Below are 72089 nucleotides of genomic sequence, written 5' to 3'. Positions count from 1 at the left end.
GCTGAGTCGTTAATCAAACACCTTTAATTAATTGCAAGACCATTACTAATGCATTAAACTTCCTACATTGACATGGGGCATGCAATTTTACATGCAACATCACTTATACACATCAGGCCAACCAGTTATCATTAGTTATCCCCTATTCAAATGGTTTGCTGCCATGAACCAAATGTTTCCATCTAAGGACGTTTAGATGTGCAATTTATGTACCCATTTCTCTACCTCAAAGAAGAATGAGAATTTATGTTGGATATGAATCTCCATCTATAGTAAAATATTTAAAATCATCAATTAGAGATTTATTTATAGCTATATTAGATTATTATTATTTTGATGAATCATATTTTCCAACATTAGGGGAAGAAATAAAGAAGCTGGAAAATAAAATCTCTTGAAAGGAATTATCATTTTTAGTTTTAGATCCTCGTTCAAGTCAATGTGAGCTTAAAATAAAAAAGATAATTCCTTTACAAAATGTAGCAAATCAATTGTCAAAAGCATTTACTGGCCCTAAGAGAGTAACAAAGTCTCAAGTACCGGCTATAAATACTCCAATTAGAATTGATATCTCTGAAGGAAAAAATACAACTACAAATGAATCTAAGGCACGCCTGAAGCATGAAAGACCAACCGGTTCCAAAGATAAAAACTCTCGAAAAGGAAAGGGAGCAAATATAATTGATGGTCCAAAAGAGTAAACAAAATCTCTTGAAAAGATTAATGAAGCTCTAGAAGAGCCCAATGACATAACAAAAGAATATAAGGTACCTGAAAAAATGAAAATGATGAGATCTCAATAAATTATGTCATGACAGGAATAAGATGAAACCGAAATAAGATAGATGTCGATGATAAAAAAAATTATATCATGTTGCGCGCGAGATTATGAAGAAAATGAGGATCTTGAACCTAAATCCATTGAGGAATGTAGGAATAAAAAATATTGGCCAAAATGGAAAGATGAAATAAATAAAGAGCTTAATTCTCTTACTCAACGAAAAGTTATTGTACTTGTAGTCCGTACACCAAACAAAGTAAGAACAGTGGGACACGAATGGGTATTTGTGTGCAAAAGAAACGAGAAAAATGAAGTTGTGAGATATAAAGCAATACTTGTTGCACAAGGTTTTACCCAAAGGCCTGAAATTGATTATGAAGAAACGTATTCTCCGGTAGTTGATGCAATTACATTCAGTTATTTTATAAGTTTAACAACATATGCAAAACTGGAGATGTGTCTAATAGATGTATTTACCGCCTATTTATATGGTTCACTTGAAAATGATATTTATATGAAAATCCCAGAAGGGTTTAAGGTGCCAGAAGCACAAACTTCTAATTCTCGTGAAGTATATTTGGTAAAATTAAATAAACCTTTGTATAGATTGAAACAATCTGGCCGTATGTGCTTCAATTGTTTTAGTACATTTCTGTTGAAATAATGCTATAAAAATGATCCATTAAGCCCATGTGTATTTATAAAAAGATCCAGATAAGAATTTATCATAATTGATGTTATTGTAGATGATTTGAACATAATTGGAAATCCTAGAGAATTGGAAAATGTCACTTATTGTTTGAAAGAAATTTTTGAAATGAATGACGTTGGTAAGATGAAATTCTATTTGGGTCTTCAAATTAAGCACACAAAAATGGAGTTTTGTACATTAATATCTAGAGAAGGTGCTAAAAAGGTTTTATATGAATAACTCACATCCATGAATAACCCGAAGGTGGTAAGGCGCTTAGATGCCAAAAAGGACCAATTTCAGCATCATAAAAAACATGAAAATCTTGTTGTTCCCGAAGAACTATATCTTAGTGCTATTGGTGCACTAATATATCTTACTATTAATACAAGACCTGATAAATCTTTTGTCGTAAACTTATTAGCAAGATATAGTTCTTGTCCAACAAAAAGATACCGGAATAAAGTCAAACACGTTCTTTGACATCTTCGAGGTACAATGGATATGAATTTATACTAATCAAATTCATAAATGTGAAGTTAATTAGTTGTGCAGATGCTAGATATTTATCTAATCCACACAAAGCTCGATCCTAAACAGGTTATTTATTCGCTTGTGGAGGTAACGTAATTTCTTGTCATTTTGTTAAACAAACTTTAGTTGCTACTTATTCTAACCATGCAGAGATTATAGCAATTTATAAGGCAAGTCATGAATGTATTTGGTTAAGAAATTTAACTCAACACATTTGCAAGAATTGTGGTCTAACTTCTAATAGGGATGTTCCAACCATACTATATGAAGATAATACAACTTGTATAGCTCCATTCAAGGAAGGATTTATCAAAGGAGACAGAACCAAGCATATATCACCAAAGTTTTTTTTCACTCATGATCTTCAAAAAGAGTTTGGCATCAACATCTAGAAAATTCAATCCAGTAACAACTTTCCTGATTGGTTTACTAAAGCACTTCCTACATCGAAATTTGAAAAGATGGTATGAAACATTGCTATGCGGTGCTTCAAGAAAATCAAGTGATGTGCTAATCAGGGGGAGTTGGAAACATATTGTACTCTTTTCCTTAGCTATGTTTTTCCCACTAGGTTTTCTTAGCAAGGTTTTTAACGAGGCAATTGTTTCCAATATCTATTATTAATCATGTACTCTTTTTCCTTAATAAAGGGTTTTTCCCATGAGGTTTTACCGATTAAGGTTTTAATGAGGCATGATACGATCGTTATTCAAGGGGGAGTGTTATGAATTATTATTTAGTGAATGACTATTGGATTCTCCATATTCCCCCATTACTCTCCATACTTAGTGATCATTATAGCAAACATTATTATGAGTTTTATGAGTGTAGTTATGCACCACTATAATGAGCATTCATATCATACATCACCTTTCATCTTCTTTGTCTAGTATAAATACTAAATATTATATATTGTAAAGTTTGATGATTTGATCACAAGTATTGGAATAAAAGTTCTCTCTACTCTCATGTCTTTCTTTACTCTATAATTTATCTTGTTATTTGATAATATTTTATAATATATATATATATATATATATATATATATATATATATATATATATATATATATATATATATAGGGGACGGTTCCCTTGAGATTAAAAAAAAGTAGAGATCTTGAGATTCAACCTAAGCCACATATTTCTCATTTGCCGCTCTAACACTCAAGCGTACCGGGAGCAACGGGGTATGCCTAATCATAAATGTTTGTATGGCAGAGAGGTATAATCATATAGGATTATACATGTTTATACTTATATGCCTAATCATAAATGATTATACATATATGTTTGTTCACACATAGAGTAATCATAAATTATTATAACAGTTGGTGACATAAAAGGTAGTGGTGATAGAGGTGGCGGTGGTATAAGTAACGGAGGTAACAGTGGTTGGGTCGGCTGGTGTCAGGGGTGGTGGTAGTGACGGTGACAGTTATGGTGGCGGAGGAGAAAGAAATGGGCGGCGTTGTATAATCATTTATGATTATACCATACCTGACGCGCCGGTACGCAGGAGAGTTATAGCGGCAGATGTGAAATAGGTGGCTGAGGTTGAATCTCAAGATCTCCATTTTATTTTTAATCTCAACGGAACATCTCTCTCTCTCTCTCTCTCTCTCTCTCTCTCTCTCTCTCTCTCTCTCTCTCTCTCTCTCTCTCTCTCTCTATATATATATATATATATATATATATATATATATATATATATATATATATATATATATATATATATATATATATATATATATATATATATATATATATACCACTACCCTGGTTATTACGTATAACCAACATAGTTTACAAAATAAATGGTCAAATCAAATAATAATAACACGTACATATATATGTGAAAACCTATATATTGTTCTTAAGCTTTATCAATCAGAAAAGCTTATTGGAAATATACAATAATTAATAAAATACAAAGATGTATAAAAAAGTTATTTGACCGTAAATAATATATAATTAAGAAAACAAAGTGGTATTTGAATTTGAATATGTAAAAAAGAAAATGTTATGAAAAAGTTTCGGTGTTTGTTTGTTAGCGGGGGAAGAAGGCAAAAGAGGCTTCAAATGGGGCATATCGAAGACAACAGGAGAAGGAGGTTAAACTAAACTCCAAATGCTGAATGCCATATCCTTTCTCCACTTGTTAACTCTATCGTTTGCCTCGATACTCTCTTGCCATCCATCAGGTAAAATGACAAGGTACAAATTTTTTTATTTAATTTAGAAACACCATTGAATTTTTTATTCTTTATTCGTTAGTAGGTGTAAGACATGTGTATTAACGAGTTAATTTAAAAAAAGATTAAATATTTTTTAATGTACAATTTTAAAATAAGAAAAAAAGAAACGTATTTATTACAATTTAATATCATATATATGATATTTAATACTTTACATATATAAGTATATAACTTTAATTTTAAAAATTGAAACAAATCAAAAATTAACAAATAGATAATATTTATTTCAAAAATACTACAAAATAACAAGTGTCAAAACTCATGAGAGATTGACATGTGACAAAAAAACCTTCATTTATTAAGAAGGAATTAAGGAGGATATCATTCAATTTGCTTAAAGGTTTAATGGTTGTTTGGAAAGCTTTCCAACGATCCACTAAAAGACAGCCTCTCTAATTGATAAGCATTCAAGACGTTTAGTAAGATTAAAAGTTACCTATTAATGGTTAAGCGAGCTTTAATCCCTATTCTAATAAAAGAATAGTTATAATCTTCTTTTGACATGTGTCATCCTATTAAGCCTTTTAATTAATACATATTTTATTTTTCTTTTGCCATGTGTCACCCTATTAGGTCTTCTAATTAATGCATGCCAATTGTCAACCTATTAATTCTTAATTTCATATTTCAAATTTTAAATTTACCACTCAAATTACATTAAATTAATAACAATACAATAAAAATTAAAATAAAATTAATACAAATTATAAGGTGATATAATTTCACATATTTATTTAAATTAACGATTATGATTTTTTATAACTAAAAAATATCTCTAAATTAATAATTTATTTAAAATAATTGATTAACAATTTTGAATTCTCGCTATGAAAATTTAATTAATTTTGTAACCGTGGTTCCCACGGGTTATAAACTAGTTGCCTATAAAAAAATATGATTAATCCAGTTTTTTATTTAAAAAACAATATGTTGACAATCGTGTCATAAAAATATCTTGAAATGGATAATAAAAAAATGTTGAGTAATCTAAGCCCTTATAAACGATAATTTTAATAAAAATAACATATTTTTTTTTGTAAGATGACCACATGCTCCAGAACATAACATTTCGAAGTGGCGGTATTCATTCCGGAGATTGTATTCAAGAGACAAATTATGGACCTTGCATTTCAGATTAAAACCTCAATTTTAATCTCCTAGGCGACAATTTTGTATATAGTTAATAGTATTTTTATATATTTTTTCTACTACTATTCATTTTATATACATATATATGACTTAAAGTGACATTTTGTCAAAGTTTGACGTCAAGTCTAAGCCTTGGAATCATGGTGAGATTTTTAGAACTTTGCTTATAACTGCTTCAAAATGAGCTTCTCAGATAGTAAGCACGAAGAAAGCTTTAACAAATGGCATGTTTACCTTCACAACCTTAGGAGAACCAGCCCGCATACTTACACTCACATCAAAACTGATTTGATGGAGCGTTCTGAAGCTTATTTTGTGGCTATTGGATGGGTGATATATTTGTTTTCCACTTTTCTATTGTTTCTTTCAAATTGATAATGATTCTACTTCTAAACTACTTGGTTTGTGTTGCCAAAAAAATGCAGGTTCTTGTATTCATAGGTTGCTTCTTGCCTGTCATCTTTATAGGTAGTGTCTGTCTTAGAAGGGACTACCTAAAAACAATGTTTGTAGCGGTTTCTGTGGACGGCAACAACCAGACCCTCCCTATAGCATTTGGTCTAGCCATGGAAAATAATCTCTACTGTTGTACTTGGTTCCTGATGAGGTTAAAAGAAGTTCTCAGACAGGGTAGGGAAGTACTGTCCATAACCAATATGGATGATGTCATTAGTTCTTGCGTAGATCATGTATTCCCTGATTCTTATCATGGGTATACTTCTAAAAGTGTGTTCAAGTATAAGCGCACAAGAGGCATCTCTGGGAGAACATTAGAACATTTGTTTTGGATAACATCGAACTCATATACTATGTCTGATTTTGAAGAAAACTTATGTCGGCTAACCCATGATACTCGTGAAGTGCTTGCCAAGATTAGTCATGCGAAATGGGTAAGAGCCTATTTCCCTAACATCTGTTGGAATGTAGTCAACATTGATCTTCCCCAATTTTTTTTGTTGTTATCGTTAAATCAACACAATGTACCGATAATAACGCTTACCGAGGCAATCTGTGACTACATTTACGAATAAAACATATGTCGAGGTTTAATTAGAGATTGTATCTAGATCTGGATCCAACGTTGTTGTCTGAGTTTGATCGGAGATTGCATATGGGTCTAATTCATCATCGTCGGATACCTGCATCAATGGTTGGACGACGAAGTATCATTCAACATCCCCCTCTGGCACGTATCACAATATTGTCCGCTTTGGGCCACTCGGCACGAGGACTTCCCAGGGGGTCACCCATCCCAGTAGTACTCTCTCCCGAGCACGCTTAACTGCAGAGTTCTCATGGGAGTTGCTGCCCTCACGGCTTTAAAACGCCCTTCACCCCCCATTATAGGGTTCGATGTCCCCGACGAACACATCGACCCGTTCCTTGGCTCTGATACCATTTGTAACATCCCCCTCCCGGCACGAAAACTTCCCAGGGGGTCACCCATCCCTGGATTGCTCTCGCACGGGCACGTTTAACTGTAAAGTTCTTATGGGATTTGCTGCCCTCACGGCTTTAAAACGCGTTGTGACAGGGAAGGTATCCACACCTCTTATAAGGAATGCTTAGTTCTCCTTCCAAGCCGATGTGGGATCAGGTGCAACCCACCTTCACCCCCCCCCCCCTATTATAGGGTTCGACGTCCCCGTCGAACACATCGACCCGTGCCCTGGCTCTCATACCAACTTGTAACATTTATAAAGTTCTTGAAAATTTTAAAATATTTAAACAACCACAAAACCATAATTTATTACAATTTGTTTTCAAAATAAGTTCCACATCAGAGAAATCCCAAAATCGAAAAAACAAAACATGAGGAAGTTCACGATCACGCATTCGTCTTCCCGCGATCCACTAAGGTACCTGAAACATAATCCAAACTGTAAGCCCAAAGTTTAGTGAGTTTCCCCCAAAATACCAATACATAACAAATAGCACAATTATAATAACAACATACTTTAGGCCCAATCAACCATCGGGTTGGAATACCTCAGGCCCTTCAACCATCGGTGTGGAATGCTAACATACTATGGGTCCAATCATCTTCGGGATAGAATACCCTAGGCCCTCAACCATCAAGTTGGAATGGCAACATACTATGAGTCCAATCATCCTCGGGATGGAATACCTAGGCCCTCAGCCATCGGGTTCGAATGCCTCGGCTTGTTGGCGTACACACAAAGCAGTGAAGCCTTAGCCACCAAAAAATCATGTGCACATAATACAGATAACATACTACTAACCAGTCAACAAACACACAGACACATATCACAGATCACTAAGCATAGCAACATCCTAAATACCAGGATACCGACTTAACATATTACTACAACACTATAGCATGCACAGCAGGATATCAAATCCAAAGGGTCGGCGTTGGTGCCATCGACCCGCAAGTACATTGAGGAGACTCACCTCACAAGTAGTGTACAACTGATAAGGTCTGACTCCGAATCAAAGCTCCCGACTCAATGAAACGGTCCAAAAGAGAGCCAAACTGAAGATGAGAGCTTAGCTTGCTAGATCCTTGCTTCCTTCTTCCAACTTCTTCTCCTTTTCCCCAAAAGAACCACACTGGAAGTTGGGATGTTACATATCAACCAACTAAAAGTTTTGGGTCTGTAGCAATATGAAGGCGGTAAGTTGGGTATCCAATTCTCTTCTCAATTTGGGACCAATACCAAATTTTCTTCCAGAATCACAAATCAATTTATCCAAATCACTAGTCCTGAATCATAACTTGTCACAATAAGTAAGCTTCTAAAGAAATTCAATCCATTATAAATCATATAGAAGAAGCTTAGAACATTTATTAATCGATTCCTTGTATTCCAATTCTTCTGTTTTGCTTTTTATTTGATTGTAATGAACAAAATCAAGTTCGAATCCAATCACACATGAAAGTTACTGAATCGATTAATCAATCACTGAATCAACCAGGAAGACTTGATTAATATCTCAAATCGGTCATGTCACAAGATGATTTTAAGAACTGAGATTTAAGATATAGGCTCAAGAAAAAATCATGATTAGATAATCCATTTTGAATGAAAGCGTGAACAAAATATCCATGGAAATTGACTTGTGGATCCAGCAAAAAATTCAATTTCAAGAACCAATTTGTAGATGGAGGTTTGAAGCAAGTAACAAATCATACGAGTTTTGATCCACGTGGGTCAGGTTTGAAACGAGATTGATGAGTTTGAGCATCTGGGTATCAGGTGGGGTTCTTAGAGATAGAAAGTGAGAGAGAGAGAGAGAGAGAAAGAGAGATAGAGATAGAGAGAGAGAGGAGAGAGAGAGAGAGAGAAAAAAAAGAGGTGGGCCCTTTGTATATTTAATAATTATAAAATATTTAAGAAAAAGAAAGAAAAATAAAAAATATATATATACTAAAGGTATAATAGTTATTTCAGTTTTCTGAGGGACCAAAAACACAACGAAACTAGCTCAAAAGGACCACGAAAACAAAAAAGTCGAGGTTTGGACTAAACCTCAGAAAAAATTCATACTATAGGGACCATTTTTGCAGTTTTGTCTATTTACTTTTCAGGGAGGTTGACTACCGTACTCACTTCATATGCTGAAATGGTGCTTTATAAAAGGATGCAAAAGTTTGTTCGGTGGCAAGCAACAAATATCCCACCAAATATCCCATCTCCGTTCTCGTCCGACATTTATCGAGTTTTATATTTAAATTTTTTTTGTTGTAGATCTGAACCATCATACATGTTCACGTGGGAAATGGCGCAGTCTAGGTATAGTGTGCGGTCATGCTATTGCGGCATCACGTCATTCGAACATCCATGAATTACCTGATATGGTTCAGATATATTACCAGATTGATGTGTTTTAGATACCAGATACAAACCGTGCACCCTCTTCCCCCTCCATCTGAATGGGAAATACCAGACCCTTTAATGGTTGTTTTATTGCCAGTGTAATTTCAATTAATTATGTTTGTAACTGATTTGCAGTGTATAATGTAAAATATTATAATTGCCCTAATATTTGTTACATATTAAAAAGATAGAAAAAAACATAATTTACAAGTACCATAGTAATATTAACAAACAAGCAAACATTACATATTACATAGATTGAGTAATAAGCGTTACATAAACTTAGTTGATGAACATAAAGCTTACAACTTGTACACAAAAATTTGTGCTAATGGTTAAGTTAAAACACCACAGCTTATCACACGCACCAATCCCTTTTCACCATATATTCTTCTTTAGAATTGTATGATTCAACGTATAAAGCCAGACGCTAACTAGAATTCGAAAAATTGGAGTCAATGAGTATATCATTATCCGTGATGTATTACACGCACCTACCCATTCTTTTCCAAAAGTTCTTCTCTTAAAGACGTTAATGATTCACTGTACTAGCCATGCACTGATAAAACTTCAACACTTTTTTCCGATGGGTGCATTTCATATTGGAATATTTTACATGCATCATTCCATTCTTGTCCCTTATTCTTTTAATAAAAGAAGTTAATGATTCATTGTTAAAAACCATATGCTAATTCAACCTCGCAAAACTATGTCAGTGAATGATAGTTCAAACCCATACTATAAGGAGACATCACAATCTCACTTGATAAGCAGCTGCATCTTTGATCCATTAATTGAGTAATTCAGATATGTTGATCGCTTCCACCAGTATCATATATGTTGTTGATGTTAAAAAGGGGGAGAGATACTTTCTCCACAACGACATAACAATATGTTTATACTTTCAGGGGAAGATACCAATACTCTTCATTTCCTTTGCTTAGGGAGATAATTTTGACATATGATGATCAAGAAAATACCGCAAAGAGAAGAACAAACTATGCTATAAATTTCAAAAAATAAAAGTTTCCATTCTCTGGGGGAGCAAATGTTTTAAATCTAGAGGGTGGGGGGGCTCATATCAACGTTTTACCATTCCGCTGCAACATAAGATATGATGATTGTTTCAGTTGCTCTTACTGCTGATAACCAAAAGTGAGGAAGAGTCAATACACTTTTTCAGGGGGAGGAAATGCTGAAAAATTTGTTGAAGATTAGTTTTGACATCATCAGATAGGGGGAGATTGTAAGGTCACAACTTATGATCTGATGAGTCAAACACTATACGTTGACCACCAGCGCCAACGCCAACACAAGACCTTATTAGCATCAGCTGAACATAATGATCTTAGTGATATTTTGTATATTAGGTAGTTGAGCACAAACAAATTAGAAGCTTCACTCTTTATGTTAATCTAATATTTTTAAATGCTTACAAATATTCAAGAAGAGTAAAGAAGTTAAGCTCAAACAAATTAAAAGCTTCACTCTTGGAGTTTATTATTTATGCTTAGAATCTAAAATACTTGTATTGTTTTTTTTAAATGTATGTTTTGAATTGAGCTTGTCAAAATATATGTCTCGCTTAATTGATTAGATAAATGATTATTTACTTATCGTTTTTCATAATGGCTACCTTCATATTTTGAAATAATTAAATTATGTTTTTGAGAACTAGATCTTTTAATAAGAATTATAAAGTAAATATAAAAAATTTTAAAATAATAAAGTTCAGAAACCAAACACTTTGAATCAAACATGATTTGATACAAACTTATCTATTACATTATCTGTATTATATAAATAAAATACACATATTCCAACTTCAAGAAATGGATTTTTAAAGGCAAATAATATAGTTTATTATACATATGTGAATCTTATTTATGTATAAAAGATCACTAATTATATTTTCACTAAACGGTGGAGAAAAATAATTATTAAAAAACTATACATTGTGATGTATGACTTCTCTTCTAATGAATGTCTAGATTTAGTACAAGATACATCATCAACTCAATAATACCATTTAAATCCTTAGAGATAATAAAGGATGAAGTAAGCCTTCTAACTAGATATGGTTTACTTCTTAATCTAGTAGAAATCATCTTCCTTTTTCCTTTTCGGATTATGCCTTAATCATTATCACTTTTACTTCGAATACAAACACCAACTAAGAAGTAGATAAGTTATTTTATAAGATTTAGTATGGAAAATCTCCATCCTCATCTTACTTAATGTTTTGATGATTTGTAGCCTATGTAAGACTAAAGCTTCCAGGCCTAAAAAATACCAAATACATATTTGTCAAATATTCTAAACGTTTGTTTGTATTATTATACATAAACCCACAAAGAATAAGCTCTCTTATTCATCTAAAAGCTAAGTTTTCAGAATGCAAGCTTCTAATCATAAAGGAAGTGAGAGATACATGGAACTTGAAGTAGCTCAAGTAGTTATGATTAGATCTACAAAGATATTATTTCCTATAACTACATATTGTGATTATGAGATATGTAAATAGATTCAAGAAAACCAATTTTCTTAATAGACACCTACGTGGAGATGTCTATATAGCTTAGCTTGGAGGTTTTGTTAATCTAAGTTTTCCAAAAAAAGTGCGTAAGCCTTAAGATCCATTTATAGATATAAAGAAAACATCTCAAAGTTAGAATCATCATTTTAATATGAAAACAAAACGTATGTTTTCATATCAAGATGAGGATAACACCTATGTTCACTAAAAACTAGCAAGAGCATAGTGATATTCTTAATCTTGGATGAATAATACATACTTGATCCTGAGAAGTTACATTCTAGGAATTTCAAATCTCTAGTGACAGATAAAGATGAATGTTAAAGTTTTAAATCTTTATGCACACTATAACAATATCTTTAAATATCAAGATATAAGATTCCTATGGTGCACTTTTGGGATTGCCACATCACATCATTTTGAATTTGCCTCAAAAAGACCGCGCACATAGGTTTGAGCTAGATAAAATGATTTATATTCTATTTGATTTGAAAAATGAATTCATCATTTATGCCACATTATGCATAAGACTAGGTACATATTTATGCTATGAACATATCATAAGATACCAATAATATACATAGGAAAGTCATTAGATGACTATACGGACATTCTAAGAGTAATAAGAAGAACTAAGAGGATATATATGAGTTAATTAGTTTAGAAGAAGATCTTTATGAAAAGTGATACACAAGATGCTAACTTTAAAACATGTTGATATAATTATAAATTATAATTATATAATGACTTTATGAGTGCATAATGAGTTTTGTTGGAATGAGCTCCAAGAAAAACAAAATTACACAATCTACTACAGAATCATAATACACTACTACTTCAAAAAATGCAATCAAATATGACCGGATGAATGATTTCACTAAAGAAAACTAAGTTGAGTCCTTCCATTCAAAGATACCCTAGAAATATTTTCCGACTTCATGCACCATGGTTTTTTACCCAATTTTTTTTATTTAAAAACCTATTTATATCAGAAATTGTTAGTGGAAGTCTTAATAAGAAAACACCACCAATGTTACCTGAAAATCTTTCACAAAAACCCATCATAATTCAAAGTTGTAAAATTCAACCCAAAACAAATATCAAAACTAAAAGTAAATGAAATATCACGACAAGTCTCAAACTGGTATAATCACTAGAAACCTAAAAGACTATAACTACGAAAAACATCTTGACCTCACCAGGCCATCAATGTCGAGTTACATGTACCAATGCAAAAGCTAGAACAACAAGCAAGAATCCAGTCTCAGTGTCAGCACAATGAGTCAATCTCAAGCACATAAGCACAGAAACAACACATACACATACAACATGTTGAGTCATGTAAACATATTGATCCATGCAACACACATTGCTAACTATTAACATATTATTGCATATAAAAATCTGTACATTCTTTCATCATAGTAGCTATTAACTTATTTACTTCTATATAATTACTATTAATGTCCCTCGCTAACTAGGGTCTATTACATCAGTAAAACTCCCAAGTAAATACCCTATTCACTACTAACGTGAATTGGCGACCCAGTGCACTAAATGGGGCACGACTCTAACCCATAACACTGTGGAAATTGAAGAGGTGAAGGCCTTTATTTATATGGTTGATTTTGATGTGCATGCGATGCAAATATCTATGCACGTCGCACACGAGCATCATGGCTCTATTCAAAACTTGCTATGTGTCACTTTCCTGGTGGTCCATGTCTCTCGCATCTCGACGAAGTAGGCTGTCAGAAGTGCACGTCGTGCATGGCGTGCATCAAGCACACATGATTAAGATTGTATAAAGTTCATATCTCTCTTATATGACTCTTGTTTTTGACGTTCCTTATATATTCATGTAGCTATCTGTGAGAACTACAACTTTCTGTAAGGTTTTATTGGCTTATTCTAACTTTCCTTTTTAGTTTTATGAATTTTCAAAAATCATATCTTTTTCGTTCGTACTCCGTTTTTGACCTTCTTTGCCTCAAATTTCTTATCTCGAGGAGTACTATGACTTTCCTTTAAATGACTTTAGTCAAAACTCAACCAATATCTTAGTACAATTTTGACATTGCAAAATTTATTTACGTGGTTGATTTTACTTTTTACAAAAACCATATTCCTCAAATTGAACTCAGATTTTTACGAAGTTTATATCCTTGGTATCACATCTAGTGTATTTCACTAATATGTTACCCTTTATACTAGTTAACACATCTTTTTGCATACTAAATTATATGCTTTTTGCATATTTTATACTCTTTTCTCTCATGTACTAGGGTTCTAAGCCTTGTATTTAGATAATTATCATATTTTGAGTCTTTTACAATTGGTTACCGGTGACAATTTTCGCAATTGTCAATTCTCCCCCCGTTTAAATAATTTCGTCTAGAAATTCAAACCGTAGTGTTTTTCTTGTTAGGGGAGACCGTTTTCTTTATCCATGTTTGATCCCTTTTTACTATTGAGGTCACTCATCCTTTCTAGGTTGTATGTCTTCAGGGGGTTTATTGTTTCTACTTTTAACTTCATCATTTTGGTGTTTATTTGTTCTTATTTTACTCCAATAGGAAACCTAGGGTTAGATTTTATTTCCTCTTTGTTTTGTTATAGATTTCCGGAAGAATTTCCATGTCCTAATCTCCATGTGTAAATATTAATTTTACCATCCTTAAGAATATCTTACATGCAATTATACTAAAAATAGATGTGCATATGTTACATTCCTTTTAATGGTAAACATTTCAAGGATTGGTAGTCCTTTCACTTGATATCTTAAGCATTACATATATGTTTTTATAGGGTAATCCTAAATCTTCCTGATTACATTAGTACATTTCCTCTAGATACTTTGCTTTAAGCATCTATCCAATCGTTGTGTTAGTTTTTGCAATACTTTGCGGTGTGCCCTTTTTTATCATAGTTGTCACAAACTAGATCTCTACATTTTCCCGGATGGTGATAACTACAATTTTCACACTTGGGGAGCCTCACCAAGTATTCCCTTGGTGGAGTCGGCGATCTTCCTCGAGACTTCTTGATGCCTCTTTTCTTCCATAAGGATCGACTGGATTCTCCATTGGGAACTTCTTCCTATTTCCTTTTGAAATCCTTGACCCCTTCTTATTCTTTCTTGATTTGAATGGTTTCTACCTGGTTACCAGTTTAGTTAGACTAAAGGCTAACTATATAACATCTTTGCAGGTATTGGTTTGGGTTGTGTAGATCATTCATTGAATCTGTGGAGCTAGCCCCTTGATGTATGGTTCAACCTTCTTGCCTTCCAAGCCAATTAATTTTGGACATACAGTGGCTAGGTCCTCAAAGTGTATGGTATAGGTTGATAAGCATATGTTTCTTGTAGTTAGGTGATGGAATTCATGTTCCACTCATGTCATGTCTTCCCTTAGAACAAAATTCTCTTATCATTAACTTTTTCAGTTCTTCCCATGAAACTTCGTAAGCTATGTTTACACATAAGGTTTTGACTTGAGTATTCCACCAGGTAAGAGCCTTACCTATAAATGTGCAGATGGTAAATTTCACGCAACAGTAATTGGCATATTTTCTTTCCATCATTTTGATCCAATGGATTAACCCATTTACTCCCTCATCTCAATAGAAGGGTCTTGGTTTTCTGTTGATAAATTCCTTGTAGGTGCTTATTATCTGCCTACCTTCTTTATCCTCTTGGTCAATATTTCCTTCTTTCCTAATGGCTTTGAAATTTCCTAAAGTGTCTAAGACTTGTCGTTCAGTCATCGACTTGATGGTAGTTGGATCTACTAATGCTAACATTGTCATGTGGTCATCCTATAATGATGTTACATGTTTTTCTTGCTCATATATTTGACTAGTATAATTGAAATTTTTAAATCTTTATGCGTTTTAATCCTTTGGTGATATACTATTCTTATTTCTTGTGATTTCCACCATACCTTATCATTTTTAACTAGTTAACTTCTAAGCAATTGGTCTTCTTATTGGTTTATGCTTTTCTTAGATGGTTTGGTTGTCTCTAAATGAGATTCTTGGTCATTTAAGGGAATTCATATGAATAATGATACATTATTCCTTTCATGTTTCGAAACTTTGGATAGGCAAGGTTTCTAAGCTTAAATGGCTTTTTAGTTCTTAGGGTGAAAAAGTGATAAGTGAAATAATTTTAGGGTAAAAAGTGTCAATTTTTGAAATTGGGGTGTTGCATGTCGTGCATGGTGTATGTGTCACGCACACCTTCGTCACTTTAGTATTTAATGACATTTTTGGCTTTATTCGTCACATGCTTCCCTTTCCCTACTGGTCCCCACACGCGACGAGCACGCCGCGTGTTTTTCGTATTCGGGCTTTGAGCCTTCAATTCTTCCATTTTCGAGGTACTTATTCCCGTAAAACTAAACTTATTCCTAGTTCATAACAACTCTTTGATTCCTAATATAGTGTTTTGAGAATTTTTAGGATTTTATCACTTCTATTTGTAACACTTTAAATTGACTAGATATATATCTAGTTTAACAACCGATTACTAAACCCCAATGCTTAACTTCTTATTTAATCCATTAATCTAACCTCGATTTGAGGTTTTCAGTTTTTAGGGAAAATTATAAGGTTTTTCTAATTCCATCTATTTGTTATGTTTAGGACGAAATTGGTAGTGTATTTTACTTTTAAAAGCCTCAATTATTGATCCCCTATAGCTTTTAGGTTGAAATTTAGACAAAATTTAGGCTTTCAAAATCAACTATTCCTTGTGTTCTTGAAGCACGTCGTGCATCTTCAATGCACCAGAGGGGGGGGGGGGCATCTTCAACGTGCATGCTACACAGTCTTAGGCATGCATGAACACTTTTTAGAAAATTTTCAACCCTTTTCTCGTATTTTTATCTTAATTCTAACCGTCTTGCCTTATTTTTCTCAGGTTTTACAATGTTTGTAGCAGGTCGCCAACGGACTGGTCAGTTACCACTTAATTGATTGTCTCATTCATTTCTACAGTTTCCGGCTAACATTCCTTCTGCTGTGTAACAACGTAAAATTTTCAACCAAATTTTCGTTTTTAAATTCATAACATAAGTCATTTCATTAATCCCAAAAACAGTTTTCACAAAGTTTTCCAAAAACAATCATTCAAAATCCAGGATCATCACTCCTTCTCGATGCAGGTGTACAATCATGTCGGAGCTTTCCCGCGGTCCTCGGAAGTACCTAAAACACATAACACATAATACGGTAAGCATAAATGCTTAGTGAGTTCCCCAAAATACCACACACAGCTCATTAGCCACTCGAGGCTATAACTCAATAAGACCTTCTGGTCAGTGTGTCTCAGTGGAACCCTCCGGTCCCATAACTCAGATTGGATCCTCTGATCCCTCTACTCAATACTCAAATAAACATAGCATACATATCATAGAGTAATAAACAAAATATCTCAATACACAGATAAGCATGATGTCTCAAACACATAGGTTACCACTCAAGATAAGTATAGTGAGAAGACTCACCTCGTGACTAGTAGGAAATAGATACACACGTGGTAATCCGGACTATCCTTCACCTAACAAAATAAACGAGCAACTCAATTAAGATCACTATTTTGCCCCTTTTTATCTAAAGTCCTCTTCATTCACCCTCTAATCCTCGGGACAGGTAAAAGACCCTTTCACCCCTCTAGATATCCAAGAGTCCCTAACTGACCCACACACGAAGTCAATAGACAAGGTTGACCTGACTCGCCGAGTTCACCCATGTGACTCGCCGAGTCCAATTGTGTCTCTTCACTATTCTCACAGGGATTCACTCAGCTCGTCGAGTTGACTCCCAACTCGACGAGTTGTCACTGGGTCAATGGTACTGGGTCAAACCCGATCTGACTCGTCGAGTCGTTTCATAGACTCGGCGAGTCGTCTTAACAAGTCTCTCATTTGATCGACTGAGGTCAGATCTGCAACTCTAAACCTCAGATCTAGCCTCCTAGCTTCCGAAAGTTACGTAAAGATCCGATCTTGGGGTACATGCATGGTATATTTTGCTCTATATGCCATCAAGACTCCATTAATGCTTTCAAACTCTAAAACCCCATGGTTACACAACCATAACTTCCTACTTTCGGGCTCTCTGTACCTCACAATATCCAGATCTACAACACAAGCTTAGAAAGGGGATTTGATGCATCCAAAACCCCATTCAAGAAGGTAATACAAGCCCTAATCCCCAAAATAATAGATCTACACAATTAGGGAAGGAGAGGGTCGAATATTATACCTCCAACTGAAGCCCTCTTAATGAAATCTTCAGATCTAGCAGTCGCCTTTGGCCTTCTAGCTTGTAACCTCCTTTTCTCTTGCAAAATTACACTAATAAGCTCAAGGTGGCTCTCTCTCTCACTCTACATGTTCAAGGACTCTTTAGGGTTGCTCTCTGGAAGATATGGCCGCAATGGGAGGCCATAAGGTCCTTTATATAGGCCACATGCCCGGAATATTAGGGTTTACCTCAGCAGCGCTGACTCGGCGAATCAGCTCTCCGACTCGTCGAGTCTAGTCATTTATCCACGTCATCAAACGCATCCCTACTCGACGAGTTGAGGCACCAGCTCGTCGAGTCCCTCTGAAATTCTCAAATTAAAATAATCAAAATATTATACCTAGAAATTCGGATGTTACATGCTGAAAGAAAGCTTCTTCATTTCACGGGTGACTGCTCTGTTGTCTATGCAGTTTAGCATTCACTAAGCTCTAGTATGGAGGACTATTGATGAGTTTGGGTTGACAGTGCGTTTGGAGCTGTATCTCACTCGGGTCTTTTGTGATGATAACGGTCTTGAGTTTTTTATCTGCCAGGGGTGGCGTCGGATCTTCAGGATTGATGCAATCCCAATCGATCAAAGTCATGTTGCCACGACGTGACAAATGGATGCTCGGGTCGTGGGAACTGGTCAATTACAAAAATGATCATCGATTTATAACCCTAATGTAGTTGGTTTATGTCCGATCAAAACCTCTATTGGGATGATCTTAACCCATGAAGACCATTTCCAAGTGTCAAAAATGATTGGGACATGAATGGGACATCCAAGATTCCTTCCTATGTCTCGTTCATAGAACATAAAAATAAACTAATGGAAGAATTTCTTATCTTCGGGAAAATCCAAAAATAATCCCAAGAATATAATTGCTAGGAGGGATGCTTAAATAATTTCACCAAAAGTCTTCCAAAACGCCCACTACTTCACCTTTCTTTTTATAATGGGAAGTTGAGACATGTAGGTATGCGACACAATTTTGTGAGATAACTAATTGAAAGTAATACCATCAAAGTTGTCTATGTTAAGATAGTTAGGAACTCGGCAGATCCGTTTACCAAACCTCTGACGAGAGATTTGGTTACATCTACCACAAGAGTCATGGATCTAAAACCACAATAGAATCGCTTAGTGATGGAAACCCAACTTGGTATTAGTGCTCCTAACTCTCAAGTTTAAAGGGTCACAACGAAGTCACTAACGATAGAAGGTACTATCATTAATGATAGATCCATGTGAGGTAAGATAGTACACCGTTTCCGAGAACGAGGTTGAGTTACGACTCTTAACAAACTATTGGAGACATCTAAACAACGAAGATGTTGTAAGACTTTGCCTATATGATCTAGAGGTGGTGCTGCCTCAAGTGAAGATTAGTGGTTTATCTTCTAAAGGGTCATGAAAAGGATTTATAACGCATGGCCATATTAGCGCTCAGGGAGAACGCGAAGACGGCATGTGATGTGTGGGGGTAAACCGAAGAGGTCACAAGGTTCATGGTTTAAATCTAAAAGGATACCATTGAATTGGTCTCTTCTTGTTTGTTCTCATTAAACTATGGTTTAATCTTCGTGACACCCGAGTGACATCATATGTCTGAGTGAAAGGAAACTTTCTAACTTGGTGGGGGATTGTTGGAAATTATGTAGGTATAATAGCAAGTTGGCTATTTTCCTTTATCCAACATTGGTGGGGGAAGAAACCTTGTGTAGATTTATATGTCTTTTCCCTTGATAAGCCTTCAAAAGATTTAGTGGATCAAAGGAATGGGTCAAGCCCGCACATGCATGCCTAGCCTAGCATAGAAATAGCCGACATCGCGAGTGCGCGAAATGGAACGATTTAGGCACACTTGGCACTTCGCACGACACATCGGTTGCTGGGAGCTGAGGAGGTTCTTATTTTGGTGAAGTTTGGGTCAAGTAGGTTTGACCGATCTGATCAAACGGTTGACTTCGTGAATAAGTTAACGAAATATTCTGGAAGGTACAAAAAACGGCTTGCTTGGAGAGCAAGTCGTCGCCCTAGGGTTTCTAGGGGGCGGCCCATGAGGGGCCCCTTTATTGCCTTCTAGGGTTTTGATACCTATAATAAAGCCCTATGAGAGCCATATTCTGTGACGAATTTCGAAGCTCTCTCTCTCTCTCTCTCTCTCTCTACGATTTATTTCAGTTTCTTAGTATTCACTTTGCGTTTATCGTTTTCCATAGCTGTTAGAAACTCGGTAAATCTGCATTAAATCATGGGCTTTTACTCTGTTGCTTACAGCCGATAGAAGCGAAGTAAAAACCTTTAAGGACAGGAGTCTGATCCGTGCAGTTATTCCACGTTCAAGATCAGCCGTCAACATGTTGGTTTTACATTGTTGTCTCGTTTTTAATTCCATCCAACAACAGGATAGTCTGTTTCTATTCCTTTCTTATAATCTGATCAAATCGAGAAAGGTTGATCTGATTTTTGGACGAAACTTGGTAATAATAATAATAATAATAATAATAATTGGATTTATTTATCGCAATTAATCGACATATAATTTTCAATATTATTTGTCGGTTTCCTTGCATGTCTATTTGTTCTGATTTTCAACAATTATAAAATAGTATATTTCTTAGTGATTACCGAAGAGGGTTCGAATTGCAAGAAAACGAACAAGGTCTAGGTACTGAGTTTTGGCATAAAAACATTGGTGGAATTTAATCTGTCACAAACTACTTTTAACCAGAAGATAACAACTTTTAAGAACAAAATAGTATGTTTCTTAGTGTTTTTGTCATGGACGGTAACCCTCAGGACAAATTATGTTTTTATATTATTTTAATAATAATGTTTATTTGTCATTATTTTATAATTTCTATTATGCTGAAATAGAGTGTGACATTTATTTTCCATTTTTGCAACATCTGAGGCAATCTCTAGATTCGATTGTCGCCACTGTTTTAAATTGTTCCTCTCACACATGCATTTGGGTTTTGGTTTATTTGTTAGATTTCCTTTAGCTCCTTGGTTATAATTTGGTCTCTTTTTCCATGTTCCCTTTTGCTAGAATCCTTGTTATCTTTTGGGTTTGTCTATTAGGTTTTATGGTCCCCTTTTAGATTTATAGCTAACCAACAACCAACAAAATAAGATGTAAAATTCATTTTGCACCCTATACATGGATGTATAAATACTAAATTGGGGCTACCAAATATTTCTTTCGGAACTCGATAGTGATACATATGTACAAATCTGATTTATTGAGATTCTATGGTGATTCATTACTAATTTGATCAACAAACCCGTCTTCCAATACATCAACTTTTGTTCTTAGCTAGGACCTTTTGAAATTAATTTATTGTTTAATTAGATTATATAAAAGTAATTTCAAAGGAATAAGAAAATAGTACTACATATTCAAAGAAAAGACAAGTTATCTTAAGGAATCATATATTTTCAATAATGATGTATTCAATAAAAAAATTATTCCAATTTCACTGTTATATTTCGTTTCATTCTCACTTCCTTTAGGACAGCATCATATGTCATAGCACAAATAGATAACTTTTGATCGTGTATTCTATTGGTACTTTTATAAGAATTGTATTCCAAAGTGTAAACGTCACATACCATTGTACGTTGTGCGTCATTTTTATATGAAAAGTCTAATCATAAATGAAAAGAGAAAACAAAGATTGTCCTTCTAGTCAAGCAATTATAATAAGCTTAATTATAAATTTGGATTTTGTATTCTCTACTTCTAAATAAAATAAAGATTAAATGAGTATTTGTGTAACAACGCTTTATTTTTACCAAATTATGTAGCAAAGTGGTTTCGCAGAAATTATTCACTCGCGTTTCATAAAAAGCATTTATGCAATTATGCATTGTTATATTGGAATTTATGTAAAATAACTTAATATCTTATATATATATTTGCAAAAGAGAAAAGATATTAACACTTATAAAACGGTGGTCTTGACTCATTCATTATAAGGGAGAATTTCATATATTATAACTTATATATTATAACTTATAAAGGAGAATTTCATACTATTAGACTATTAGTGTATGTAGTTTAGATAGCCCATTATTTGTACTACGTGTATAGTTAGCTCATTTAGCTATGATAGCCCAATACGTGTTGTAAATTGTATATATTGTATTTTTTTTTTTTTTAACGCAATTCTTCAACGGTAGAAAAACCATGGTATCCGATTTTTCTTAGGGGGTGTTTGATAGGTGAAAAATAGGTTGTTTATTGTTTAATCCCACCGCAATAAGCAAATTTAAGTGTTTGGATATGAGTTTTTAAAAAATCAGCTTATTGCGGTAGGAGTAAGCAAAATAAGCTGATTTTAATAAGCAATTGGGGAATGTTTATTGCTTATTGTTTATTGGTCATTTTATTCATATAAGCTGTTTTGTTTGTCATACACTTAATATGTTTATTGCTTATTGCTTATTCTCACCACAATAAGCTAATCCAAACACATTTTAAAAAAAAATGCTTATTCTCACCGCAATAAACAAATAAACAATAAGCTAACAAGCTAAAAACTATTTATCCAAACACCACCTTAATCTTTTCGACTCTTTGCTCCTCTTTCTTTCTCAATCTCTTTCTCAATCTGTAGTTGTGTAGCTGCTAGTTCTTTGAACCTTCAATATCAAATTGAACTTAGCATCGATTTTTCAATTTTAATCAATCGATCATTAAATCGAATAATCATCCATATCAATTCTCAATGGACTTTGCTACAAATCTCGAAAATCAGAACTTTGATATTTTCTGCTTCACAATCAAATCCGTATACGATACTTTGCTCTTCCTTCGACCATCTGTAATCGATTAACAACAAAGTATCATCAAGCTATCGATTTCTGGACGTCGACAATCAACTTCGATTTTGAATACTCCACAAAGAACTCCAATTTTGATCATCTCGTTTGATCATTCAAATTTGAGTTTGCAGTTATGACCATTCGATTTTGACCCTTCGCTAAAGCCAATTCATCAAATTTCAATTTTTAATCAATTTAAAACCATCGATCTGATGAGAGAATCGCCTTCACAGGTTTTTAACTTTCTCAAGCTCAAATAACAAGATCGAGAACTCAAAAAGAATTACACAAATCACATATTATATCGATTAAGAACAAGAGGAACGAACAAATCAAAATCGATATCAAATAAAAACAATCAAAGGAATCGATCATCAAGAACATTTGAAAAACACGAACTCAAACTGAATTGAATGAGTGATTGATACGATATTAAGAATTCTTTGGTCAAAATCAGAAAATGGTCGACGAATTTGATCAGGGGTTCGTGAATTAATATTGACTCCAAAAGTCAAAATCAGATGGAATGTTCGATTGTCAATTTTGGATGAAATGTTCGAGAATTAATTCAGTAACGAAGTCTAAGGATTTTGGGCTCAATACAGTAATGAATCTGATTTTGGGCTAAATCAAAAACGATTGGGATAGTTTTGGATTTTGATTCGGTTTGGGCTTCATCTATTGAAAAATTATATTTGATCATAACAAGTCTGGTTGAAACAAGTTTGATCCAAAAGAGTCAAAACGATCGAAAATGAAAAACGAAAGCACGAATCGAAATTAAAATTAAATTTCGAGAAAATCTGGATTGTTCATCACCGATCTTAACATGAATTTTTCGGAATCCACTTGAGAATTTAAGAAACTTTCTTGATGATTCTTTTCCCGTTTGCAACACACAAATTAATTATTGAAGATTTTGGTTCTTTTGTTGGAACAAGAAAATCTTCAATCTTCACATTGTACCACCCACGATGCGTGTTATACAAACCGTTCTTCGTGTTCGTCAACAATCTAGCATCATCTTTATAAGAACTATCAACACTTTTAGATTTTGAATACAAATTCATTACAACACTTGATGATTGTTGTTTTGAACCCAAATTTGTTTCATAGATTTTTGCTTCACACAACATTTGAAGATTTTTGTGAAGAAACTCATTTGTTGTTGCTTTTGATCTTCTTCTTCTTTTTCTTCCTTTTCATCTTCTTGGATCTTGAAGATTTGAATTCAAGAACAATTTTAACTTTGCAAGTTTGAATCAAATCTTTTGGAGTTTGATACATTTGAACTTCTTGGATTGAGGGCTTTCGATAAAGCACCATTCCTTCAAACAAATCACAATAATTCATGCATTTATCGGTTTGAACTCCAATTGAACGAAGAACTTTCACATCTTCATCAAAATCACATTGAATTCCCATTTCTTGAAATTCAACAAAATTAAGAACATGAAGATCATTTGGGTCTTCAATAAGAGAAACATATTCTTTCTTGAATAATTCTCTTTCTTTTCATTCCTTCTGATTTTCACACCAAGATAACATATTCATGGTGATTTCAATCAAACTTCCAATCTTCGAAAGTGGTTAAAATATCAATCTTCCATGATCATCTTTCAAGCTTCCACAGGAAATCAAAGTTTCAGTTGAAATCAACCCGCCTTTCAACAATAACCCATAAAATTGTTTCTCGTTGACTTTGTATTTGACATCTCCAATCATCACAACCTAAGAATCATAAGCCAAATACACCATGATTACAAGAACTTGAAAATTTTCTAGCACTACAAACTAAATGACATTTAGTGGCACAGAAAAAGTGCCACTAAAAGCCCCCTGAGGAATCAGCAGCACAAAAAAAAAGTGCCACTAAAAGCCTTTAATGGCACTTCTCAATTGTGTCGCTGCAGCCTTATGGATTTTAGTGGCACTTTTTTTTATGCCACTAAAAAACTATTGAGTTTAATGGCATTTATTTTATGCCACTAATATAAATACTATTTTCATACTTTCAGCATATTTTTTCACCACAAAAATAATGATATTGAAAATTTGGTTTGGTATTTTTTTTAATTTAGATGTAATATTAAATAATAAATTAGATAACAAATAGAAAACATAATATCATCACTTAAATTCAAATTTAACTTGTTTAACAACAATATTTAGTACAAAAAGTCTTCAAAAAATATTAATAAGTCTAAATGTCAGTGCTAGTAACACTCAAAAGTTAAAACTATCAAACTAAATATTGTTGGAGAAAAAACAACTTGATTGACCTCCAAATTCGCATAATTGCTCAATGCTTGTTGTGTATGAACTAACCCACATGGATCATTTCTTTAACATTTTCTACCACATGGACCTTTTTTGTAACAACTTTCTGCCGTACGGACCTCTTCTATAATAGTTTCCACCACAACGACTATTTCTGTAATATTTTATGCCACATAGATAATTTCTTATTAGAACATTAATTTGAAAGGTTTTCACATTTATAGCAGTAAATGAAAGTAAAATATTGTAAATAGGAAGAAAAGAAGTACATTTTTTTTCAATACATTTAAGATAACAAATTAAAAATGGAATTGATATATGCCACAAAGCACAACTTCTAACAATAGCCTTCAATTCGATTACAAACCAATTGAAGTAAACACTTGGCAGATGAAACTTAGAAATCTTTAAAGCCTTAACTAACTTGACATTATTTATTTAATGACAAAAAAGGGTCTCACCTAATAATAAGATATGGTATTTGTATCTGATCTGCTGCATCACTCTAGTAAAGTGGGTGAAGTACATGGCTTTCTTTTAATTCCTAACAAATACATAAGCAACACATAACATAAAATGGTTATGAATACATTATTTATAACGACAAAAAATCAAAAGAAAATAACACATGTATGCTATTGTTTTATGCTCAAATTAGTAAGGAAAATTAGTTTTAGAAGCCATGAGGAAAATAAAAGGCTGAAAAAGGGTTGTCAAGTGTATAATGGAAGCATCTAAAAGAACGCCAAAAAACAACAAAATATAAGCTGCAAAATAAAGGCATAACAGGATCAGAGAAGGCAAACCGAAGGGTATAATGGTCAATTCATATGTACAAAGATGAGAGGCTAGCAGGAATACCACCAAAAGTGATTTTTTAGGGAATTGAGCACACCAAAGCTTCATATGTACAACAACAATAGTAAAAATTGTCAAAGAGAAACCTTCATACCAGAGTCAGGGGTAAAAATGTCAAAAAGAGAAGCAACAAAAAAATCCCATGATGTATCTTTAATTTATAAGCAGGGTCAATCCTTTGGTTTTTAATGCCCTGGACCAAATGAATACACTGATTACAAAGAGAAACAACTAAAAAACACCAAATGACATCAAAAGATAAACTGCAAAATAAATATATGCAAAGCCAAACACAAGGGTATAATGGTCAAGTCATATGTCCATAGATGAAAGACTAGCAGGATTACCACCAGTGTGATTTTTGAGGAAATTGAGCACACCAAAAAAGCTTCATATGAACTGCAACAACAATAAAAATTATCTGAGAAAACCTTCAACAAGAATTCCTTTTAACATGTTTTGGAAGAATCTAAAGTAATTTTCATTTTTAGTTAGAGGAAGTACAAGATTGACTTACTGTGAAGGTCAACAGAGTGAACAAGAGATGATAGGTTTGACCCTTTTATAATCCAAGAAGGTTGACAGTGATCTGTCGATGACGATTGAGGGCATAAAAGCAGTGAATAAAACACCGGTAGAAGCTATAATGAGAAAAGATTTATATATAGGGACAAGGGAGTCATTTTACTGGAACAAAACACCCACAAAAAAAAGACAGATTCAGTGAAGTCATTTTACTTGAGGTCCCACAGATGGCACACAGACTCTATGAAAACGGACTAAGACAAGCTCCTAAGACTAAGCTCTGATGATTACCTAACGGGAGACCCTAAGAGTACACTCTGAATTGTTATTAGCATGGAAACTGGACCGAATGGGGAATGGGAAATCCGGATTAGGTAACTGTCGTGGATTTTTCGATTACATTTTCAATGGAAATCCAACAACTCAAGATATAGGGTTTGAGATGAATATAGGGGATCCGAAATCGTACCTGTTCAACGGGTAGAAAAACAAGATGAAATCGATGATGAGATATAGAAATCTTCAATCGACAGTGAGGTACTGAGATATGTTTAATCTTGAATGAGCTTCAACCAATGAAATGTCGAGATTTAATCAGCAGCGAACAAGGAGATGATACGCATGCGCGACAGGGATTTTGGATATTGGAAGGGATTGTGATTTCAGGGGATCCAAAAATTTCAAATGTGTTTTGAGTTTTGACCTAGAAGTTAAAAGAGGTATGTGCAAGGCCTTCAGTGGTGGAGGGAATAAGGAGCGGGAAATGAAAATTAGAAGGAAAAATAACTAGCGCTAAACAAAAATTAGAACTTTCAACATATATAGTGGCATATAAAAATATGTGCCACTAAAAACCGAATATAGTGGCACAAAAAGAAATATGTCACTAAAAACTTGTGCCACTAAATGTAATTTTGTTTGTAGTGTAGAGATTGTGCCACCAAATATAATTTTGTTTGTAGTGTAGAGAGAAAGTGATAATCAAAGAGATCTCTAGAGAGAGAAAGTGGATATGAATGAAATCTCTAGAGAGAGAAAGTGATACAAACAAGTATTCTAAAGAGAGAAAATCGAATTATGGATCAAATCAAGTAAAAATTCGATTTCTAGAACACAAACTTTCTCAAAAATGAAGAACCCACAACAATAAAGATTCACTCAAATCATGTACTCGTCATGGAAAAATTCGATTTCTAGAACACAAACTTTCTCAAAAACGAAATAAAGTACGTTACCGTTTTAAGTCATATATTTTGTCTATATACGTCTTACATGTTCAAAGGAGGGTAATATTACCTATAAAAGCCGATAATATCTTTTTTAGTAGGTGAAACAAATTCAATGGTCAAATGTGTGTGTGTTTATATATATACTAGGTTACAATCCGTGGAAACCACGGGTAAAAAATTTAAAAACAAATTTATATTATTAATAAGAGTTAAGTTTGTTTAGCATTTTTTGTATTGATTATTTAAAATTAATATTAATATAAATTTGTAAAAAAAATATATAAATTTAAATATATGTTAAAAGAGAAACACAATCAATTCATGGAAAGGTAAATATGAAAATAACTAAAATGCATCTTTCAATATGTGAATGCTTTATGAAGTGTGAGGGCAAATCATTATTTTTTGATTTGAGGGAGCAATGAAGAAACACCATGTGGCATCTATTAAAGCATGAAAATCAAATATGGAAACAAATTCAATATTATGATTTACAATGCTATATAAAAAATAAAATATTAAAAAATGTAATAAAAATAAAAGAAAAAAACATAATTGTTTGAATTTAAAAACTACAAAGCATTTATAAATTCCTAAAAACTTCCTTATACACAACATTGGAAGTTTTGTTTATAAGTCTACCATCCTTATCTAAAATTAACAATTTCAATCATTCTCTACTTTGAACTCTAGATAAGGCAACATACAACTGTCCATGTGAAAAAACAGGATCTTTGAGATACAGACCAACCTTTGATAACGACTGTCCCTGACTTTTATTAATTGTCATTGCAAAACATACAGCCAATGGAAATTGTCTTCTTTGAAATTTGAAGGGAATTTTTTTTTTCACATGGACTTAAAGACATTCTTGGAATAAAGGTTTGCTTTCCAATGTTAGTTACAGATATGATAATTGCCTCAATAACACGTTTGCCCAGAGATTTCACTTGTAGTCTAGTGTCGTTACATAAGCCATTTTTCTGATCAATGTTTCTTAGTAACATAACTGGAACACCGACCTTTAAAATTAACTTGTGATTTGGCAAACCTGATACTTTAAGACCATTTAAAATATCCGGGGAGTATAAATTGGGATCAAACTGATCATAAACAAACTCTGATTGGCAAAGACTATCTGAACTTAAATATTCTACTTCGTCTCCGGGAAACAATGCTAACAAACGATCATTGATTTGTTGGACAACTTCATTTTTGGGAGCTAGTACAGCTCTTTCTTGAAAATAACTCGTAACGTTGAATTTTTCCAAGATTGAAGGATAAACAAACTCAATTAATGAACCTATAGGATCATGTGGATCATTAATGAGAATATCATCCGGAACATCAATAATCGCTTCACCATCATTCGAACCACCAACTTTTCCTTCTCCTATATCCAAAAGCCAGTTTGCAAAATTATGTATTTTTCGAATATCAGATGGATCCCTTCCAACGGTTAGTCTCATGTTTATTGTTAATCTATGGACTTTGCATTGTTGCCATATATATGAAGAACTTAAAGAAGCATTAACGATATTTGACAATAGTGGGGTTAAAATCTGAAATTGATCTCCATAGTCGGATGATAGACACTTTTAGTGTGTAATCATCCTTCATATTTGTCACACCCCAAAACCGGAACGGCGGAATCGTTCGGGGGTGGAGGACGTCATGTGTAGTATCACAACAATGAATAGTAATAAACAACCAACAACATCATCCATTGCATTAATAATATAATTTAATACAAGTGTGTTCTGTGAAGTGTAATAGACACTAAAAATGTAAATCAAAATAAAAGATGAGTCTTGAACGAGCTCCATCTTCTCAAAATCTGGCACCGGTACCTGTCTACTGGTGACCCGAGAATACAAGTTATTTTGAAAGAGTTTATCAGCATTAAAGCTGGTGAGATCATAAGTATTTTAGTGTCATTTCTTGTAAGTAAAATGGTTGTATGTGTTTGAAATATAAGTTTGTAAATGTTTGTAAATCTTAGAAAATCCTATATTTTCTACTTAACGCAGCCTTCTACCAAAGCATTAAATGAAATGTATGTTTGTTTCTTGTGGAAGTGTGTATTTTCCCCTGTAAGACTATCATTAACTAAATATAGTTATACATAAATGTGTATGTGATAAAATCACAAAGTAACTGTAATAGGGAAAATAATATTTTACCTCAGCAGTAACACTGCTGGCTATAAAGTGATTACAATACAGACTCCAGGTAGTACTAAATGAACAATACGCCTCGAAGAGTCTAAAGAAATGAAATGCAGACTCCAGGTGGTATTAAATGAACAATACGCCTCGGAGAGTCTAAATGGATGAAATGCAGACTCCAGGTGGTATTAAATGAACAATACGCCTCGGAGGTCTAAATGAATGAAATGCAGACTCCAGGTGGTATTAAATGAACAATACGCCTCGGAGAGTCTAAATGAATGAAATGCAGACTCCAGGTGATATTAAATGAACAATACGCCTCGGAGAGTCTATTTTTCTTTAATCTTAATTCGGTTAATTAAAGGTTTAAATGTGAACTCGTATGTAACCATGTTGATCGACGACTGAATAAAAGATGACCCTCTGGTGTCATATGTAATGAGGTAACATTTTGGTCACCCCTTGGCCTTATCGGCTGGGACTGTAGCTAGCAGTCAGGGTGTGGGAGTGTCTGTCCCGTATAGTTCTATACACAAGATGCTCACTCTCCCTCCAGAAGACTCTGGTTACAAATTGATACAACACAGTGTCGTTGTATCCTTAAATGGTGTGTCACATTGTTTTATCGTATAACAGTGTTTGTAGAGTAAGTCATAATGTAGAAATGTTCTTTCTGTACTAATGTACAGCATACTCTCCTAGTTTCTCATAATAGTATATATTTACTCATGTATGAACTGACTCTTGGTATGTTTCGTTGTTCTAGTAATAGTATTAGTAACTCCCTAAACTATACCTATTATAGTTTACTAAAAATGTTGATTGTATGAATGAACATGTTTGCATACCTTTGCTACCCAAAGGCATTGAATCGAATGAAGGAACCTTTATATCTATATACATATACATAATATATAACTAAGATTCAAACGACCTTCGACAAACATCTGGTACCCTAAGTCCACAACCAAACAAGGAACAGGAAGTAAGGTGAGCTATCAGTCCTAAGTCCTTTCAATCTTACTTATATAACTATATCTATATAGATATGCATTTAACAAAATATATTAGTTTAAAAGACAAAGAAGTTTTGTAAAACCTTTTGAAGAGTTTAAATAAGTATTGAAGACTTGATGTTTATTTCATAAAACGATTTGACAGCAGCTTGGCATATAGAAACAAGTTTGATAAAGAGTTTAACATGCAAAAGAGTTTGATAAACATTTTAAGTAGTTTGTTTGATAATACTGTTTGAAAAGTAGTAAAAATCCATTTGTTTGGTAAAACAGCTAACAGAGTAGTAAGATTCATTTGTTTGATAGTTATTAATCACATGTGATTGATATAATAACTATAATGTTTCAACTTGTATCCCCCCATAAAGCATTTAAAAAGCATTTAAAAGGTTGATTAAGGGGTATGAACTCGCCTGTAGTGAGTGGTTTGGATGAACGGATGGTATAGGATGCTAAGTGTCAAGTGAAAACTTGAGCATACACACTGATCCTATTTAACATATATTGACACATATGTGTATCCAATTAGTCAATTATTAATTAATCAAATAAAGACACCTTAAAACATGGATAACACTTTGATTCGAGTGCTAGGAGTACATTAGGGTTGCATCTAAGGGGTGTAGGGCCTCTCAAAGGAGTTTATGGTCCAAATGCTAACAACTCATGAGTTTACGGCCCATGGTCATTTCCCCATGAGTTTACGGCCGTAAACTCATGTTATTAAGTACCATTTTGTGTTTTGAGGCCTTATAAGTCATAAAGGAGTATCCTTACTTCGAGTCTAAGCCTTAGGAAGCATTAGTGGCACAATGGCACCACTTTATAGAGTTTACGGCCCATGGACCATTCCTCATGAGTTTACGGCCATAAACTCTATGTGTTCTTGATCTTTTTGATGTTTAATGTCACACCCAAAAACCGGAACGACGGAATCGTTCGGGGGTGGAGGACGTCATGTACAGTATCACAACAATGCAAAGTAGTAAACAAGCAACAACATCATCCATTGCATTAATAATATAATTTAATACAAGTGTGTTATGTCAAGTTTAATAGATACCAAAAATATAAATCAAAATAAAAGATGAGTCTTGAACGAGCTCCATCTTCTCACAACATGGTTTCGGTACCTGTCTACTGGTGACCTGAGAATACAAGATATTTTGAAAGAGAGTATCAGCTTTAAAGCTGGTGAGATCATAAGTATTTTAGTGTCTGTGTTTGTATGAAAGTGTTTGTAAGTATGTGATGTGTAAGTTTGTAAAAGTTTGTGTATGTTTGTAAAATGTTTGAATTTCCTAGAAAACCCTATGTTTTACTACTAAAAGTAGCGTTCTACCAAGGCATCAAGTGTTTGTGTGTATGTCTCTTGTAAGAGTATGTATTTTCCCAAATCTGACTATCATTAACCAAAAATATAGTTTTTGCATTACGGTTCATTGTGTGAAGATCACAAAGTGAATGCAATGGGAAATAAAATAGTACTGTAGTATTGTATTAAGTAACTACCGTTGTACTAACTACCTTAAACCAATTGTTATTTAAGTACCATGTGATCGACCTGTACCATACTACCGACTTAGAACACGACGATGTAAGACGTAGGAAAAATGACGTTTGGCACCCGTAGACTTGCAAGTCCCACTGTAGCGAGCAGCAAGGTGTAGGATAGTCAATCCAGTATAGATCTATACACAAACTCAACGCTCTCCAATTAAGGAGATTCTGGATACAAAACGAGCCATGACAGGTGATGTCATGCCCCGTTACGTGGCTCACATAACTGTAGTAATATTCTTGTATATGTATTGTATGTACTAGTTGTATTGTGTGTTCTTTCTCTGTCTAGTATGTATGTATGTTCTCTCTTTGTCTAGCATGTATGTTTGTTCTCTCTCTGTCTAGCATGTATGTTTTCTTGTAAAATGTATAGTATGTACTAGCTGTCTTGTAATGTATAGTATGTACTAGCTGTCTTGTAATGTATAGTATGTACTAGCTGTATTGTAATGTACTGTATGTACTAGCTGTCTTGTAATGTATGTTTCATTGTTCTAGTAATAGTATTAGTAACTTCCTAAACTACGCCTATTGTAGTTTACTAGTAATTGTGTTTGTATGTATGAACATGTTTGTATACCTTTGCTACCCAAAGGCATTGAACTGAAAGAAGGAACTTTTATATCTATATACATATACATAATATATAACTAGGATTCAAACGACCTTCGGACAAACAACCGATACTCTAAGTCCACAACCAAACGAGGAACAGGAGGTAGGGTGAGCTATCAGTCCTAAGTCCTTTCAATCCTACTTATATAACTATATCTATATAGATACACAATTAACAGAATATAAGTTTAAAAGAGTTTAATAAAAGTGTTTGACATGTAAAAGAGTTTGTAAAAGTATTTGACATGTAAAAGAGTTTGTAAAAGTATTTGAAATGTAAAAGAGTTTGTAAAAGTATTTGACATGTAAAAGAGTTTGTAAAAGTATTTGACATGTAAAAGAGTTTGTAAAACAGCTTGAAGTGGTTTGTTTGATAACACAATTTGAAAAGTAAGAAATCCACTTGTTTGGTAGTTATTAATCACATGTGATTGATATAATAACTATAATAGATCAACTTGTATTCCCCCCCCCCCTAAAAGCATTTAAAATCATTTAAAAAGGTTGATTAAGGGGTATGAACTCACCTGTAGTGAGTGGTTTGGATGAACGGATGGTATAGGATGCTAAGTGTCAAGTGAAGACTTGAACACACACAAGGATCCTAGTTAACATATAATAACACATATATGTATCCAATTAGTCATTTAACAACTAATTAATCAAGTTAAGACATCCTAGGACATGAAAAACACCCTGATTCAAGGGTTATAAGTACTAAGAATTGCATCTAAGGGTCATAGGGCCTTACATTTGAGTTTAGGGTCCAAGGGTAAACTCTTTTGGAGTTTCCGATTTTGGGACCAACTCCCTTGGAGTTTACGTTCGTAAACCCACGAGTTTACGACCGTAAACCCATGGTACTCTCACCTATTTCCGCTTTCACGACCCTATCTTTCGAAAGAATTTCGGGACGAAATTCCCTTTAACGGGGGGATGATGTCACAACTAGCCTTCCTGGCTAGGAAATTTCACCCTCAAGTAAGCAAGGACTATTGTAAGACTTGTGCTAACACACCTAAGTGTTCATTATGAGTTCCTAAGGAGCCATATAGTGTTAGAATGCGAAATCTCTCCAAGTATAGTGAATCTCTCCCAAATCTCTCCAAGTATGTGAAATCTCTCCCAAATCTCTCCAAGTATGTGAAATCTCTCCCAAATCTCTCCAAGTATAGTGAAATCTCTCTAAGTATGCAAAATCTCTCCAAGTATAGTGAATCTCTCCCAAATCTCTCCAAGAATAGTAAATCTCTCCCAAATCTCCCTAAGTATGCGAAATCTCTCCAAGTATAGTGAATCTCTCCTAAATCTCTCCAAGTATGTGAAATCTCTCAAATCTCCCTAAGTACCTTCTTCAGTCGAAAACAGCTCAAAACTGGAAGAGGAAACCCTAAAAGGACCCTCTTGGTCCGGAACCCTCTTGCTCCTGAACCTCTTGGTCCGGAACCCTCTTGGTCCGGAACCCTCTTGCTCCTGAACCCTCTTAGTTCGGACACCTCCTAAGGAACCAAGAAGGTTCTCACCTTCGGAACACCCCTGCTTCGGACCTCCTTATTACTCCGGAAGGTTTGACTCCGGAAGGACTTCGCTTAAGCCTAGCTTCGGAAGCGCCTAGTCAACCTTCGCATCCTCGGTCCGGAATCTGACCAACCTCGCATGACTCCGGAATTTGGCAAACAGCTTCGGAACTTGTCAGCTGACTCCGGAACCTTGAAGAGAGCCTCCAGAACTCCTCCTAGACCCTTCGGACCCTCGCAGGAACCAACCCCCACTCCGGATTTTCATTATTTTCGGATTTTTTCACCATTTTAAGGCATTTTGACGCCGGAAATTACACCAAACTCGTATTTTTCCTATCCTAAACCCCTTAGACCCCTATTTTATGCTAAAATTAAAAGCATATTCTTCATAAAAATAAATGGTTGGGATTTAGGAAAACCTTATCCTAAATCAAGAAAAGGACAAAGGGATTGACTTTGTGATTTGATGAAATTCCTCATTTCCCATGCAAATCCCAAATAAACACACATTAACCCATGGATATAAGTCTTGTACACCAGTCCTCCAAGCAAGTGTCATATCACTCTTATCCCTCCACTTAGAATACGTGAACTCCTCTCCTTCCTTTTCCCCGCTTCTCATTTTCATCTCCAGTAAACTTCTAAGAGTGCTCTCAACTCCTTCAAGCTTCAAGTTCATCTCTTCAAAGGAAATTCCCAGATTTCTTTGGTGAGTATTCTTATCCTCTTTGAACAACAATTCTTCACATTATTCTAAGATTTCATTACATTTACACACAAATTATTCTTAGGATATTTTTAAGTTCAAAGAAACTCTCAAGTGTTAGAACTTGAAAACTCCTCCTCGCCTCTTCAAATCACCCAGCAAGTCAACTAAGGTGAGCTTCATACCCCACATTTTTCAATGTTTTAACGTTTTTGGGGGAGAGTACAAGTCAAATCTTGCCTAAATTCTTAAATGATTGCATATATACGTATGTTTGTATGTGTGTGTGAAATATTATTAAATTAATATTTTAGTAATATACTCATGAACGTAGGAATTCTCAATTTCATAAAGAACAGGGGATACTTTGTACAAAAGAGCCTCCCAACTATTGGGTGTGTCCAACTTAACCCATTTATCTAAGCTTTCATGTCTAGAGATAAAAGTTATAAAAAGGGATCTTGATATGTGGACACCAATTCTACAAATTTTCGAAAATGAAAAGTTTGTGACTATTTGCAAACTATCAGGAAGTATTTTATAAATATTTGATATAAAAGTTTGCGTCAAGAAAATATATAAATAGAGCCTTTATGACAGAAATATTTGCATGTCATAAGCTGCTGTCATAAAACCTCCAAGAACATAAGTGATGTTCTATATGTCATAAAACAAAAAATGCGTGTCATAACCGGCAGTTATAAATTTATATAAATTATAACTTGACACTTTTTCTCTTGACTAAAATGACTTATTTTCAATAAATGAAAAGGAACGAACACCCAGTTAACGAGCACGATCAACGATATGGAACGAGAACGATATTTCTATTCAATAAGTACGAATTTCATTATTTATCTAACAAATAATGGATCTCTAACGATTGCTCAAAAGGTTGTTAATATTCTAGTCAGACAAATCTCAAAAGTACCTAAATATAAAAATATTAGTGTACGTCTAAGTCCTGTAAGGAGTTATAGCCAGAGTCTCCTGGAGGGAGAGCGGGAATTTGTGTATAGATCTATATGGGGTTGACACCCCGCACCTTCGCTGTTCGCTACAGCTAGACAAACCAGTCTAGGGTGACAAATGTCTTTTCCAAACCGAGGGCGCCTGAGAAACGCTAAAACAGGCACTCCGTCAGATTAGTATGGTTATAACGACTCACTAGAATATGTTATATTAACTACAAATTTATGTAAGGAAAACCTCATAAATAAATTTTGGCACGTTGTGTTGACTGTCTTATACGTGATAAGTGATGGTCCGCATTTGTTGCGTTGATTGTCCTTTCTTTTCACCGTGTAGAATGTCCACAATTGCCATGATTCTTTCTCCTAACAAGTATAGAGTCGTAATACTGCTATTTTACAAATTAAAAAGCGTAGGACTCTATGGAAAACGATTTTCTACGAATTCGATAACGATAAACTAGAACTTACGAATATTTTATAGCAGAAAATATAGGATTTTCTGGAGAAAACGATTTTCTACGATTTCGATAATGATAAACTAGAACTTACGAATATTTTATAGCAGAAAATATAGGATTTTCTGGAGAAAACGATTTTTCTACGATTTCGATAACGATAAACTAGAACACACACTCAATTTTACTCGATAAGAGGAACAAGATTTTCAACCATGTTTCCTTTTTGAAAATAAGGGATTTTTCGTGAAGCGGTTGATTATTACTATTCAAAAGAACTATTCTCGGACACAACTCGCTTTCACAAATTACAATACTTTTCAAAGATCACTCCTTATAAGGATGAACAAAAGAAATGACATACACACATATATATCCACGATTTTCAAGGCAAGACTCCATACGATTTCATAGAAAATATCTGATTTTCTAAAAGTACAATGAGAACGATTCTAAACAAGTGTAAACGATTTTATACAAAAATGCTTATGAACTCACCAACTTTTTAGTTGACGCTTTTCAAAACGACTTGTATTCTCAGGGATCTAGTAAGCATATAACAAGGGACGCTGATGCAAGACCATTTAGCTGTAGTTTGAAGTTTTCTACTTATGTATCTTTTGTGTAACTCGAAGAACAAATACAATATGTAAACAATGTAAGTTTGTTATCTCAATGTATGATGTTTGGATTGCTCGGTTTCATGTATATTCAATTGTTATGATACTGCGCAATGAAGTCACCCGCCTCCGGACGTTTCCGCCGTCTGGTCCGGGGGTGTGACAAAAACACAAACTATATACCCCTGTACAGAAAATTACCATTATGTCCCTGGACTATTAAAATAAACCATTTTCAATTATTAAAACACATAAAATACAAACAGTTTACAATGATTCAACCAACAGTTTAATCATGAAAAATTATGTAAGTAGGTTGCTAGAACATTACTATAATACATAATTTTGAAAATAAGCTACTTGCTTGTTTGCATTGGTACCTCCTTCATATGTAATTTGAGTGCACAAGGTGTAACAGAAGCATATGAAAGGAGAATGCATGCACCAGTTTCATACCCCAAGAAAAGTATATGAATAACAACAAATTGACGTTCTTAATTCTTATACAAAATACAACAAAATATTACTGAATGAAGGCTACACAAGCAGAACTTTAACCTAAATTATATAACGAAGAACTGGAGATTAAGAAGATGGCAAACACGGGGTTTGGTTGGGATGCACAACTGATCGTTTCAGCTGGGTGACTGGTGTAAAATAATGACAAAATCCCAAAAAATAGTAGTGAATGCTATCTTAAGTAGTACTAAGTAAAAATCCAGTCTTTTTCATATTTAAATTCGTAAAAATCCAAGCAGGGGTAGGGATATATACGGTGAATCAAACATTCCAGTCAAAGTCCAATACGCCAAATAAACCTTAAATTCATAAAAATCCAGGCAGGGGTAGGGGTATATATGGTGAATCAAACATTCCAGTCAAAGTCCAATACACCAAATAAACCTCGCCATGTTATGTCCTTCTGTGGGAAACCGAGGCGTACATATACACATTGAGAAGCAGAATTGAGAAGCAAAAACTTACCAAAAGGATTGAAGTATGTGATTGAATATCCGATAAGTCAAGTGTCGATGATGCAAAACCTTGGAATCGGGATGCTCTAAAGAAAGATTGATATCATATGTTTCTAGTATATATTGAGCATAATATGATCAAATCGTCGTATCAATCAAAATTAAATGTAATCGATATGATTGATATGGATACCATAATAACATGCTCTTAATCGGGTATCTAATGAATTTCAGTTAATGTATACAGCTGTTATCAGCGATAAAAATTGAAACAAAACAGGGGCGTTATATGGATTCCATATTCCATTCCATATCCATATTCCATATTTTCCATTTTCCATATTCCATATCGAATTGTACGTGAAACAAAGAAGGGGTAAAACCGGTATTTTACATTGGCAGAATACTGATGTTTTGAAGTGACACGTGGACATATAGTTTTGTTTATTAGATAGGGATATATATATATATATATATATATATATATATATATATATATATATATATATATATATATATAAGACAGTTTATATTACGAGCTACAGCTTCGTCCCTCCTCAACCACGCATCTCATTGCTTATCCTGATGCATATCGGAGGGATGTCCATCAACTTGACATTCAACTTGTGAATATCGTGTTTTCTTAGATGAAAATCTTCTAACTTGGTCATCAAAATGACAACAAATGGTCTTCTGCTCTAGTGCCAAAGCATAATATAGAGGTGTCATTAATGTTGTTGCGGAGAATTGTTGGCTTCAAACCTCCTTCGCGAAGGATACTCCAGCAAGGCCACCATTGTTTACTATGAAAATGTTAGTTTCATCTACATATCAATTAATATAGTCCAACACCAACATACAAAGAATATAGAGATTGACATACATTTTTTACTAGACAAGGTTGTTATTGATAATATTCGAGTTTTGGTGTGTATATATATATATATATATATATATATATATATATATATATATATATATATATATATATATATATATATATATAATCCATGAAATGTTTTGGTGTTTTTCTTTTTGTGGTGTAAACCACTAAAGAAAATATCATCATATGAAACCTTGTACATCTAACCAACTTATATTTTCACTGTTTTATCAACATAAAATTTGATGTTATACATTTTGTTTTTAAATCCTTTCTTATATCCCTATCTTGTTATTTTATTAACTTAATATAAAAGAAATATATAACAAAGCATGTGTATTATTTTAACATATTATATTATTTAGAATGTCTCATCGATACCTCAAAATTATAGTAACATTGAACATTATTGATATATACTTTGTTTTACTATATAGGAGGAATAAATGTGTTTCTTTGATTACACAGTAGTTACTATTATTTAATTGATATGGTTTTATATTCTTTCACATATAGTTGCCATAGCCTACCTTATACATGATAACTTTTGGGGGTTTAATAATCATAACATATTTTCTTTTTATCTTATACATATATTAATTTCACATCTTCCTTTCTTATTATCATAAGGTGTCTAAAAAGTATCGATGAGTTACCTAACATGACCCGACCCAATTAATTCATACTAAAAAAAAACTATCCACTTAGATTCAAATGTGTTTAAGATTGTAACCTAGCCCATTCTATCCCACCTATTTTACGAATTCCAATACCAAATAATTTGACTCTATTGGAAAAAAAACAAAAAATGTAACATGGTTTAAAATTTTATTTTTTTCATGATAAATAAGTTGATTTATTAATTTTAAACATGTATTTTTCATCTTTATTAATAAATATTTCATTATAATTAGAATTTTATTTATCTTATATATCAAATCAAAATGATAATTTTCATAGATCACATCAATTAACATATAATGTAGTTTCAACTATAACATGTCAAGAGTTAATGACTTAAAACGGTAACGTATTTTATTTTGTGTTCATATGTAGACAATATATATATATATATATATATATATATATATATATATATATATATATATATATATACACACACATTTGACCATTGAATTTGATTCACCTACTAAAAAAATATTATCAGTTTTTATAGGTAATATTACCCTCCTTTGAACATGTCAAACAAGTTCAATGGTCAAAGTATATATAAAAAAAACATTATTGGTTAAATATGAACACAATACAAAATATGTTACCATTTTAAGCTATTAACCTTTTATTTTATTTTTTCTAAAAAAGGCTTTACATTTAACATTTGCTTTTTTTGGCCTTTTATTTGTCAATTTGGCCTCGACATTTTTCATTTTTTTATTTGGCGCTTACATTTTCTATTATTCATATTAAACCTCATCTTTATCTTTATTTTTTTCTAAAAATCCATTCCATCTTTGTGTAAAACCAAAAAAAAGTTAGCAGGAAACATGCTAAAATGGTCAAACAAAAAAATTTAAAGTCTTTTCTGAAAAAAAAATGATTAATCGGAAAAAAATTAGATTAACCAGGAAAAAAAAATGTATGAAGTATTTTATGTAACTAACCTTTGTTTAAAGATCATCTCAACTAGATAATTACAAAGGTTAAATTCTCATTTGTAATAACAAAGTTTCACATTTTTACTAATTTATGCAACAAAATAGTTTAACCACCTTATTACATAAACCGATAAAAAAATCGATATATCATTGTGCAAATAAACATCTAACCTATAAATAAACAAATTAACCTGAAATACCATGGCATCCGAAATGAAGAGGTGAATATTGTTACTACATAATTAATTAGCCAAAACATTGCCATTTTATTATACATCCTACAAAATTACAAAATTTAAACTGCTAAATTAACAGTTGCGCACGTGACATCTTCCTTTTTTGACACATTTGTAGAGATATTATAAAGGTGAAGAAATATAACAATATCACGAGTCATTTGCTTCCGATTTTGATCCTGACCATGCAAAAAAAAAACAATATTTAAGATTCAAATTTCATATAATCAATCATTTAACTTCTTTTCAACTTGCACTGTGTTTGTCTTGCATTGAACTCAGACTAAGATGGATTACAATGTGACAAAAGCTACTACTTTTTGTCCCATCTAAAAAGGCGACAAAAACTACAAATTTCAGGGAATCTGTTGTTTGTGAAAAAGACGTAAATGCCCTCCTCATCCTCATCATCCACGTGTTCTAAGAATTCAAAAAACAAGAAAAGAAGAGAAAAATAACCTTTATCTTTCTGCTGAGCATTGTCTTGTATTTGAGCAAGGGAAGCAGCTATTTGAGCACCAAGAATTGCATTGTTCTTCACTAGAGCAATGTCTATACCTCATTAAGAACCAACATTCTTCCAACAAAAGCCCAAAAATTTAAATATATACTTTTAAATACAAGTAAACCGGTATAATATTTGTATTATGGTCTATGGGTTAATTGCAAGAAATAACAACCTACTTGCATTTATTTGTGTATATAACATCTTACTTCCATTTTTTTCTTATTATAATATTGTGCTTTTTTAAAAATCGGCCCAATAAGAAAAAAAAAATACAAGTAGAATGGTATAATTGGGTAATTTTTTGTTTTGAAAGTAAGTTGTTGTTTCTTGCATTTAGGCTTTTGGTTGGAAGGATACTTGACTCAAGAGAAGATCCTCCTGTTAATTCATTCACTCTAGAAAGTAGATAAGGAGTTTCTGCACTTCCATTTATACCCTTCTCACTGCGATTAAAGCTCCAAATTAGAAAAATTAGACATAGAAATTAACATATGTGAACTAAAAACAGAAGAGAATGCTGCATTTATTTTTTAGGGTTAAATGCAAGAAATATGTATTTTCATTGATTTGTTTATCACAGCATCCTACTTTTGTTCCTTATTATATAACAATGTGTTTTGAAATATCTACCCAATTATTTAAAGTATAATGTCCTAATAAGTAATATATTGGTAGATTTTTCAAAGTACAATGCTATGATAAGAAAAGGAAAACTGGAAATACAGTGCATTAGAAGAAAGTTGCTATAAATTACATTTAGCCCTATTTTTTTAACATCAATGTTGTCATTATTTTGTAGTTGTATTCAACAGGCAGATGGGTAATTCGGATAAAAACTTTGTGAGCAGAAGGGAATGTTGCATCTATCTTTGAGGGTTAAAATGCAAAATATAGCAATATTTTTTCATTGATTTGTTTATTATAACTTTCCACTTTCATAATTTTTTATTCCAACATTGCACTATGAAAAATCCAAATCAATTTTCACTTCTATAATAAGAATAATATTAGATAGACGTACACTTCCTTAATAAGAAAAAGACTTAAAGTGTGATGCTTTAACAGAACAAAAAAAAAAGTAAGATGCACTAAATTCACAAATCAATGAAAATTATTTTGTAGTCATTGTTAAAATCAATGCTATCACTATTTTGTGAAAAAGATGAAAACTTCATAAACAGAAAGGAATGTGGCATTTATTTTTTATATTCAAATGTAAGAAATAGCAACATATGTTCATTTATTTGTTATTATAGCATCCTACTTTTATTTCTTATTACAGTATTGTATTTCAGAAGATCCACTCAATGATATAACAATGTCATCCATAAAACCCTAGTAAAAGAAGATTGAAAGTACAATGCTAGAATTGAGTACATTTTTCAAAGTAAAACATTTTAACAAGAGAGAAACCGAAAGTTCAATGCTTTAACATAAATAAATGGAAGTATGTTGGCATCTTTTGCACTTAGCTTTATTTTTAAAGATTCTAACAAGAAAAATATGTGTTTATATTGGAAAAGAACAAGTAGTATGGATTAGAGATGGTTCTTAAATCTTACCTAGCTTCTCTGAGTGCTGTTTGTATAGCAGAGTCTATGACATTACCAGTAACAGAATGTTGTTTTGGTATAGGAATTCCTATCAAGATACCCATTCTAAGATCAAGTCTCCTGTTGGCCTCTGAGATCAATAATTACAAATAATTAAAAAAAATGAATAATTAATGACTCATTTGAAAAAAAAAAAATGAGAATATAGTTTTGATTGTACTTGCCAATTAGTCGAGCACATTCTTCCGGTGTATCTACTTGGCATGGTGCCTGGTTTGCCATTCAAAATTCAACCTCTTAGGGGCATTATTGTAATTATGTCACACAGTTCTGTACAATGGAAACTTTCAAAAGTGCCTGAATTATTTAAGTAACTTTTATCTATAATTAAAATCTAGCATAACCATAGAACAGATTATTAGTTCTTTTGGTGCTTAGATTTGTAGTACATTTCAGTAACAGAGTTTTAAGTAGGGTTAAGAACGCTGTTTTTGGGAAACCAACTATTTCCAGTGTATTCAAGTTGCCAACAAATCGATTTTATTGCATAAAATGGGAATAGACTTTTTTTTGGTTTTTACCTGCTATACCAGGTTTAAAATTTGCCCCAAATATAGTTTTACTTTACAAATCAACTTTTTAAAATTTTGTTGCAATCTATTTTTGGTGTTGGTTCTATGAGTTTCGATCAATATCTTGTGTTGTTTGTAAAGCAATTTTAAAAACGTTCTATAAAAAGTTTTAAAAGGTTCTAAAAATGTAGTAAAAAAGCTATAAAAAGGTTAAAACTGTTTCCAAAAGTGTAAAAGAAGTTTGTAAATTTTTTCATCAAAAGTTCAAAAAAAGCTGTTAAAAAAGTCTTCAAAAGAGTTAACTTGTAAAAAAAACTAAATTTGGGGTGAATTTGAAAAAACAAATGTTTGGACCAAAATCGTAAAATTTAAAACATGGGCCAAAAGTGTAAAATGACCTCCTATACCTTTTATAGCAGGTAAAAAAAAACAATTTTTTTTTCAATTGTTGCCATTTTATGCAATACAATGGGTTTGTTGGCAGCTTGAAGACACTGGAAATAGTTCATTTCAGAAAAACAATGTTAACACTTTTAAATATATTAGAATTAGTTTTGTGTTATTTTAAGTCTGTTTATCAAGATAAAATAAAACATGGTTGATGAACAAACCTTGCAGCCACTTTTTTCGCTATAAAAAGCAGGAAAGTCATCTGTTTTGTAAGCAGCAACACAAACTCCTTGAGTTTCCTGTAGCATTGGAAATTTACTAAACTGCCACTCTCCCAGTATAAACTTATGTTTATGTTTGATTTAAGTGGAAGAATGAACATACCAAATATTCTAGGGTTTTGGGAATATCTAATATAGACTTTACTCCAGCTGACACTACACATATTGGAGTTCTTCCAAGCTCAGTTAGATCAGATGATATATCCAGAGCTGAAACAATGTAAGAATCACAGAAAAGCCAACCAATCAAGAATGACAAAAAAGAATTGCTATTTTTTTATCCTACCCAAAAAAGTTGTAATTTGTGTCCCATTGACATCAATTCAGCATTGCCCTATTTGTTAGGAAGACAGACCAGGTTGTACTGTGTTTTGCATGCATTGGACTGAGACTGATGTGACAAAAGATTGCAAACTTTTTGTTCACACAAAAAGGTGGGACAAAAATTGCAGTTTTTTGTCCCATTCAAAAAGGTTTTTGTCCCATTGACAACAGTTTCAATCTTATCCTGCATAAAAGGGTTGACCTTTAGATTGACCCAATTACTTATTTTCTAACATGATGTGTTAGATAAATGTCTTAACCTGGGTTGACCCATTTAAATTTCAAAGTTTACATAAAAGAGAAAGTTGAGACCTAGTTAATTAAGTTATATTTTACAAACTCAAATCATTGTTCAGCGTTAAAAAAGAAAGACAACTAGAAATTAACTATTAAATTAAAATATTTACCGAAAACAAACACAATCATTTAAACGAATTAACGAGTTAACTTCAGGTCAGAATTTCTGACCATAAAAAGACCTATTTAATTAAACAGGTTGAAAATCTCAACCCAACTGCTAATTTTGGGTTGGGTTGATTTTTGCAAAAGTCAACATAACAAGCGGGGTCTTAGGGCACCTAAATTGTATAGAAATAAAACAGAAATATCTAGAATATAAGAGGTGTATACGAGTAAACTTACTGTTTTCTCCATTTCTGTGAACCCCTCCAATACCCCCTGTAACAAATACAGATATGCCAACCTGAAGAAAAATGGAACAGTTAAGCACATATAAAGGCAATGACAACTCTGAAACCTTTATCCCAAACTATTTGGGGTAAAGGCTAAAAAAGAAACCAGAAGAAACTATCATAATCATGCAATCCACAAAAAAAAAAAAAAAAACATAATGAAGTGCCATGACATTGCCTTTATTAGTAAAGGCTCGTCACCAGAGAACCTAAAGTTGTCTACTAATTATGAGAGATAATTGTTGGCTATCATATTTGATGTTCAAAAGTGGAGTCAGACCATTTTATTATTCAAAGAGACCAAGTCTTTAGTTCCTTCTGGAAAATTAAAATATAAAATCTCTACCTTTTTCCTAGAAAAATGGCTATCCAGATTTACTAGGATTTGACTATGAGATTAGGTAGAAGAAAGGGTTCAAGGGTCACCAATACAGTAGCTGATGCTTTATCAAGAATACAAAGTAGTGAACCCCACTTAAGGTTTACATACTGCAGAAGAAGGAACAGTCAAACCAATGGTTGACTTTGACTTACAACTTTAATGTGTTGACCAATGGTTTTGGTGTATTTGTAATAAATAGATTAGCTACAGACTTTTATGTGTTTTCTCCCTATTTAAGTCGGTGCTAAATAAGGGCAATTGGAAGTTAGTCGGCATTGGATACATTTCTGTTAGAAGTCTACTGGAGTCTTGAAAGCCAGCTAGCCTTTTGTAACCATTTCTGTCATGTTAAAGCTTTCAATCAGTGAATAAAATCATTCAATTCAGAAATTACAGAACAAGTGTATACCAAATTGGTATCAGAGTAGGTTTGTATAATGATGGCGAGATCAACAGTAGCTAAAATCATTGAAGGAAGTATTGTTAGACAAGCTAAAAGTCAAGTTATTTGGAGTTAGTTAATGTCAAGGGTAGAATAGTCTTTATTTATCAAAAATGGTTAGGTTCGTTGTGGTAGTTAGAAGATGATAGTTATGTAAACATTTTCTGTATATATTGCTTTGTAGCTTGCCTCTATGTTCAGTAATAACAGAATTCTCTAGCTTCATCATCTTTCTTCCATTACAACATGGTATCAGAGCTTGATCCATTTTTTGCTTAATTTCCACGTTAATTTCATCTCAACCTTTTAATTTCTTCTTCACTGATGAGAAATGTCTCATCAGGACCCCTCATTGATGAATAGCTTAGCTCTTGGTGTTCTTGGAAAGAAAATAAATAATTTGTATGTCTTTGAGTATATTGAGCTCAAACAGAATCTTTCATACAGCTACAACTTTTCTGTATTCAGTATGTTTAGTAATTTTCCTTCTGTGAATGTACTCAATTCTAATCCAAATATCATGTTATGGCATAAACACCTTGGTCATGTTTCTTTAGACATATTGAAACAATTGTTGCATCTTCCTGCTACTTATCATAATTTATTATATTGATGCATGCTTCACTTGTGTTCAAGCTAAAAAAAACTCGTTTGTCATTCCCACATAGCATCTCAACTACCAAAGCTCCTTTCCACTTAATTCATGTTGATGTTTGGGGTCCCTACAAAAATCCAACTTATAATGGTTATAAATACTTTATAACCATAGTTGATGACTTTTCAAGACACACTTGGATACATCTTAGTCATAAGAGCTATGTTTTTTCTTTGATTCAAACATTTGTTCAAATGATCAAAACACAGTTTCAAACCACAATCAAATGCATCATAAGGCTAAGGAACTTGGCTCAAGTACAGATGGCATTGCATTCTTTCAAAAGAATAGTATCTTACAACAAAGTCAACTTGATACACACCTTAACAAGAATGGCCTTGTTGAAAGAAAACACAAGCACATTCTAGAGATTTCGGGAGGTTTATTCTTTTAATCTGGAATTGGCATAGCTTATTGGGGTGAATGTGTACAATCTGATGTTTATATTACCGATAGACCTCCTTCCAAAGTTCTTAAAAATATATCTACATTTGAAGTTTTATACCAACAAACACCATAACTGAATTCTCTAAAATCATTTGATTGTTTGTGTTTTGCTTCACCATTATCAGTTGGAAGGGATAAACTCATGCCTCGTGCACATCCATACATATTCCTGGGCTACCCTTCTGGTCAAAAAGCTTATAAGCTTTCGAATTTGGTCACACACAAAATTCACATTTCAAAAGATGTTAAATTCTTTGAGAATTTATATCCACTTCATTCAATTAAGAACATTCATTCTTCTTTCACACCCACTTCCTATATACCCATTGTTTCTCAGTTGACCATTTTACCCCTGCTCCAGAATTTATAGATGTTTCTAATGATAAGTTAAATAACTCTTCTTTGTAAAACTCAGTTTCTCAACAATTTAACCACTTTACCCCTCCTGAAGAAGAGTTAAGAAGGGCTTCAAGGATAAGGCAACCACCAATTCGTTTTCAAGATTACGTTTGCAACATGGTTCTCATCAGATGACCCTTCTTCATGTCACCATACCATTACAAATCTATGTATAAATGACATTTATGCTACAGCTTCTCCCATTAACCATCATTTAGTTTTTCACATTCATCAAAACCACTTTGAACCTACTTTCTATCATTAAGCCAAGGGTACTCCTGAATGGGAAGAAGCTATTAGCTATGCAAAAAGAACTCAAAGCTTTAAATGACAATCGTACCGGGGACATAGTCAAACTTCCTAATGTGTATACAAAGTCAAATACAAAGAAAGGTTTAAAGCAAGATTAGTTGCCAAGGGTTTCACACAAAGAGAAGGCATTGATTCTCATGAAACGTTCTCCCTTGTGGTTAATTTCACAACAGTCAAAAGTCTTGTTGTTCTTGTTGTTAAGAATAATTGGGATATTCATCAGTTTGATGTCAGCAATGCATTTCTGCATGGAGACTTGCATGAGGAAGTTTACATGAAGCTTCCGCCTAGTCATGCTATTGATTCTCCATCTCTTGTGTGCAGACTCAAAAAGTCATTATATGGATTAAGACAAGCTTCTAGACAATGGTATGCTAAATTTTCTTCAGCATTAAGAGCTCAAGGATATACTCATTCTCAAAATGATCACTCGCTTTTTCTTAAAGAGGTACTTCATCTACAGTTATAGTTGTGTATGTTGATGACATCTTAGTAACAGGGAATGATGCAAAAGAAATCAAGAATTTAAAAACATTTTTGAACAATCAATTTCAAATTAAAGACTTAGGATTAATTCATTTTTCCTTGGAATTAAGTTTGATAAACTTGATCAAGGCATGGTTGTTCATCAAACCAAATATATTAGAGAATTACTCTCTGCAACCATCTATATAGCATCTAACCCAGTGTTTCATGAGCGTACAAAGCACATAGAAATTGACTGCCATTTGTGAGAAGGAAAGTCATTTGTGAGAAGGAAAGTAACAGTTAGCCTCATTCGATTGGATCATGTTCATACTTATGATCAAAAAGTTTATATCTTTACAAAACAACTTCATGGAGCTCAACATAATAATGCAAGATCCAAGCATGGTGTTTGTAAATGCCTACAAGCTTGACGGGGGGTGTTAGACAAGCTAAAAGTCAAGTTAGTTGGAATTAGTTAATGTCAAGGGTAGAATAGTCTTTATTTATCAAAAGTGGTTAGGTTCGTTATGGTAGTTAGAAGATGATAGTTATGTAAACAATTTTTGTATATATTGCTTTGTAGCTTGTCTCTATGTTTAGTATTAACATAATTCGGTTGAAACTCTCTTAGGTGTTGTTTGTGTTCTGTAAAAAACCTCTTCAAACCTCTTATTGTTGCACGACCCAGCACACGCGCAGCACTTTTAATCTCGCAGCTGTTTGTTTTTTAGAAGTCTTCAGAGTTAAATTCGCGTTGGGCAACCAATTCAAGGAACTTGGTGTTCGGTTATGCAAAATTCAGAATGTAATGAGTTTGACGAGACAAATTCAGAAGAAAAATTCACTAAATTTGGGTAATTCGGACATGATATTAGGCATGCAATGGCTTGTCACTTGGAACCACACACCACAGTTGGAAGTTGTGAATCATGAAGTATCAGTTAGGTAGTGAGACAGCGACACTTAAAGGTGATCTTTCACAGGTCATGCTATCTTGATTGAATTTGGGGTCCTATAACAAAAATTACCAAGCAACAAGAGATTTGGTCCAAGTGGCAAACATTGTTACAAGAGAATAAATCGGTAGTTCAAATACCAAAAGGGTTAGAAAGGGTTACCACTGACACGGGGATTTGAGCAAAGTATGTGCTCAAGGAAGGTTGTGGACCGGTGAATGTTAGACCCTACCGTTATCCGCACTATCAAAAAGACAAGATCAAGAATTTGATTAATGAAATGTTAGAAGCCAAGGTTATACAACCGAGTAAGAGTACATCATTTAGCCCAATATTATTGGTAAGGAAGAAACACAGGAGTTGGCAATTTTGTATAGATTATCATGCCTTGAATACGAACACGGTATTAGACAAACTCCTAGTATTTGTGATTGACGAAGTGCTAGATGAACAGTATGGGGCAAAATATTTCTCCAAGCTAGACTTGAAAGTTAGGTATCACCAAATTAGAATGTCACAAGAGGATGTTCCAAAAAAGGATTTTCGTACACACAAGGGCCATTTCGAGTTTCTCATTATGCCCTTCGGTCTAGTAAATGCCACCTGCTACGTTTCAAGGCCTCATGAACGAGGTTTTCAAGACATACGTAAATTCATTTTACTGTTTCCCGATGATATTTTGGTTTATAGTAAAACTGAAGATTACCGGATTTTACTCAAAAAAGCTTTTGTCCAAAACACCCGTTTTATGATTATTGGATGATTTTACTCGATCATTAACTATTGAGACAGATACATTAGGATACGGTTTAAGGGTGGTTTTAATGTAACAAGAGCAACCCATAGCTTACTTTAGTCAAAGATTAGAAGATCGGGCTCAACAAAAAAGCAAATTATGAATTGTTGCTTTATAAAGATCGTCATGTGGTATACAGAACTCCATTGATTAAAAGATTTTTGACGGATGTCATGGTGGAGCAATAGAAGGTCATGCAACACGAGTGAAGATAGAACCTACCAAAGAATGGCATCTAAAATCTTTTGGATTGATATGAGAAACGACAAAACTAATATGGTTAAAGAATGTGATTTGTCAACATAACCAAAATCTCACTGGCTCGATAGTGAGGTTATTACAACCCATTGAACTTCTATTGAAGGAGACATGCGAAGAAATTACAATGGACTTTGTCAAAGGCTTGCCCAAATCAAATGGATACAATTCCATTATAGATTATAGTGGCGGTTGACTAGTTGAGCAAATATGCTCATTTCATTGGGTTAAAACATTCATACACGGCTAAAAATGTGGTGGAGGTATTTATTAAAGAGGTAATCAAATTACATGGCACTCCGGAATTGATTATTACAAATTGAGATCGAGTTTTCTTGAGCAAATTGTGGAAAGAGATCTTAAGCTTCAAGTGGCGGATCACCCGTAAACGGACAGCAAAACCGAGGTGGTCAACAATAGCTTGGAACACTATTTGCAGTGCATGGTATCCAAGAAACGAAAGCAATGGCACGAGTGGTTTCCACGAGCATAATTTTGGTATAATACAGCTTTCACTCATTAAAAATTCACCTTAGAAAACTTTATATGGGTGTGACCCCCTCCTTTAATACGCTACAACATTACTCTGCCAAATTAGAACAAGTGAGACTGTGAGAGTATCATCTCATGCATAGGACAAAATACTAGATGAAGCAAGAATGCATCTTCTTAAAACCCAGTGTAGAATGAAAATTGAGGTGGGGCATTTTGTATTTTTAAGGAATTGTCCTTATAAGAGGAAATCATTGGTCAATCAAAATAAAGTAATAAACCCAACTTGGTTGCTCGTTTTTATGGGCCATATCCCACATTAGAAAAGATTGATAATGTTGTGTATCAACTAAAGTTACCATCGATGACAAATAAACACTCCGTATTCCATGTGTCCTAATTAAGAAGAGCCATTGGAAATTGCATATTTGCTCCGACCATTCCAACATAGTTGACAAATGATTTGGAGTTGCAGGGCTCACCAGAACATATTTTGAATGTTCATCAAGTCCAAACGAACCACCGGGTCAATATGAAGTTTCGGTAAAGTGGTAAGACCTTTGTGATTTTGAGGCTTCATGACAAAATTTGGGAAGATTTGTAATAGAATTTCCAAATCATGACCTTGAGGACAAGGTCCAACTCAACCAGGGAGGTATTGGTAAACCACCTTTAAGGTTTACATACTCGAGAAGAAGGAACAGTCAAACCGAAGGTTAACTTTGCTTTGGTGCATTTGTAATAAATAGATTAGCTATGGACTTTTATGTATTTTCTCCATAGTAAAGTTAGTGCTATAGCAAGTATAAATATGGGCAGTTTGAAGTTAGTTTTGCATTGGATGAATTTCTGATAGAAGTCGGCTGTATACCACATAATGATTTTATCAGTAAATAAAATCATTCAGTTCAGCAATTACAAACAAGTGTACACTTCAACCTCTTGGCAATTGGATGAGAATCTTCACATGATAATCATTATGTTGTTGAGTCCATTAAGAGATATGAGACTTGTCAAATTGTACATGAAATAGGTGGGCTGGGTTGTTTTAACGGAAGGGAATCAAATGGTCTGTTGTTGAGTTCATTAAGAGATGTGACTTGTGAGACTTGTCAAAAATGCAAAACTGAGACGATTATTTATCCTGAAATGCTTCAACTATTGCCCATTCCTCAAGGCATATGGGATGACATCACAACAAAATCACCCAATTCCCATAAGGGGAGGTTAGATGTAGACAGTATTACCTCTACAGATAGAACAAGGGGGTGCTGATATAACCCAAGAATTAAGGCCAAATGTTTTCTTTTTTTATCTTTTGTTTTTCAATATTATAGACCCCTACTACCACATATTAAAGTTGACCTTGATTGTTACATATCAAAAGATCCAACTATGAAGATAATATCGTTATTTACTATGTTAAGTTCAAAAGTACCTATCATGAGCATATGTACACTATATGCAATGCACCCTCATATCCTTATTTTTTTTTTAAATCAATGAATCTAATTGAATATATCACACACGTGCATACTCAAACTTGTATCCTAGTAATGTAGACTTCAATACTACTTTTTTATCACACAAGACTATCAAAACATGTTGTGATATCAACCACCTTATCCTATAACTAACTTCCTCACCTATCTGCCCAACTTTTTGTGAAACAAGCAATATGAATTAAGCCAGAATAAGAAAACTAGCAAGAGAGCACATAGTCACATACCATTGATGCAAAGATCATGGTTGCTGACACGGTTGTTCCACCGCTACTTCTTGTGGCCACCTACAAAAATCAAGAATCAAGTACACATCAGATAATTTATAGTGTCAAGCAAATCACGAATTTGATCCATAGAACACTGTTTCTAGCAATTATGTATGAACTTCAAAGGAAAAAAGAAAAAGCTTCAATCAAATGAGGCTTTGAGTGGACCATATATACATTGCATATTGAAAGTGAATTTTACAAATGGAACAAGTGCATATACATATAAACAATGAACTAGATTAAAGGCATACTCACAACATGTGCAATGTCTCTTCGAGATATTTTTCGAGCCTTAGTTCCTAACTTAGCTAACCTCTCCAGTTCTTCAGTGGTGAGCCCTAAAAGTGAAAAAAAAAATTAATAAATAAATAAAATACTAAATATCATGATAATGCATCTCTTGTTGACAAGTAGCAAAAAGAACTAAGGGATAACATTAACACCTATGCATGGTATGCCATCCAAAATAGCAATGGTAGCAGGAACAGCTCCATTTTCCTTCACAATGGCCTCCACTTCTTTTGCAGTCTCAAAATTTTGAGGATATGGCATGCCTAACAAACAGGAATAATATAGTCAGAAGGCTAAAATTTTAAATCACAAACAAATACAATATATTAAACAACATGAGCACCAAACAACCCAAAGATAATGATATACGAGTAATTATGTCAGCTCACTTACTCTCCATAACTAAAGTATGTAATCACCTTTCATACTGATTACACTAAGCATAACTGTTCATCATGTTCATTGTCTTTCAACAAAATAGTAGATTATCATAGTATTGCTGTACAGGAGTGTAGCTCACAGGACTTACATACATATAGAACTGTACTATGTGATAAAAAAAACAAAACCGTAAAATCACTCTCTTTGACCTCAAAACTCAAACCATTGGTTAGTATTGAATATAGGGCTTATAAAATTGGGAAGAATATGAATATCTAAATTATAAACCAAGTCATACCATGAGTTATTATAGTGGACTCCAGAGCAACAACTGCTTTCCCATTTGATAAAGCTGTCGAAACATCTTGAGAAATCTTAATACTCCCGGAACTGGTATTTTCATAGCTACTCCCCTCATTGCTACCCCCCTCATTGCCACCCTATTCGAATAACAAAGATTGCAAAGAACAAAGAAATCTCGGATTATTTCAAAATATATTAAGATTATCGTAGCATTGAAAAGTAATTTGTGGAATAATCATATGCAATCAATTAATTACACTAGTGGACAAGTTTAGGGCTGGATCATACACGTATCGAGGTTTGCGGGATTTGGTTACCTTGGAGCCTTGTTTGGATATGTTGAAATGACGACGGAGGTTGGTTATCCTTGAGATAGCGTTAGTTCGTGACGACATATTTCGTGAACTTTGCAGTTGCTACCGGCTGGAGAAATCCTCGCTACTTTGGCGTTCCCTTTCTTCTACTAATTTTCAATGGACGTCCAATAATAAAGGGAAATCGAAGGACCGGGTCACAGACGGGGGAGAGAGTGAGAGATAGGGATGTGCTCTGGTGGTCTCGAACCGAATAAACCACAATCGGATAAAAAGTTAGAACTGAAATTCTCATACCGTTTATATTAATACTCAGGAAAATCACACATATGACCTATGAACTTTTTAGGATTTAAGTAGCTTAACTTTTTAGTGGCTTTACGAGGGAACGAATAGTGTTGCAACCTAGCAATTTAGTCCCTTTTACTTATTATACCCGGTAACCATGCCACATCATCCTAATTGGACACATCATCGATGACATGGCGAAATTGTATGTTCACCCTGCCTCCGTATAAAATGTGAAGTTTGTGCCCTAAAATGGCACAATTCGTAACCTAGTTACCCCGACTGCACCCTAAATTTCAATACCAATCGCAGAAACGATGCCTTCACGATCATCTCAAGATCACAGTTGGTCACCCAACTACACTCGGCACATGGCTGAAAATGTCTCGAATGGAGTCACAAATGAAGACCTGGCGATCAATCTGCTGCAGATACAATTGGAGGTGTCGCTTGTGAGGGAAGAGATTGCAAACGACATTCGTGAACTACAACGCAGCATCAGTAGAGAGATAGAAGCCCTAAATCATGAAGTCGATGATGTTAGGGCAGGTCAACTCGATATATCTAACATGGTTGCTGATTTGAAGAATCATTTTTGTTCATTGCAAGCGTCGTATGTCAACATTGTTTTGGGAAAAAAGAAGTGGAAGAAAGTGAAATAGGTCTTTGGGGTTATTGTCGTTGCTATTGTGGGGGTGTTAACCTACAAGTTTTTTAAATGACAGAAAGAACTTAGGTTAAACATTTCAATCCTGGGTTTCTATTTTGTTTTGATGTGCATCTTGTTTATTCTCCTTATCAGTAACGGGTTTTGTTGGTTGTCTTTTTGTTTCTGGTTGTAGTATTTGGTGGTTTTGTGAACATGATGTTGTGATGATCAGTATTTTGATGGTAGTCACAGGTAATGGTTCTCGTATGTACTTAGATAGTTGTGGAAATCCTGTTTTAACTTGTTCAATAGATGTAAAGATGCAAAAACCCATGAATGAAATGTTGATTAAGTTAAGTTGTTTCTGTTATTTATAACTGTAAATGTGCATGTGTCATGAAGTAATAGGCATTTTTTTGTTGATTTTGTTCCTGGGACCACATGAAACAGTCAAACTTTTTAAACCATTACAACATGAACCCCAATGTTTGTGTGTGGGGACATGGGACAAAAGAGAAGAATCTAATACCCAGATTTGTCGTTGCCAATAACCTAGAAATGGAAAACAATGAAAAGTGTTTTTTTGTTGTATTTGTGATTGCCCATTTGGATAATTGTCTGGAAGAAATGAAATACCCCTAATGGGTTAAGTCAAATAATAAAGTTATGACTGAAATACCCCTGGTGGGTTAAGTCACATAAGAAATATTGCCTCTAATACCCTGATGGGTTTAGTAAAATAAAAAATAATGACAGAAATACCCCTAGTTCTTTAACTAATTAAAATGAGAGTAATACACCTTAGGGGACTGTATGTAATTTAACCTCTTTGGTTGACTAAAATACCCCTACTTTAATAATTACTTGAAATAACATACACCTATTGGATTAACTCATTCGAATGAATAAATTACCCTTAAACTAACATTCACATGCCATCTTTAACTAATTAAAATGAGACTAATACACCTAGGGGGATTGTATGTAATTTAACTTCTTTGATTGACTAAAATACCCCTACTTTAATAATTACATGAAATAACATACACATGTTGGATTAACTGATTCAAATGACTAAATTACCCCTAAACTAACATTCAGATGCCCTCCTGAAAAAAATTTAATGACTAAATTACCCCGTACATACTAATATAAATAAGACCATACATATTATAAATACAAACACGCATCCAAATATCAAATTTTAAGATTGTTATAACATACATTAACATAGCAAACATAAATTCCTTTGTTCAATCCACATAACAGACACACAATTAGAACTGTAATTAATCTAACTCCATTGGTGATCCAACACTACTACCTTTACCTTCAACTCTTTTAGCAAGCTTTAGTTTAAGAATTCTCTCTGACTTTTTCCTCTTGCTTGGTTGGCCCGTAGTATTCACTTGCTTAACAACTTGATTAAGCCTGCCCAGTTCCTCAGCTTCATTAACCCTCACCACTTGCTTAGATTCGTTTACCCTCACCACTTGCTCAGATTCTTTTACCCTCATAACTTCATCAGTTTGTGGCTCAACTGCATCACCCATAACAACATCTTCTCCACCCCTTTGCATATTCATTGATTCTTGTGTTTGAATGATCTTTTGTTTCTTTGTGACATTAGTTTTAGGAGGCCTTAGCACTTGAGTGCAAGTGATCTTGTTGTGCCCTTTCTCTTTGAATATGCCACAAGAAACCTTTTTCCTTGCATTTGAAACAATGTGTTTTCCAAACCTTTCAGAAGCATCCCTTATTCTTTTGACTGTTGGCCTGCCTGACATTCTTCTTTTTAAAGGAGGCAATAGAGCTGTAAAGTTTTTTGAAGGCCACATGTTCATCCCAATCATGCCACTAATAGACTTTTTGTAGGTATTATGGAAGAAGGCTGCCAGGTACAATGGGTCTACATATGGCCCATCAGGTGTTACGTTTAAAAACGCTAATGTAGCTACTGAATGAACACAACCATACCCATTTAGTTGCCATAACCTACAACTGCGTTCCTTTTTTGTGACATCGACAATGTACGACTCATCCATTTTCCTTGTTTCAAACTTCATACCCCCACAAGACACAACCTGCCAATGCCTACATAAAGTAATGCAAATTTTAGAGTTGACAGAGGTAAGGTATGTATGTGTCACACCCTCGAACCGGACGGCGGAAACGTCCGAGGGCTTGTGTGACTATCAATTGAAATATCATCACAATGAATATACATGAAACATAACACATACATCACCAACATTACATAGTACAACTGTCATTGTTCACATCAAGTACATTGTACAAATATTACATATCCATAACATGAATTGTTTGAAAGTCACAAAACGTAACATCCTAACACACTTGGTAATTTTCTTCAGCTTATCTGTTACCTGAGAATACAAGTTATTTTGAAAACGGTCAACATATATAATGTTGGTGAGTTCATACGCATGTTTGACATAAAATGGTTTGTATTGTTTGTAAAACCTAGAAAATACGATATTTTCTGTAATAAAAACTGTTCACGATACAATGGGATAATCCAATATATGTATGTGTATGTATGATTTCAAAACATGTATAAATGATTGCCTTTCAAAAGCGTTCCTTGTATATCATTTGATGTATGTAAAATGAATGAAGTTATTTCCCGGAAAATCCGATATTTTCCAATTTAACATAGTATTATAGTTTGTATCATCGCATAAATCACATTGTATAACCACCATATATGAATTTGATTTCCCATGAATAATGATATGGTAATGGATCTCTATGTGAGTCGTTATAACCATGCATGATAATGACTATTTCGCCTGTCTTGGCATTTTTACAAACGACGGTTTTGATCAAGATTTTGTCACCCTAGACTGGCCGAGTCTAACTGTAGCGAACAGCTCAGGTGTGGGGGAGTCGCCCCCATATAGATCTATACACAAACTCTCGTTCTCCCTCTAGGAGACTCTGATTATAACTACAGGCTACGATCGAACACTCGTTGGTGCCAACCGATAATTCTCACTAATCCCAATTATTACCCCGTGAAATTGAATAGCATTGATCACAATCCGTTTTACGTTTTCATGAGTAATAGTAAAGCCCAACAACACGAAAAAGGAGAACTGTGGCCCACTAATCATGTAAGTTATATCCAGGCTATCGTGTATGCGACGAACACGTTATAGTCCATCAACATATGATAATTTATCCGGACCGTATTAGCAATGCAAATGGGCCACTAAGGCCCAATAGCATGTAAAGGCTAATAAGGGTCCATTAAGCATGTAATTGGGTCACCGGAAGCCCAATAAGCATGTATTATTTATATTGGGCCCAATAGTCATGTTAGTGGGTCACGAAGGCCCAATAAGCATGATTAGAAGTATTTAAGCCCAACCGATATATTGTTTACTCGTTTTGTATGTTATTAGTGTTGTAAGATTGTTTTACACGAAACTTTAAATAGTGAAGTTACAACACTCGTCGATTGTTTTATAACGCTATTATAGATTTATAAAAGTATGTATTTTAAATCCATAGGTTATAAAATTTTATATTTTTGGCCCAATTACTTTAATATTAGCATATTTGACCCCAAAAATAAATGTTTGACCAATTCAGCCCTTTTTCAACTAAAATGACAATTTTAGTCCTTTTTAACGAAAAATGACATTTTAGGTCCTTAATTTGTTTTTCTTGACATTTTCAACCCAAAAACTTATTTAAATAATAATTTCAGTCCAAAATAAAACATGATTTTGGACAGTTTCAGCCCTTTATTTAGAAAGATTTACGCTTGTAGTCAAATTTTCCGCAATTTTTACAATTTTGGTCCAAAATCTAAAAACTTTGCATTCTTAGTCCTTTTTAGCAATAAATTCATTTTCAGCCCCTGAAATAGTTCATTTATGTTTTAAACTCATATTTTGATGAATTTACAACTTCAGCCCCTAAAACTCTCATTTTTCGCAAATTTTGGGCCCAAAAATCTGTGAGGCCCAAATCTAAGCCCAATAACCTAAAATTTGTATTTTTGACCCCTTGAGAAGTATTATTTTCATCCAAATCAGATATTATATAAAGTCATACCATTTTATCCTTATAAAATCGAAAAATATCATCTTTTAACCAAATTTTTGTTATTTTGCAAAAGTGACACATATAGAAATCTTTGGCTTTGTTTTTCACTTCTTAAGCATAAAGACTCTTGGATCTTTGAAGTATGTTGCTTATTATGTTTTTGTTTAGGAATCTTTTTGACACTTCTAGCTATAAATCTCGAGATCTAACAATTATTATCACATCTTAGCAACACAAACCAAAGAAATCACATACAACATGCATACACACATAACACTTGTATTCTCCCCCAAAAACAAGTAAAAACCGAAAACAAGGGGGTATGAACTCACCTTGCTTAGTTGTTCACAGTTTTGAAGAAGAAATGGAAAAGGTTGATGTGATTTTCGGCCTTAGCAAGCTTCTTGAGAGGACTTGGGTTTAGATGGATTCTAAGGAGTAGATCACGAATTTTGCATGAGTTAGGAGGAGATTTTTGATGTAATAAAGAAACTAAGCCATTGATCTAAGTAACACTTACCAAGGATGATGATTTTTATGGAAAAACCTTCTTGAAATGCGCTAGATCTCGAAATTTTTTAGAGGAAATGAGGGGTTGTTGTTGTGAGTGTTTGAGAGAAAATTCAAGTGAGGTGTGTGTGTGTGTGTGATCCTCGGCTGAAGATAAGAAGAAGAGGGAAGAAGAGAGAGAGGGTGAGGTGACTTGCATGGAAGTCCACCATGCAATAAGGAGGTGGCATGAGCACAAAATTCCTCCTAATTCCCTTTCATTTTAATTCTTCTTCCAATCTTTTCTTTCCCCCCTTTTTTTGTTATATATATATATATATATATATATATATATATATATATATATATATATATATATAGGCCGAGAATTGCATTAAGAAGGAGAAGATAATTCATTTTGGCCCAATTCTTGATCCTTACTTGAATTCATGAGGTCCATAGAGAATTTTCCGGCCCATTGGGCCTTTAAGGTAGTTCACGGCCCAATGAAATCCAATGGGAGAGGGTTTACGGTCCAATAAGGAATTTAAATCACTTATGGCTCAATAAGGCCCACAAGGTTAAGTCTCATGAGATTGGGTCCAATTAGAGCCCATTTAAGGGTTCTAAGCCCAAAATAGTCAAATTGGAAACTTATTGGTCCATTAGGCCCATTAAGAAAATCCTAGTCCATAATGGACTTAAGTCGGGATTTGTAGGGTTTCCAATCTTTACTTGACTATTTGAAGTGTTTGCATAGAGTTTTTGATGGAAATTTTGTTGTCATTGAATAATCATCATGCATGTTTTCATATTTTTTTTACAAGTGTTATCATCATTGTTGTTACAAAGGCATACAGTTTCCTAGTTGTGCCATCATCCCCCCGTTAGAGGGAATTTTGTCCCGAAATTCTTTTTGAAACTAGATTTGAGAAGGCGAGAATAAGTGAGGGTACTTTTGTTTCATTTGGTCTTCGCGTTCCCATGTGAATTCCGGTCCACGCTTTGCGTTCCATCGAACTTTCACAATCGGAATGCGACTTTGTTTAGTACGCTTTACTTCCCTGTCCATGATTTCAACTGATTCTTCAATGAACAGGAGGTTCTCGTTGATTTCGATTTCTTCCAATGGAATGACGAGAGTTTCATCGGATAAACACTTCTTCAAATTGGAAACATGGAACACGGGGTGTACGCTACTAAGCTCTGCAGGTAGCTGCAGCCTATAAGCCACTGGACCGATTCGGGCAAGAATCTCGAATGGTCCAATGTATCATGGGTTTAGTTTCCCCCCGTTTCCCGAAACGAATCGTTCCTTTCCAGGGAGAGACTTTCAATAGCACCCGATCCCCGACTTGGAATTCTAAGGGCTTCCGCCGCTTGTTACCGTAGCTCTTATGTCGGTCTCGCGATGCTTGGAGTCTAGCTCGTATTTGAATTATCTTTTCTGTTGTTTCACGAATGATTTCTGGCCCCATTAACGCACTGCTCGTAGTTTTCTCCTTTGCTAGCTGGGTGTCTCCCACCTCAGCCCAGCATAAAGGTGATCTGCATTTGCGACCATATAACGCTTCGAAGGGAGCAACTTTAATGCTCGTGTGATAACTGTTATTGTATGAAAATTCAATCAAAGGCAAGTGGGTATCCCAAGACTTAACAAAGTTAATCACACATGCTTGGAGCATATCTTCAAGCGTTTGAATGGTTCGTTCGCTTTGACCATCCGTCTGTGGGTGGTAAGCAGTGCTCATGTCGAGCTATGTTCCCATAGCCTTTTGAAGTGATTGCCAAAAGCGTAAAGTGAATCTATTGTCTCGATCCGAGATGATAGATATTGGCACTCCATGGAGTCTCACTACCTCCTTGATGTATATCCGGGTTAATCTCTCCATCTTATAGGACTCTTTTATTGGCAGGAAATGAGCGGATTTTGTCAACCTGTCGACTATCACCCATATGGCATCCAACCCATTGGTTATCTTGGGTAGTTTGGTCACAAAGTTCATGGTAATCCTTTCACATTTCCACTCGGGTATTACGGGTTGTTGTAATAGTCCCGAGGGCTTTTGGTATTCCACCTTTACTTTAGCGTAAATGAGGCACTTGCTAACGTAAGTGGCAATCTCTGCCTTCATATTAGGCCACCAATAATGCCGCTTGATGTCCAGGTACATTTTATCTGAACCCGGATGGATGGAGTATCGTGTCTTATGAGCCTCATTCATGACTACCTCTCTGAATCCCCCAACTTTAGGGACCCATATTCGATTCATGAAATAATATGTTCTGTAACGCCCCGTTCCTGGTACGTATTTAATTTGATTAAATGGTTCTTTTTGTAAGAGCTACTCGGCGAGTTGTAGCCCTAACTCGCCGAGTATATGTCGAATTGGACGCGGGCTTTAAGTGATCTACTCGGCGAGTCCACGCCTGGACTCGGCGAGTAGGCCAGTCAGGAGGAAACCCTAATCCTTAGGGTTTGCACCCTATTTAAACGTCCTTATAGCCCCATCTCAGCCTCCATCACCCTCAGAGCATTCCTTATCGAAACCCTAGTCTCCATTGGTGAGTTTGAGTGATTGTTGCCTTGTGAAGGGACTTTTGGTGCACATTGGAGCAAGTGGAAGAAGGAAGGGGTTGAAGAGCTCAAGGAAGGGGACTTAGATCCAGAACACATTCATTTGTGGTCACCCATTCTGGTAATAAAGTTTCCATCTTGATTATTGATCTATTAGATCTTGTTTGTCCCTAAATTGTTGCTTTTAAGCCCTAAAACCCCAAATCCTTGGTAGAGAAACCTTATGGTTGGGCTATACTTCAGATCTGAACCCTCATTACCTTCTAGAGTTGTAAAGTCTCAGTTATGTTCGTGATTGAGGTCCCTCTTGAGCTTAGAACCCCATTAAGAGCTTAGTTTTGACATTTGGAGCCCTTAAAGCTATGCATGCATGTAAAGTTTGCAACTTTACGTGATAAGCATGCCCTAGAAGCCTAGATCTGTGGTTTGGAGTCGCTGCATGGCTCAAACCAGGTCTGTATGGAAAAAGGACTGAATGAACTCGGCGAGTAGAACGCTGGACTCGACGAGTCCTATGAACATAGCCGTGAACTCGACGAGTTGGTTGAGCAACTCGGCGAGTTCGTTGAAGATTGCCTTGAACTCGGCGAGTTGTTAGAAGACTCAGCGAGTTGGCTAGGGTTTCTTCCAAATCTTGGCCACGTATGAACTCGACGAGTTAAAAAGGGAACTCGACGAGCCAATCAAGGATTTCACGACTTCTCGAGTTCAGGAAGGACTCGACGAGTCGGTGATCTGCACTCGACGAGTCGAGTCAACAGAGACTGTTGACTTTGACTGTGGACTTTGACTTGGACCAAGGGTTGACCAGTTGACTTCTGATGGTTTCTGGTAATTGGGAGATTTATGAAAAAGGTTTGTATGGTACCTATAGGTGGTGGAGTTCGTGTTGGACCCAGGAGTTGAGCCTTCTTATTTCTGACGACATTTGCGAGGTGAGTTATCCTCACTATACTAAGGGGTCTAAGGCACCAAGGCCGGCCCATTGGATATGATATCCTAGTAGTTGTATTATGTTGAGTATGAGTTAGTTATGCATGCTAGTTTGATACGCTAGAGGGTAGGTCTGTAGGACTACCTGTGATACTGATTGATTGTCTGCATGTGCATTATCTGTTACATGTTGATATGTTATGTGGGATGGGTTGAGGTTGTACTGCTCCGTGCGGTAGCCAACAAACCCTAGAGTATTCCAGATATGAGTTGAGGGCCCGATAGGCATTCCAGACTCATACTGAGGACTTGGGAGCATTCCAGATACGAGCTGAGGGCCCGGTAGGCATTCCAGACTCGTACTGAGGGCTCGGTGGCATTCCAGATACGAGCTGAGGGCCCGGTAGGCATTCCAGACTCGTACTGAGGGCTCGGTGGCAATCCAGATGTGAGTTGAGGGCCCGGTAGGCATTCCAGACTCACACTGTGGGCCCAGGGGTATTCCAGTCTGTAAAGCTGGGAACCCGTTATGTGCTGTTCTGCTCAGTTTGTTATGATATGTCATGGTGTGACATGGTTATGTGGACTGTATGTGTATCGGTATTTTGGGGGTAACTCACTAAGCTTTCGGGCTTACAGTTTCAGTTTATTGTTTCAGGTACATCAGGGGATCGCGGCAAGGCAAAGGCATGATCGTACAGCTCCTCCTATTATGTTATGTTTCTGGGAAAACTCTGATATAAATGTATTTTGAAAACAAAGTTGTAATGTTTTGATAAATTCGACATGTTTTGAAAGTTTAAATTTGGCTTGAATTTTTGGGTGTTACATGTTCCATCCTCCTTGTCACACCCCAAAACCGAGAACGGCGGAAACGTTCTGGGGTGGAGGACGTCATGTACAGTATCATAACAATGCATAATAGTAAAGACAAGCAGCAACATCCATTGCATTAATATAATAATTGTAATACAAGCGTGTTCTGTATAGTTTGTAAGACACCAAAAGTATAATCAAAATAAAAGATGAGTCTTGTATGTGCTCCATCTTCTCAAAAGTTCCAGCTGGTGAGTTCATAAGTATTTAGTGTCATTGCTTGTATAAAAATGTTTGTAACGATGTAGTGAAGTAATTGTTTTCAAATGTTTTGTAAATAGTATACTCCCTAGAAAGCCCTATGTTTTCCAGTAAAAAGGTAGTCTTCTGCCAAGACTCGAGTGTTTGTATAATTGTTCTTTTGTAAAATGTAAGGTTTTCCCTAGTAAGGACTATTAGTATAAAAATATAGTTTACTGAAACAAGTATCTGACAAAGTCGCATAGTAATAAAGTACAGACTCCAGGTAGTACTGAATGAACAATACGCCTCGACAAGCCTATAGTAGTAATATGTAGACTCCAGGCGATACGCCTCGAAAAGTCCATGGTAGAAATATGTAGACTCCAGGCGATACGCCTCGCAAAGTCCAATGTAGACTCCAGGCGATACGCCTCGCAAAGTCCAAGGTAGAAATATGTAGACTCCAGGCGATACGCCTCGCAAAGTCCAATGTAGAAATATGTAGACTCCAGGCGATACGCCTCGCAAAGTCCAATGTAGACTCCAGGCGATACGCCTCGAAAAGCCTATAGTAATATGTATTGTATGTTCTTCTTGTATAGTGTATAGTATGTTCTCTTGTATAGTGTATAGTATGTTCTCTTGTATAGTGTATAGTATGTTCTCTTGTGTAGTGTATAGTATGTTCTCTTGTATAGTTCGTTGTAATAGTAGTAGTGAGTAGTAATCCCTTAACTATACATATAATAGTTAAATAGTAAGGTTGTTTGGATGCCTTTGTTACACAAAGGTACTGTACTGAAGTAAAAGCTTTTATATCCAACATGTACATATGTGATATATAACTAAGAATTCAACGACATTCGGACAAATAACAGGATACCCTAAGTCCACAACCAAACAAGGAACAGGAAGTAAGGTGAGCTATCAGTCCTAAGTCCTTCAAGTCTTACTTATATAAATATACTGGTGTAGATATGGGTTTGAAAATATTGTAAGTATAAAAGAGTTTGAAAACAGTTTTTGTATCTAAATAGTTTAATAAAGGTTTGAAAGCTCGAAAATCCATAAGTTTGATAGCAATTTGAAAGTAGTAGCAAATCTTTCTGTTTATTCTAGTTATTAATCACATGTGATTAAAACAATAACTAGAAATGTTCAACTTGTATCCCTCCCCCCCCATAAAAGCATTTAAAATCATTTAAAAAGGTTAATTAAGGGGTATGAACTCACCTGCAGTGAGTGGTTTGGATGGAAGTGTCGGGTAGGATGCTAGGTGTCAAGTGAGGACTTGAACACACACACGGATCCTATGTAACATGTAGTGATACATAAGTGTATCTAATTAGTCATTTTATAACTAATTAATCAACTAAAGACACTCTAATACATGGAAACACTTAATTTCAAGTGCTAGGAGTGCTAAAGGGTTTCATCTAAGGAGAGTATGGCCTCACATTGGAGTTTACTCCTCAAATGGTAACCCTACATGTGTTTACGGTTTCTGGACCATTTCCCCCATGAGTTTACGGCCGTAAACTCATGGTAATGGTGCATTTGTGTGTTTCAAGGTCTTATACTTCACAAAGAAGGGTTCTAGGTTTGAATCAAAGGCTTAGGAAGTGGTTAGGGCTCGAAATGGCTCACCCTTGGAGTTTACGGTCCTTGGACCACTCCTTGGGAGTTTACGGTCATAAACTCATGATTTTACGGCCGTAAACTCATGGTTTCCCCAACCATTTCGTGTTTTGGTGTTTCCAGTTCATGCATGCAAGGTTCTAGTCTTTTATCCAAGCTATAGAAGGTGTTAGGGGCATCTAAACACCACTTGGTGGTGTTTACGGTTCAAGGATCTCCCTTGACCGTAAACACATATGTTCTTGAGGTTTTTGATGTTCTTCCCATGGATTAACAAGTATACTAAGCAAATAACTAGCTAGGAGGAGTATACTTACTTATATGAAGCTTGTAAGAATGTTTAGGACCCAAAAACACTAGTGTGTGTTCTTGGTGTTCTTGGTGTTTTGAAGAACACTTGAAGATCTAAGTAAAAATGAAGGATCCATGGATGAAATGATGTATAAACACTAGATTAAGTGTTGTATGAACGAATCTACGAAGGAAACACTTACATTTTTGGCAGATTTGAAGAAATGTGTGATGATACTTGAGAGAAAAAGTGGCGGGTGTTCTTGAACTTGAAAGTAGGAAGTGTAAAGTGAGGAATAGTGGGTAAACTCATGCTATGTGCATGAGTTCTTGGAAAAATGGTATTTACGGCCCAAACTCCTCTTGTTTGGCCGTAAACACCTAGCTAATGTGTTGTTTGTTACACATCACTCATAACGACACTTCCTTTTATTTATTCGTTTGACGAAAATAAAAATAAAACACCCAAACGGACTTAAAACCGGCCAAAATGTTTTAAAATGTATTTGACTATTATTTGAAGTGTTTGACTGTAGAAATTATACAAATGAAAATTTCGGGTTGTCACACTCCTTGACCTCGAAGTTCTTTTCCATTCCACGCAACGCTTCACTTGCTATGTTTTCTGACTTCATGGCATTAAACTGGGCTTCTTTGATTTGTGAAGATAGGTGGGATTGAATGGTTATGGAAAAGGTTTTTACACGACGATTCGAGTATTCTTTTCGACTCAAGGCATCGTCTACCACGTTAGGCTTGTCTGGGTGGTACTTGATTTCACACTCATAATCATTTAGCAGCTCAACCCATCTTCGCTGCCTCATGTTTAACTCTTTTTGATTCAAAATGTGTTGGAGGCTTTTGTGGTCAGTGAAAATGGTGCACTTGGTACCATAAAGGTAGTGCCTCCAAATCTTCAAAGCAAAGACCACAGCGCCCCATTCGAGGTCGTGTGTGGTGTAATTCACTTCGTGTGTCTTAAGTTGTCTAGACGCATATGCTATCACCTTCCCCGGCTGCATAAGAATACAGCCTAAACCCTGATTCGAAGCATCGCAGTAAACTACGAAGTCCTCAGTTCCTTCTGGTAAGGATAGTACTGGTGCACTACAGAGGGCTTGCTTCAAGGTTCGGAAGGCAGTCTCTTGCTTCTCTATCCAATTGAAAGGTACTCCTTTTTGAGTTAATGCAGTGAGGGGTTTGGCTATCCTTGAGAAGTTCTGAATGAACCTTCGGTAATAGCCTGCCAGACCTAAGAACCGACGAATCTCTGTTGGTGTCGTCGGGATTTCCCATCCTTCAATGTCTTTAACCTTAGAAGGATCTACATGTATCCATTATTTGCTGACAACATGACCTAAAAAGTTTACGCTGCGAAGCCAAAATTCGCACTTAGAGAGTTTGGCATACAACTTCTCAGCTCGCAAGGTTTCCAAGATTTGTCGAAGGTGCTGACTATGCTCTTCTTTACTTCGGGAGTACACGAGAATATCATCGATGAAGACAATTAAGAAATGATCAAGGAATGGTCGACATACTCGATTCATGAGGTCCATAAATGTTGCAGGGGAATTCGTTAGACTTAAGGGCATTACGACAAATTCATAATGTCCATAACGAGTTCGGAAAGCAGTCATTGGGATGTCCTCCTCTCGGACCTTGAGTTGATGATAACCGGATCTCAGATCTATTTTTGAAAAATAACTAGCTCCCTGAAGCTGGTCAAATAGATCATCAATTCGTGGAAGAGGGTAACGGTTTTTGACAGTGAGTTTGTTCAATTATAGTCAATACACATTCTAAATGATCCATCTTTTTTTTTGACGAAAAGAACTGGAGCTCCCCAGGGCAAAAAGCTGGGTCTGATGAATCCTTTATCCAAAAGCTCGCTCAATTGGCTCGATAGCTCTTGCATCTCAGCGGGAGCTAACCTATAAGGTGATTTGGCAATTGGAGTAGCTCCAGGCACAAGGTCAATTCGGAATTCGACCTGGCTTTCTGGGGGTATTCCCGGAAGATCTTCAGGAAACACGTCCGGGTAGTCACACGCCACCGGGATATCTTGGATGCTGCTTTCTTCCTTGGTTCTATCTACGATGTGGGCCAGGAATGCGTAGTTCTTCTTTTGTAGGCACTTTTGTGCCTTAATGCACGATATGAGCCGGAGATTAACGACAGGTTTATCCCCATAAATAATTAGGGTTTCGTGATTGGGGAGGTGAAGGCGAACGGCCTTCTCGTGGCACATAATTTCAGCATGATGGGGGCTTAACCAATCCATGCCAATAATTACATCAAAACTCCTAATGTTTACAGGCATCAAGTTTATTTGGAATACGTGATTGTTTAAGGTTAACGTGCATCCTACATAGATTTCCTTAGTCGATTCGTTTTCCCATTAGCCATTTCCACCGTAAAGGCTTCATTAAGCTTCTGGGGTTGTTGTTTTAGCAAATGTTTGAATTTATTACTCACAAAACTCCGCTTTGCCCCACTATCAAACAGGATGCATGCATATGTGTTGTTAAGGAGAAACGTACCGGTTACAACCACGGGATCCTGAACTGCTTCTCCTTGTCCCATGGTCAACACTCTCCCTGATCCGCCATTCCTTTGGTTATTGACATTGGGGCGGTTTCGACAGAAATGACCAGTTCTTCCACACCCATAGCAAGTGTGGCTAGCCCCAACGTTGTTGTTGTTGTTGTTGTTGCGGTTGTTGCTGCTGTTGTTGTTGTTGTTTCCTTGTTGTTGGTTCTGGGGAGGATAGGTCCTACAATACCTCGTTGTATGACCTTTTTGGTTGCAACTGGTGCACTGCATCTCCCTGCATTCTCTGGTGTGATGGAAATTGCACTTATTGCACCTCGGAAGATTTCCTGAGTATTGTGTTGGGGTACTTGGTGTAGCAGAGGCTGGAGCACATGGTGTGGAGGGAATTTGAGTGGTTACTGTGTGAAATGACACTGTTTGCTGCTTCTTTGATGATTCAACACCTTGTCGTCCTTTTCGTTTATTGTTCTTTCCTTTCCTGTTATCATCTTCCTTCTTGCTTTCTCCCTCCTTAGACTTGTCACTCTTCTTCTTGTCATGGTCGTACAGCTTCTTTGCCAACCTCTTGGCGCTATCAAAAGTTTTTGGATTTGCAGCAATCACATTCCCTTGAATAGGGGAGGTTAATCCCCAAACAAACCTCTCAATCTTCATCCCTTCCGAGCCGATCATCCTTGGGCACAAGAGTGACAGTTCACTGAACCTTGAGATGTAAGTGTCAATGTCAGAGTTTCGAACCGTGAGATTCCACAGTTCTTGCTCCATCTTCTGAACTTCTCCTCTTGGGCAATACTCCGCCCTTAGCATCTCCTTCAGTTCTTCCCAAGGCATAGCATTCGCCACTGGGAGTTTCATAGCCTCCACATGCCCATTCCACCATGAAAGAGCTTGGTCTACAAACGTACACGCATCGAACTTCACTTTGTTTTCTTCCGAGCATCCGCTTATTTCGAACACGGATTCCACCTTCTCTATCCACCTTTTTAAGGCTATCACTCCTCCCGTCCTATTGAAGGTTTGGAGTTTTACGTTGATAAAGTCCTTATACGTATAGGACTTGGTCGGCCCTTGATTCATCCCTTGAGTTGAGCTTCCAGCCCCGTTTCCGCTGCCTCCGCCATTGTTTCCGTTATGAATGTGAGTTAGAGCTGCGGCTACTGCAGCTGAGACTGCCGCTTGGAAGGCAGCAGAGTTCATTTCTGGGGTAGGTGTTGGCGTTGGTGGTGGAGTCGCATCATTGTTCCTGGGCGGATTTCGAGGCATCTTCTGTCACAGATCAGATAGATGATGAGTACATGGCCAATCTTAGATTTGGGGTACTACTATTTCGACGATTTGATTCATGCATATAATTGATTTTACGAAACAAAGAAATAGATCACATAGTAGATAACAACATCACGATAAAACACATAGTAATATTACTAATAATATCCGATGTTATACATGAAAAATTGCCCGATAGGGCATACAGAGACTGCCCAAAGCCTGACAGAAGGGAAAATAATGAAAGAACTATGGTGCCAGTAAATAGCAGCAGAGGAGCTACCGTCAACAATCAGACTGCAAATCTTGCTGTGGTGGCTCAATCATTTGACTGGAAAGATCAAATTCAGGCTCTGAACATCTCAGGATCTGAAAATGCTCATCTTGCTCAGATCAATGATATTGCTGAACGAGAAGCTAAAACTGATCCAGAAGCAGAAATGATGGAACTCCAATTCGCATTCATGGTTCAGACCACACCGGAACCTGCAAAACCGGAGGTTAGTGAAAATGTTTGTTCTCAATCTTGTATTAAAACTGTCCAGTTTTTACGTGACCAAATTGAGTTGATTAAGAGAGAAAATGAGGACCTAAAATATGAAAGATACACCATTAGGAAAGAACAAAAATCATTAAAAGAAAAATTAGAGTCCAAAATTAAAGATTTCAAGAAATTGCAAGAAGATTACAACAACAAGTGTGAGAATTATGATTACATCAAGGAAAAACTTGTTGCTGTAACCGAAGAACTTGACACATTGAAAACCCGTTTTCAAAAGGCTGATTTTAACTTTAAAAAATTCGATGTGTCAAGTGAGAGAGTTGCAACTATGATTGAAAAACAAATGAAATGGAAAGACCAGAAACAAGCAGGAATAGGATATGAGAGTGTCCCTCCTCCATTTAATCATTCGTATTACGTTAATCCTTTAACAAAAGAAGAAATCGACAGAGAACCCTATATGGTTTATGGTAAACCTGCTGCTGAACAGGCAATAGGATCGAGTGTTAGGGTTTTGGATACTAACATTTATATTTCAAATGCAGATGTGTCAGTAAGCCAAGAAAAGCAAGGAGATGAGAATTCTGAGTCTAATGAATTGGTGTCTAAGTTTGGTGTTCCCATTTGTGATGAGTCTGTGTCTTATGTTAAAACTGATATTGTTGTTTTTGATGATTTGATGTCTAAAACTAATGATTTTGATAATTGTGGTGTTGTTTTTGAGAAACCTGCTAAATCTGACACTAGTGCTTCCACATCTTCCACATTTGTCACACAATCTAACACCTGCACCTGCACATGTGGGAAAGTTAGAAATGAAAATAAGAGCATGAAATATGATAAGTGCGGTACCAAATATAGTGATAATAAGCAAATTTGTTTCAACTGTGGTACTGCAGGTCACATTGCTCGAAATTGTTTTAATAGGGTATTTGTGCATTTTTCTTCACCAAGAAGAGAGAACGAGTCTCGAGGAAGGTCTTTAACTAGAAAGTTCTCGAGATCTCGCCCTCGAGATGATGATTGGAAGGGTAATCATAATGAGAAAAGGGCCGTTTTTCAAACAAACAAACAGGTTTTCAATAAACAAGTCACGAATAATTTGCCAAAATCGAATAAGGCTAAGCCAAGGTCGATTTCGTCAAAGAGCGGATCTGGATCTTCAACCACTTCTGGTCGAAAATCCACATGCTCAAAGCAAAAGGAAAATAAAAATATTTCTAAATCACCTGTGATTTTTCAAAAACATAAATATCAGTGGGTACCCAAATCTGCTTCTGGCCAATCATCATCACCATCTGAAAGTGTTTCCAATAATGTTGTAAAGTCAAAAGATAAAAAGAATGAATCTGTGAGTGTTAAGGGTCAACCCAGGGTTGTAATGACCTGGTTCCCCAAATCTAAATAATCCCGCTCATTGTGCAGGGACAGTTGCGGAGGAATGTCGCCAGACCTTGGTATGTCGACAACGGCTGTTCCCGACATATGACAGGAGACATCTCCCAACTAACCGACATTCAAACCTTTAATGGGGGATTCGTTTCCTTTGCGGGCGGAGAAGGCGGGAAAATCACTCAGAAAGGAACTGTGACTAATGGAGTGCTGAGTTTCGAG

The 72089-nt window shown here is 35.0% G+C and overlaps 2 protein-coding genes and 1 long non-coding RNA gene across 7 annotated transcripts; all 3 read right to left on the bottom strand.

The window, feature by feature from the left end:
* Positions 1–24425: 24425 nt before the first annotated feature.
* LOC145156427 (uncharacterized) lies at positions 24426–27360 on the bottom strand. 5 transcript variants are annotated; one of them, XR_013736693.1, is made up of 6 exons: positions 26577–27360; positions 26407–26458; positions 26154–26252; positions 25663–25745; positions 25204–25355; positions 24426–24652 (listed from the first exon to the last, which is right to left on the bottom strand). It is a non-coding gene; the product is annotated as an uncharacterized LOC145156427 (long non-coding RNA). The 5 variants fall into 5 exon arrangements; XR_013736695.1 differs by lacking the exon at positions 24426–24652 and having other exon boundaries at positions 25056–25355; positions 26577–26648; positions 26876–27360; XR_013736694.1 differs by lacking the exon at positions 24426–24652 and having other exon boundaries at positions 25056–25355; positions 26577–26648; positions 27054–27360.
* A 944-nt stretch (positions 27361–28304) lies between these two features.
* Positions 28305–29282, bottom strand: LOC145157580 (uncharacterized). The gene is made up of 2 exons (XM_079076606.1): positions 28616–29282; positions 28305–28312 (listed from the first exon to the last, which is right to left on the bottom strand). The coding sequence occupies exons 1-2, from the start codon at positions 29280–29282 to the stop codon at positions 28305–28307; spliced, it is 675 nt and encodes a 224-aa protein (XP_078932732.1).
* Positions 29283–41100: 11818 nt separating this feature from the next.
* Positions 41101–54432, bottom strand: LOC145159244 (indigoidine synthase A family protein). Its single transcript, XM_079078180.1, has 13 exons — positions 54156–54432; positions 53834–53975; positions 53307–53417; positions 53119–53201; positions 52819–52878; positions 45433–45493; positions 44570–44676; positions 44407–44484; positions 43448–43493; positions 43233–43353; positions 42028–42113; positions 41622–41714; positions 41101–41341 (listed from the first exon to the last, which is right to left on the bottom strand). The coding sequence occupies exons 1-13, from the start codon at positions 54231–54233 to the stop codon at positions 41313–41315; spliced, it is 1095 nt and encodes a 364-aa protein (XP_078934306.1). The 5' UTR covers positions 54234–54432; the 3' UTR covers positions 41101–41312.
* Between the last annotated feature and the right edge of the window lie 17657 nt (positions 54433–72089).

This window comes from Lactuca virosa, chromosome 2, assembly GCF_052849685.1.
Source record: "Lactuca virosa cultivar CGN04683 chromosome 2, Lactuca_virosa_CGN04683_v6, whole genome shotgun sequence".
NCBI classification, from domain to species: domain Eukaryota; kingdom Viridiplantae; phylum Streptophyta; class Magnoliopsida; order Asterales; family Asteraceae; genus Lactuca; species Lactuca virosa.
The sequence above is the reverse complement of the archived record's forward strand: the minus strand, read 5'-3'. Positions and strand labels throughout refer to the sequence as shown.

What these genes read in the sequence shown, in the direction of transcription:
- LOC145157580 (XM_079076606.1), bottom strand. Translation starts at nt 29,282, where the DNA reads ATGAGACTAACCGTTGGAAGGGATCCATCTGATATTCGAAAAATACAT.
- LOC145159244 (XM_079078180.1), bottom strand. Translation starts at nt 54,233, where the DNA reads ATGTCGTCACGAACTAACGCTATCTCAAGGATAACCAACCTCCGTCGT. An exon ending in TATCCAAACAAGGCTCCAAG is followed by an intron (nt 53,976 to 54,155) that starts GTAACCAAATCC and finishes TTATTCGAATAG; the next exon opens with GGTGGCAATGAGGGGGGTAG. An exon ending in AGGATCTTCTCTTGAGTCAA is followed by an intron (nt 41,715 to 42,027) that starts GTATCCTTCCAA and finishes AATGAGGTATAG; the next exon opens with ACATTGCTCTAGTGAAGAAC.